At 38.0% G+C, this 72,089-nt stretch overlaps 1 protein-coding gene across 1 annotated transcript; it reads left to right on the top strand.

The window, feature by feature from the left end:
* Positions 1 to 20,457: 20,457 nt before the first annotated feature.
* On the top strand, positions 20,458 to 71,842 carry fat2 (FAT atypical cadherin 2). The gene is made up of 23 exons (XM_067367980.1): positions 20,458 to 23,728; positions 24,962 to 25,273; positions 26,998 to 27,056; positions 29,416 to 29,727; positions 29,822 to 30,032; positions 33,082 to 33,221; positions 33,394 to 33,669; positions 34,854 to 35,064; positions 35,269 to 39,306; positions 39,546 to 39,742; positions 40,595 to 40,748; positions 41,304 to 41,537; positions 42,357 to 42,743; positions 48,187 to 48,398; positions 52,872 to 53,009; positions 53,199 to 53,342; positions 54,479 to 54,676; positions 56,682 to 57,483; positions 59,879 to 60,033; positions 65,889 to 66,330; positions 67,860 to 68,019; positions 69,041 to 69,552; positions 71,325 to 71,842. The coding sequence occupies exons 1-23, from the start codon at positions 20,479 to 20,481 to the stop codon at positions 71,795 to 71,797; spliced, it is 13,017 nt and encodes a 4,338-aa protein (XP_067224081.1). The 5' UTR covers positions 20,458 to 20,478; the 3' UTR covers positions 71,798 to 71,842.
* Positions 71,843 to 72,089: the final 247 nt, after the last annotated feature.

Raw genomic sequence — 72,089 nt, 5'->3', positions numbered from 1 at the left:
GAGCTGAAACTTCAGACACATTCAGGGGACACCTTAGACTTATATTACATCTTTTAAAAATACGTTTTACGGCACCTTTAAAATGTGTCATCACAGTCTGTGAAAAGGGTCAATTAAGGTATTACCGTCTTTAAAAAATGTCACTGACACCAAACTTTTGAGTGATAGTGCATGTGCTTTTCATGCATTTAAGTAGTTGTTATATTATAGTTTTCATGGTACTTTGCATTTGTTAATCAAGACAGCAGAAATATTCCTTTTTTATATTCCATAATTTTCATATCTTATTAACGTAAAGTAGTAGCAGCAGTAGTAATCTGTAACATGTTATTTTGGTGACTTTTCACATTCAAAAAGTTAATTACTTTAAACTGATATTAGAGTTCAAGGGAATCCTCATGTGCATTGGGGCAGTTGACTTCTGTCTGTCAGTTACTTCTGTTGATGTTTTGGGTTAGATTCAAATGCTCCAAGCCAAGGGTGGTAAGATCAAGACAGCTCCGAAACCCTGTGAAAGCGCAGACTTTGCCAGTTTTAAGCTGTGCCTGAAGCGTTGTTGAGCAACTGCATTTGCCTGCACAAGCAGACTTGCTGAGGCAAAGCCTGAGAGAGAAACTGATACTGTAATAGAGGAACACGCTGAACAGTTGAATAAAAGACTGGGTGGAAGGTTGCGTAAAATACATTCTGAGGACATCTTGGCTGTAGTCTGTTTTAACATTCCTCATAACCAGGCCACATATGTACAGGTACTCATTTGTCAGTTCCTTTAGTACAGTTTTGTCATTTGCTGCTTAACAATGCATATCCACAGCAGCTGTTATTCCGTATGGAAACACAATGGGATAGTAAAGCCTAGTTATCTTGTCCTTCATTTGTTCCTCTGTATCCTGCACTCTTAAAGTGCCTCTATTTTATTATAGCCTGTGTAATATAGCTGTTTGTGAATGTAAAAAAATCTGCAAAGTTTCAAAGATCAAAGTGCAGATAAATGGAGTTTTTGTCTCTCCCAAATTCTTAACTGCCAAAACGAGTCGTCAGTAATTCCAGTCTTACTTCCTGCTCAAATGTAGATTTGTAGCAAATTTGCATAATGCCAGTATATGATCTTCAATGGCTGCACGCGAACAGTATCTACTTTGACCCGTCCTCAAACACTGTAGTTGTAGCTGAGGGCTGGAAGAGTTTGATTTGTGTTATTGACATATCTATAAACGCTGTTTTCTGCACTGTGAAAGCAAATTCACTTTCCATACACTTCCAAAGGATGAGGACTTGATATAGTATAACCAACGGCATCGTTACTGTCTGTATCACTGTGTATCAATTGCTAAAGAAGCTGAAACTCAGATGGACCTTTGGTTTCTGCATTGTAAGCGGTTGACCAATCACAACAGACTGGGCCATATGACCAATCAGAGCACAGTAGGCTCTCTGAAAGGAGAGACTGAGTCTTTATTGAACCGTTTCAGACACTGTGAGAAAAGAGCATATAAATCTATTGTAGGAGACCAAAACAATAGTAGGAACCTTTAAATAGCATAATAGGGGTACTTTTAAAAGCACACTATGTAGTTTTTGCCTCTAGAGGTCGCTCATTCAGAACAAAGGCGTAGTTTGAAGACACCTTGATTTTGCAGAATCATAGGAGGTGTTGTCTTCACGTCTACAGCCGGTGGAAAATAATCCGATGGGACTCGGGCAGAAAACATATTCATGGATGAGATAATGTATTAAAGATTTTGTATTTTTACTGTAGTATGAAGCAGGGTGTGGCTGAAAGCCGCTGGAGCGTTTGCTAATGAGAGACGAGCACGACACGCGGTTAGAGAGCAGCTGAGCTTTTATTATGCCATAGACGACCGCTTCCGTTCCTTTCGGTCATGAGTATGTGGGGTAACGCAGCGCTGTTTATCATATTAGATACATTTGTGTGTTGAAAGTTGTTATAATGCTACTCAGCGTTCGCTCGGTGGCTGCTATGAAACACTTGATGCACACTGCAGTGAGCTAGATCGATATTAGGCATGGTAAAACATGGTAATTGTGGAAAAATCAAGAAAACGAGATTTAAACAATAAGACTTACTGTGTTGAGCTATATAACATGATTAGTTTTCGGTCGATGAATGTATCCAAACAGTTGCTCACCGGTCTAATAAAACATGTAATATATTAAAGTGTCTTTGGTGTTTCCATGGTTTATACAAAATAAAACCAAGGATAACGCAGGTATGATGTAATTGAAATGGTCCGTTTTCTGGTTAAAACGGCATATTTCTCTGGATTTAAACATTCTTGGAAACATTTGGGATAATGTAAGTACAAAAGTCAACATTGTTTAAGTGGTTTTTGGATATTTTAATCTAAAAATCTTACAAATTGTGCTTTTAAAATAAAGGTTCCAAAAGGGGATTTTCACAGCAATTAACCATTTTGGGTTCCTCAAAAAAGCTTTCAGTGAACCGTTCTTAAAGCATTTTCCACTTGTTTTTACCACTATAAAGACCATTTTGTGAAATGAAAAGCATTCATGGATGTTACAGAACATCTCGCTGGGCATCTAGGTTTCTCCTCCCTAGATAACGCTGAATATTTAGTGTCAGATCTTTGGCCTGTGTGTTTGTATGTGTGTGTGAGGGATGAGTAGGAGTGTAGTTCATGGCCAAAGACTCTCAACCCAAGATATCTGTAGCACTCTGCATGCTTCATTATCTGTTTGGTACACAAAGTAGTCTTTCATTTTGCTTCTGCTGGTGTGAACATCCAGACAACATCTTCTTCAAAAAGGTCTTTGTTCCAAATCAGAACAGCACCCATTTAATCTTATCTCATCGCTCTTTCTCGCTCTGACTATCTGCAGCTGAACTATGTTGTCACAACAAGCAGAGCTCAAATCCTCAACAAAGCCTTTGTCTTAGCACTTATTCCCTTAGCAGAGAAATATGGCTTATTCATCAGGCTTAAAAGGAGCAGGAATGCTGCCATATTTTATGCATTAAGGATGGCCGAGAGGACAGTAAACTTTAAATGTCATAAAAATGAAAAAGAAGTTATGGAGATCATCAGTCAATCAGTATTCTGATGGCCGCTGAGAGAGATATAGAGGCTTATGGGCAGACGAGTGACCTAATAAATTATAAAATGACAATAAACCTCCACAACAGGATGCCATCATAGATTTACCATGCAAATCCATGAAATAAAGCAAATCCGTGTGCCGGTGAAACCGGTTTTCTGCTCGGTCAACAAATAAAAGTACTTTCAGTGCATGCTTAACTGTATATATTACACATATTACTATTAAATACACAAATCTCTGAAATACTTAATTCTGATTGGTCATTTGCAGCATTATGTGGTCAAATGTAATGATAATATGTATATTTGATTGTTTCCTACATAGCTGTGCTGGTTTTATAATTTTTGTGGCACTTGTCTGGAGTCTCTTTCTTCTCAGTTATTAAATTTCAGCTTGTACTATATTTGATATCTATTTTATTAATTAGGGGAATTGAGCCATCCAATAAGCACAAAAATGTACAGTCAGACATTATTGAAAAATAAACCTTTTATAGAAGATTAAAGACTCTTCTGCTTCACACCGGGGTCATGATTATCCTATCTAGTTTTGCGATGATGTACTATATACTTGGATCAAATTCAAGACAAATTATTTCCATTTTCAGGCAACATACACGTTCAAAAAGTGCAGGTTTAAGAGGCTATTTGATTCCTTGTTGAATCAGTAATATTAAATATTAAAGTCATATTAATATATTATTAAATATAAGACTTGAATAAAAGCTCTTGAACTGATTTTGTGCTATCCTCCACACTTCCTGCATTTAATATGTGACTTTCTGTAACACAGCAAACATGACATATGTGCATCCCAACACATATGTCTACATTTTTGCAATCTCTGCAGTTTTCTGTTCAGAAATGTGTCCAGAAAATGTCATAATATTGGTGACCTTTTGGAAACATATTCAGGTTTTAGCAAATGGCCATAGCAGGTATATGGTGATGTTCTGAGAGGGACTGAGATTGAGAAAGAGAGAGAGAGATGTGTTGTATGTCAGACTCAGCAGGTCTGCTGAGAGTTTGATTGTATTTCCTGGGCGTGCTGCGCTGTGCCTAGTCCTGTCCCCTCTCTCCCCAACCATGCGCCATCTGCCTCTCCTCCAGTATCCAAACAGCATTTCACCCCGCCCACAAATCCCCCCACCCTCGTGGCCTGGTTCGAGCAGGGCCAGGCAATGATGATGTGACACGAGGAAAGGTTTTCTCTCCTCTCTAGCACTCTTTGTTCCCTGTTGACATGCTGCTCTCTTACGGCAGAACAGGGTGGATAAAAACATGCCGCTCTAATGCCTCAAGTGAGAAAAGTTGCTGGGTTTCCAACTTTATGTGGTGGAGTGAGTAATACCCAGACTTGTTTTTGTAAGACTATGAAAACAGTCGTGCAGTGTTGCGTTGCTGCTTAGATCTCAATGAACCAGTGACGTGTAGGATGATGCTTGTATTTGAACAGCTCAAATAAATGACTGATAAAGTGAAAGAGGATTAAATGCACTTTTTCTCCAAGTATTTCACAAATGGGAGATTTGCACGGTAGAATTCACACTCAAAACTAGTAATTATAGCCCACTCATTGCTCAGCAAGCAGAGCCCTTTTCTGAGACAGCTTTTGTTTTTGCCTCATTTAGTTTTCTACATCATTGGACCAGTCTTTGTCAATGCATTCGTTCTTAAAGTGACAGCAGCCTAATATTCCTGCTGCCGTCTGTGTCATTATTGTTAATAAAACAACAAAAGACAGAGAAAATCACTCACTGCTCTTTAGTAAATTTATTAGAATTAGTGTATATTTAAAGGTGCCCTAGAACCAGTTTTCACAAGATGTAATATAAGTCTAAGGTGTCCCCTGAATGTGTCTGTGAAGTTTCAGCTCAAAATACCTCATAGATTTTTTTTAATTCATTTTTTTAACTGCCTATTTTGGGGCATCATTAACTATGCACCGATTCAGGCTGCGGCACCTTTAAATCACGCGCTCCCTGCCCCCCGAGCTCTCAACTATAATACAGTGTATAAACACAGTTCACACAGCTAATATAACCCTCAAATGGATCTTTACAAGACGTTCGTCATGTATACTGCATGCATGCTTCGGATCATGTGAGAATAGTATTTATTTGGATGTTTACATTTGATTCTGAATGAGTTTGATAGTGCTCCGTGGCTAAAGCTAATATTACACACTGTTGGAGAGATTTATAAAGAATGAAGTTGTGTTTATGAATTATACAGACTGCAAGTGTTTAAAAATGAAAATAACAGTCTTGTCTCCGTGAATACAGTAAGAAACAATGGTAACTTTAACCGCATTTAACAGTACATTAGCAACATGCTAACGAAACATTTAGAAAGACAATTTACAAATATCACTAAAAATATCATGTTATCATGGATCATGTCAGTTATTATTGCTCCATCTGCCATTTTTCGCTATTGTCCTTGCTTGCTTACCTAGTCTGATGATTCAGCTGTGCACAGATCCAGACGTTAATACTGGCTGCCCTTGTCTAATGCATTGAATATTCAAATATTGGGGGCGTACATATTAATGATGGTGTTATGTTGAGATTCGCCTGTCCTTATGTAAATCTCATTGTTTAAAAGACCTCTGAAGAAGGAAGAAACAATGGAGTTTGAGACTCACTGTATGTCATTTCAAACAGTATTTATTTGAAATCTTTTGCAACATTATAAATGTCTTTACTGTCACTTTTAAACAATTTAATGCATAACTGGCGACAGGGTCATGGGTGGCCAAGACTCAGCGAAGGCTGACCCGTGTGGTCTGATCCAACAGAAGAGCTACTGTAGCTCAAACTGCTCAAGACGTTAATGCTGGTTCTGATAGAAAGGTGTCAGAATTCACAGGTATGAGGCTGCATAGCTGCAGACCAGTCAGGGGGCCCATGCTGACCCCTGTCCACCGCCGTAAGCACCAACAGTGACACGTGAGCATCAGAACTGGACCATGGAGCAATGGAAGAAGGTGGCCTGGTCTGATGAATCATGTTTTCTTTTACATCACGTGGATGGTTGGGTGCGTGTGCGTCTCTTACCTGGGGAACACATGGCACCAGGATGCACTATGGGAAGAAGCCAAGCCGATGGAGGCAGAGTGATGCTTTGGGAAATGTTCTGCTGGGAAACCTTGGGTCCTGCCATCCATGTGGATGTTACTTTGACACGTACCACCTACCTAAGCATTGTTGCAGATCATGTACACCCTTTCATGGAAACAGTATTCCCTGGTGGCTGTGGCCTCTTTCAGCAGGATAATGCTCCTGACACAAAGCAAAAACGGTTCAGGAATGGTTTGAGGAGCACGAGTTTGAGGTGTTGACTTGGCCTCCAAATTCTCCAGATCTCAATCCAATCGAGCATCTGTGGGATGTGCTGAACAAACAAGTCCAATCCATGGAGGCTCCACCTCACAACTTACAGGACTTAAAGGATCTGCTGCTAACATCTTAATGTTAGATACCACATTTAACCCAGCCGCTGGGTTTAAACAGTTGTCCATTTTCAACACAACTTGGGTTGTTTTTAAACCAGCATTTTTTTAGAGTGTAGTATATGATGACAGATAACTATGTTATTGTTTATATAAATATATTGCACAAATGGGACGTCAAAAGTCACAACTGGACGATATATATTCTGAAGGTGAGTAAATAAATGATCTCTCTTTAAAATTGTTCATTCAAATTGAATGGTTCCACGAAGAATAGAAGGTCCATGAAACCTTTCCATTGCACAAAAGGTTCTTTCTAGTAGATTAGCAAGAACTCTGACAAACAACTATGGCATCACTGCAAAAAAAACTTTATTTTCAAGAGTGTAAGTGGGAGATTTTTATCCTCCAGTCTGACCCATTGAACCTTACATCTAAAATGTTTGGTCTTTAAATTTCGACAGGTCCACTTGATCTTCTACAATCAAAACAACAATGCATACACATAGACTAGCCCCAAAAAGCCTTATTTTTCGAAGTGACTTCGATCCACTTTTTCATGTACCTTCAAGCAAAAGTCACACATATTTAACAATAAATAGTTCCATCTATTTCCTCCACTATCTGACAAAAAGGCCTGTTGAAAGAAAATTGCTCTCATCTCAGTAAAGAAGATGGAATGCAGCATACTTTTGAATAGAAGGGTCTACAAGTGATTTGCTTGCCTTGGCAAACTCTAATGCCTGTAACAAAACATCTGTGTCACAGTCGGGCAGGGTTGACACTAGAAGAAAACTGCAAACAACTGAGCGATCGAAACATAAACCTTTTTTAGAAGGATACTCTTAAAGCATTTATGATTACATGTGTAGTTGCAGTTTATCATGCACAACATGTTTTGCAGTCAGATAGATGAACTGAACTGACAGGACTTCTTTGTGCGCTTGGACAATGCAGTCTAAAGCTGAGCATGAAATAACATTCAACCTTGCTTGGACTTGATTTCAGATTAATATCGCTCTATTCAAATACCTGATTTGTTAAATAATACAGGAGGATCATAGTCTTCCCTGTCATGTGAACACAATAACCCAGTGATTTGCACCTTCATTATCTTATAGAAACAGGCAGCAAGGGAATCTTCAGATTAGCGCTGCAGAGTCAGACTGACATATGAGTGAGCTCAAACTCGTAGCTGTCCTGATCCCTCTCCTGCTGCTGCTGTGATCTCAGTGTGAATTGTTATGCAGGCCGTGAGCAGCTGTTCTCATTCTAATGATGTATTTAATGCATCCGTGACAGGTCCAAACACAATAAACATTAGTAGCAACTGCGCATTGGCCAGCATCTCAGTGAGATCATTGAAAGCTCAATGAAACCAATATTGTATTAAGTTCTTAAAGGAATACAGGAAAATTCACATTCACCTTCAAAGTAATTGATTCACAATTTAAAATCATTTTTATCTCATTCCAAACATGTGTGATTTCTTCAAACGAACAGAAAAGGAGAAGTTTAGCACAATGGTCATGCTGCTCATTTCCATACAGTTAAAGGGTTGGTTCAGCCAAAAATGAAAATTATGTCATTATTTACTCACCCTCATGTCATTCCACACCCGTAAGACCTTCATTCATCTTTGGAACACAAATTAAGATATTTTTGATAAAATCCGATGGGTCAGTGAGGCTTGCATTGACAGCAAGTGAATTTATACTTTCAGATGCCCAGAAATCTACTAAAGACGTATTTAAAGCAGTTCATGTGACTACAGTGGGTCAATCTTAATGTCATGGAGCGACGAGAATACTTTTTGTGCACCAAAAAGCAAAATAAGGACTTTATTCAACAATATCTAGTGATGGGCGATTTTAAAACACTGCTTCATGAAGCTTCGAAGCTTTTGTTTCGAATCAGTTGTTCGGAGCATGTATCAAACTGCCAAAGTCACGCCCCCCAGTGGTGAACCATTGTAATTTTGAAACACTTATGAAGTAACAAAGCCTTAATTTTTACTGAAATCATGTGATTTTCATGCTCTGAACCACTGATTTGAAACAAAAGATTCGTAAAGCTTCGAAGCTTCATGAAACAGTGTTTTGAAATTGCCCATCACTAGATATTGTTGAATAAAGTCGTTATTTTGATTTTTTGGCGCACAAAAAGTATTCTCGTCACTTCATAACATTAAGGTTGAACCCCTGTAGTCACATGAACTGTTTTTAAATATGTCTTTAGTAGCTTTCTGGGCATTGAAAGTGTTAATTATCTTACTGTCAATGGAAAGTACCATCCGATTTTATCCAAGGCAAGGCAAGGCAATTTTGAAGGCAATGAACACAAATGAAGATATTTTTGAAATATTATTTTTCCTCCTGAATAAAGGAATAGCTCACTCAAAAATTAAAATCTGTCTTTGTTTACCCTAACATCATTCCAGACCTAGATGACCACAAAAAATATCTTCATTTGTGTTCCGAAGGTGAACGAAGGTCTTACGAGTGTAGAACAACATGAGGGTGAGCAGTAAATGACAGAATTTTCATTTTTGGGTGAACTAGCCCTTTAATGGTGACCAGGGTCAAGCTGAAAAACATCACCATAAACATCTTTTTTTGTGGTCATCTGGGTCTGGAACGACAGGGTAAACAAAGACAGATTTTAATTTTTTAATGAGCTGTTCCTTTAATCGATTTGATTTGAAAAGCGATTTGATATTTCAAAGACAAATGTGTAAAATTTGCATTGGCTCTTGCCATCAAAGAACATTCTGCCCTCAGCCTAACATGAAATATAGTTAAAGACAAATTCTCAGTTGTGATGATTTGATGACAAGTTTTATTCTGTGTATGTTTACTATAAATTAAACAGTACTTGCCAAATTCTTTATAAAAACCGTGTTATTGTTTTGACACTCTTGGAATATAATTAATAGCCCTGGAGGAAAGAGATCACTGTTGTGCCGCCTGTGCTCAAATGATCAAAGTCAGATGTATTAGATTCAAGCAGGAGATAAAAATACACGTTTTGGCTATTTGCCTTTTTCAGTGACAGGCTGCAAAAATCAGAAAAAAGGGACTGGAGGGACTGATTTATTCTAAAATAATAACGAAAGGCAGTACTAATAATTTAAGCAATATATTTTATTTGTGAACTGTTCTTTTTATATTCACCTCATTTTTGGATCATCATCAGTCATCATGCTCGATAAACACCTGATTATTTTCTCATCCATTTTTTTGAGCAGGCACTGCCTCTCAACGGCCCTGATGTTTGTCTTAATATTAGATACTTTAAGATGTTGGAAATGAGACAAACAAACAGATCCAGATTGCTCCACAAATGCTCATCGGAACAAACAGTCTGAAAAGAAAGATACTCATCATATGCAGTTCTTTTTGTTATAGCTAAAGCTGTGAAAATCCTAATATTAATTCAAATAATGTTACATTTATGATTTGTATTGTAGCACAGAGGTTGCATTTATTCATAAACTACAATTGCACACATTAATTATTAATCAAGAGAAGCAGAAATGGTTAGCATGATTAAAATATGATTAATTACACAGCCCTATACAGTTTACTTGAAGGGATACTTCACCACTGGCAAAATGGGCTTTCAATTAAATTTGACTGTCTATACACTAGAAAGGTGAAAAAATTGAAATCCGTGCTACCTGACTAGAGAAAACAGAGGGAAAAAAAGGGCTATTGTCTTCCCTTTTGCCAAACAGTTAGGAAAACTTTAACACCCAATGCATCCAAGTCTACTCCCACCAGTCTGCTATGGATGCTTATGTTTCACCAGAGGAGAACTGCCCCCACGACTAAGCCTGCTTTCTCCCAAGATTTTTTTCTCCATTTTAACACCTATTTGCCACTTGTTTGCCACCTGATGTCACCTGTTGGAGTTTGGGTTCCTTGCCGCTGTCGCCTTTGGCTTGCTTAGTTGGGGACACTTGACATTTGACTTGACATTCGATATTCAACAGTATTCTTGACATTTATTCAACAGTGCTTTGATCTGCCTGCATTGACACTATTCTTGAAGAGCTGCTGTGCAGCCAAAATTATATACCAGTTATCAATGTAAAGCTGCTTTGATACAATCTGCATAGTAAAAAGCGCTATATAAATAAAGGTGACTTGACTATGAGGCAAATAATGCCTTGCTTTAGTAGGAAATACTTCTTAGCAAACTTTTAGTTATAATGGTGTTGACTTGTATTATTCACGGGTGCAAGAATTCAAAGAGTAAATGTTTAATTGGGAGTGACGCGAGTGATAATGAGCGTCACCTGCGAGTCTCTCACGGAGGAGCTCTGGAGGCATAAAAGGAGGAGCGACATCAGTGAAGGACGAGAGAGGACCAGGCCTGGACTTTATTTTATGTTTTATTATGTTTGTGTGGCCGGCAGACGTCCGCGAGGGTCTGCCGGCATTACTTTCGTTTTGTTCTTTGTTTATTTTGGTAATAAAGTTTTGTTGAACGTTCGCCGGTTCCCGCCTCCTTCTTCCCTTTTACGAACTACGTTACAATGTTGTTTAAAGAATAGACATACGACACAATTTTCAGTGATAAACCTACTCTTACAATAACTATTGTGTTAAAGGTGCCCTAGATTCAAAAATTGAATTTACCTCGGCATAGTTAAATAACAAGAGTTCAGTGCATGGAAATGACATACAGTGAGTCTCAAACTCCATTGTTTCCTCCTTCTTATATAAATCTCATTTGTTTAAAAGACCTCTGAAGAACAGGCAAATCTCAACATAACACCGACTGTTACGTAACAATCGGGGTGTACGCCCCCAATATTTTCATATGCCAGCCCATGTTCCCAATATTATGAAAGGCATTAGACAAGGGCAGCCAGTTAACGTCTGGATCTGTGCACAGGTGAATCAACAGACTATGAACATGATATTTTTAGTGATATTTGTAAATTGTCTTTCTAAATGTTTCGTTAGCATGTTGCTAATGTACTGTTAAATGTGGTTAAAGTTACCATCGTTTCTTACTGTATTCATGGAGACAAGACTGTTGTTATTTTCATTTTTTAAACACTTGTAGTCTGTATAATTCATAAACACATCTTCATTCTTTATAAATCTCTCCAACAGTGTAGCATTAGCCATTAGCCACGGAGCACAGCCTCAAACTCATTCAGAATCAAATGTAAACATCCAAATAAATACCATACTTATGCGATTAGACATGCTGCATGACGAACACTTTGTGAAGAACAATTTTGAGGGTTATATTAGCTGTTTGAACTTTTTTTATGTTGTATAAGGCTAGCGAGCTCTTGGGGCGTGGAGCACCAGATTTAAAGGGCCACACACCCTGAATCGGCTCATTTCTAATTATGCCCCAAAACAGGCAGTTAAAAAATGAATTAAAAATAATCTATGGGGTATTTTGAGCTGAAACTTCACAGACACATTCAGGGGACACCTTAGACTTATATTACATCTTTTAAAAAAAAAGTTCTAGGGCACCTTTAATAACCCTCTGCCGATCCAACTGTCCATTGGTGGGGATACAAAAATGCAGAGGTACAATCTGTTCATGATGTCAAAAAGTTTTGTGTTGCTTTGTGTCATACGGCGGTCATACTTTTGCTGACAAATAAAGATCAATTTCTTAGTCCAGGTAACATGGAGAACTAGTTAACATTATTCATTTACATACCAACATTGTAGCAATACCAAGCGGGTTGAAAATCGATAAAGTTACACATTAAAAGAACAGATTAGATTTTGAGTGAATAATATCACACACAGTTATCATATGAGTTTGAATATTGCATAAAATATTTGCGAATAAAACACTTTGCATCTAATGTGTTCAAAAGAACAAAATCACCATTTCCTGGAGGGAAATATCTAATAAAAATGGAAGTTGCTGAAATCGGGGAAGCTACTGTGGCTCTTTTTTTATACATCATAAATGACTTTTGTCTGAGCATGCAGATAAAATTCAATAATCACTGTCATATTATCTTGCGTTTGGTGGTGGACACCTGGTTTTTAGGAAAGCAATTATGTGAAACACTTCTGGAAGGTAATTATATCCAAACATTTTGATGACAATCTTTGGCTCAGGCATTTCAGAACGACCAAACCAACATTTGAGATGCAGTTAAATTGTTCCGCTGGTTAGTCCGATTATCCAATCACATCCTCTGTCGTGCATTGAGGGATTTATTTTATTATATGTGTTTCTATCGTAGTTTTTTCACGTCTTCTTATAAAATAAAGAAATGATCTGCCTAAAATACGTTTTTATGCCTGTTTTTAGAATTTGATTTTTTTTATTAAGATACCCCAAAATTCACATAAAAATATGTGGATTGAAACAGCTATACAGACATTACTTTGTCCATATTAGAGCCTATTTGATCACTATTAATTGTTGCTGTATGGGAAAGAGCTGCATAAAGATTCTTCAAAGAAAACTAACTGATATCAACCAATTTGATATCAGCACTTTCCCATCAGTCATCAGCACTGTGTCGATGTAAACATCCCTGAGGAGTCTCCTGACATATCTGACAGCCATGTGTTCAGTGACTGCAGGATACTGTTTACAAGGAGCACGCAGTTGTGTATTTCAGTCATTCATCTGCTCCTTACTTTGGCAGATAAACGACGAGGTCAGTGTGACAGCCAGTGAAAAGTGGTTTATAGTATTTCCTCTCCACATTAGCCATGTCTGCTATTACACAGAACACTGCAGGTGAGTGTCTGTAACTTATTCCTGGACTTTTTTTTGCTAGGTCGTGTATATACACAAATATGAAGTAATAATTTGCATGACTGTTGAATTTTGTTGAACAACTTAAAAAGACAAGTAGCCTTGAAGTTATATTGTTCTCTTTGGTCTGGAATTGTTTTATTTTCTTCTTCATCTATTAGAAATGTTTGTCTTTAAAATAATTATCTCTTGATAACATTTGATGGACCCTCATCACATGGACACTCGAGACAAAAATATTTTTTGAAGTACTATGAACAGATCTCTAGACTTGAGAAAGGGTAAAATGGACTAGCCGATCATTTTGAGTACAGGAACACATTCGTGACAACACAAGACAACAAGTTAAATGATAAAACAATGCAACCATATGTGACCCTGCACCACAAAACCAATCATAAGGGTCTTTTTTTTTCCAAAATTGAGATTTATACATCATCTGAATAGCTGAATAAATAAGCTTTCCGTTGCTGTATGGTTTTTAGGATATGACAGTATTTGGCTGAGATCCAACTATTTGAAAATCTGGAATCTGAGGGTGATAAATAATCAAAATATTGAGAAAATCGTCTTTGTCCAAATGAAGTCCTTAGCAATGCATATCCACTCAAAAAAATAAATTTTTGATTTATTTATGGTAGGAAATTTACAAAATATCTTCATGGAACATGATCTTAATATCCTTTGTCTATGTGTCAGTAAATCAAACCAGTGGCTAAATGGTCAACTTCACGTTGTTTGTCTTAGTAGGATGAAAATAATCTGTTAAATGGTGATTATATATAGAAAGCGATCAAACAACGCTCCCTTTACCATCACTGGAGCTGTCAATCAAACAGCATGAGTTCTGGACACTCGCCAAAACTCCCGTTTTATTCAACGAATCTCTTAGTTCCATAACGTTTGCACTGCATGTCACTGCATGTCTGTGATCGGCTACAATGTTCATCACTGCAACCTTTCATGCCACAATCTAAATACAATGCCATCTAAATGCAATGCAACACTTTTCATGATTAGTTAACCTTGAGAGCTGTAATAGTAAAAATGTGCTAAAAGTTTTTGAGAGAGTAATACTTAGTTATTTCATATGCAAAGATGTTAGCCAATCACAGCAGTGGGCGTTTACACTGAAGTCTCTCAGCAGACATGCCCCTTAAAACAGAGCGTTCAAATAAGATGGCTAAAATCAGGGTAGAAAAAGTCTTTTATTTCTAAATTATGACAAATTTGATGTAAAAAGCATACTGACATTTTAAGTGCACCCCAGGAAACATTATAAAACATCACAGTTCATGACCCCTTTAAAGTTTACAGAGATTAACAAGGGAAGCTACTGTGAACTCAAGAGCATGCACTGTTTCACGTGGCCCTCTGACGGTTAATGCAAATCCAAGGCAAATGAAGACATATAGAATCAAAGAAGCTCACAATGAGGAAGGTCAACGCATTATCTGAGAGGAAAGAAACAGAGCTGTCACTCAAGCCATGTGTGTATGTCAAACACAGACCAGACCGCTTATTTTGCTGACTGATAGTGAACACTTCACTCTGAGGCTGTGCCAAGAAATGCTTCATATCTGTTAGTGTCTGAATCCTGGGATTAAGGGCTTTGGTTTCCTTCCTTGCATTTTTGTAAGTGATGATTGATCCATTATCAAGATATGGTTTGAAATCATGACAATGCGCAAGATCTTGAAGGACAGGATGGGTTGTAATCCACTCATAAAACTGTCCATATAAGCAGCATTGTGAAATAGAGATGCATGTGGTTTTTGTTAATGCCCTTAGGGTTGCACATTTTTCACTTCATCCTCAAAGTGCACTTCGGCAAAGTCCACCTGCTGCCAGTGGCCCGGTGCCCACCGTCTGTTGAGTCTTATTTGTGGGCCATGCCTGCTCCATGTGCTCATCCTCTCTCGCTCCATGGCAGGTCTTGGCACCAAGTGTGGGGTCTGTTTACATCATCACTGGTGGGTATCTGGACGTACCTCAATGTACAGTTCTGAAGCCATTTTGGGTCTTTATCATAAGGTGACTGTGGAGAACTTTTAATTGGGAAACTGCTAAAGAAATACCGATCACCTTGCGTCTCAACATGATACGCATTACACTAGTCTGAGTGTGAATGGAGATCTCTGTTTACATAACAGTCAAACAAAGACTACATGCTTCAGGCTGTTAGCAGTAGCGCTAGCAGTAATAATAGATAATTGCCTTTGGTATCTGTTTAAAACAGTTTTGTGTTTTGCTTTCGTGAGTTAATCAGGCTCTAATTTTCTTAAGTCTGTTTCGATATATTGTCCACAGTCTTCAAAAGCATTGAGGTCTACCACAAAGCAGAGAGTCGGAATATGAAACCTATGAGGTGTGTATTTACTTTGAACAGGACTGTTTTAACTTTTGTGTAAAACTTGAGCTCTACCTCACTCAAAGCTTAAAACAAACAGAAAGAGACACACACAGAGAGAACGAAAGGGTAAAAACGCCTGCAATCTGTGTGCCCGGCTGATGGTTGATGGGTGTTGGGCTGAGTTTAGGGAGAGGGGGAGGGTTTTAGAGGGAGGGACAGTGTCATCAGGATTGGGGAGGAGAAGATCAACCTGATTCCTCAGGGAATAAGGTGTCTCAACAGCCTTGCAACTCTCTACTCTTGTGAACATGGTAAATTTGCTGGAACCGTCAACCCTAGCTTTTCTGGCAGAGTCTTAGTGTTCATTATGGATGAAAGGCGATTAGTTTTATTTCCGCACTGGAATACCGTCATACGAAAGGTGTGAGGACTTTGGGAAAAGTTTTATGTGTAGCGGCAGTCAAGGACCTCAGGTGAGTTTCGGAGATGTCAAGCATGCGGTGTCAGTTTGCCTCATTTCTGTTAGTGGATTTTAGCACAAAATCTACATATGTAAGTGTGTTAATGGTGCTTTAATTGTGGGATTTTATACATGTTGTTATTTTTCTGTTGTAAGCATATTTTTGGGCTATAGTCAAGCTGTTAGAAGTGTTGCAATGTTTTTTTTCTTTCTAAATGCAGGTAAAAGTACATTTGAAGTGGATCAAAACCTTTCACCAAAGTTGTTCTAAATCCTTCTTCTTAGGACAACTTTGATGAACTTTTTTGATCCACTCCAAACCTGACTACTATATTTTTAAATAAATCATTAAATAATTCCTGGTATCAAATGTGATGGTGCTACTAATTACTAATGGTCAAGTGCACTTCCCAGGTTGCTGTATGTTGATGAAGTTAATAAGATAATTGTCCATTTTTTAGTTATTAAGACAAATCAATATTCTAATAATTATAATATTAATATTATAAGTTATTATTATTAATTCAAATCTTTGACTTGTCATTTACAACAGCGGCTAACCTCTCTTCTGAACACTTTTTGGCTGGGGCCTAATGTAATGTCAGTCAGAATTAAATACTATTTCTTCTTAAATAAACCTAGCAGTTTCCCATCTCATCCATCAAGGGTTTTTAACATGCTGTGGTCATTAGAGATTATATATTGAACATTGAGTTGATTACACATGATCAGAAGATGGTGATACATGAAGGTGGTCACCTTAAAGGCTTAGTTCACCCAAAAATTAATTACTCACTCTCATGTCAAACCTGTAAGACTTTTGTTCATCTTCGAAACACAAATGAAGAGCTTTTTGATTAAATCTAAGAGTTTTCTGTCCCTCCATAGACAGCTACACAACTACCACTTTGACACTTAAAAAAGTTCATAAAGAGATTGTAAAACTAATCCATATGTATTGAGTGGTTTAGTCCAAATTTTATGCTTGATCACTTTATATGATGAACAAACTGAATTTAGGCATTTATTCACATAAACATTCATCATCTCAAACATCAATTGTGGTAAATGGAAGCTCAAGCATATTTGCTTGATGTGTGCAAGAACCAATGAGGTTCGTTCTCGTGTTACGCAGAAAGTTTGAGCTTCCTCAAGAAGTTTGTTCTTGCACGTCAAGCAAGTTCAGCTAAACTTCTGTTTATGTTCACTGATCAATGTTTATATGTTAATAAAATCCTAAATTCAATCTGTTCATCATGTAAAGTTTCTTCAGAAAATTTGGACTAAACGGCTTAATTCATATGGATTAGTTTTACGCTCTCTTTATGAACTTTTTAAAGCGTCAAAGTGGTAGTTGCAGAGGCTGTCAGTAGAGGGACAGAAATCTGTCTGATTTCATTAAAACGATCTTCATTCATGTTCTGAAGCTGAATGAAGGTCTTATGGGTGTGGAAGGACATGAGGGTGAACATTTTTTTGGGTGAACTAACCCTTTAAGTGTCCAAGTAAACTGGGATTAAGCCAGTTGTCTAAACTGTCTATTCACTGAAGCCCCCCTATAGTAATTTAGATAATTGCCTCCCTGTAGCACTAGGTGTGGACACGAGGGAATTGTGTGGACCTCATGTTCATTTCCATAGACAGATAAGGGGATGTACTGAGACACAAAAATGTTGTTAAAATTTTCAGAAATTGTACATTAATCTTTAATCTCCTATACAGTGGGAAATATACAGTATGCACTAAATGCTTCACGTGAAACAAAAATAACGGCATTTGTATTAATCTTATTAGCAGTTTTGCAGGATGTTATATTCAACGTCATTCGTAATGCTTCAGCACAGTTGAAATAGCTGCTTAGTTGAAAATGACGCATCCATGGACATGTTGATGCATGGCTCTGGCCACAACTTTTGCAAACAATAAACTAACAGCAAGAGCTTGTGTAATCCTATAGTAACCCATGCACCACAAAGCATTTAACACTTGCAGGGGAAAGTAATAATAAGTCCTGTAGAGTTTGTTAAAAAGGGAATGATTAATTACAGTACGCACAATAGATGAAGTGTGCAGTTTTTTGGCTTACTACGTAGAGGTACATGTTTTGCTACAGTTTGCTTCCTTGAGTAGTCTTATTAGTGTCTACACTTAAATTTGATTTATTATCACACAGAAATTTTACAAGGGTGCTAGCATGCCACTGTTCAGAGTATCCTTAAAGGTCATTACATCTAACTAAACTGGCAAAGTGAGAACGGATAGTGAAATATGATCCGAGTGTGTGCTGCCTGGCTGAGCGTGTGGCGGCAGGTAACTGTGAGTGTGTGCTGGAGGGCAGAGCACATCCTACTGCTAACAGAATCACCCTGGGGGATTTCACAACTTTTACCTGTTTGATTTCGGGAGGATTCAAAAGAGTTAAAAAATATTGTTTCATAAACTTACCCACGCAGAAGCACAAGGTTTCCTTATCAGTTTTAGGTTTAACCAGTATAGCACAGATTAGTGTTGCCTCTAACGAAAATGCATTCCACGAAATATTGCTCCATATCCCCCACCCTCATGTAGAGAGATTTATGGCAGTTAGAACTGTTATCATACATTTACGTAAATATACAGTAGACTGACAGAGAATAATACTTTTAAATAATTGTTAATTAGCTAGCTCTGCTTGCCTTTAACCTCTTGCATCCCTCTGACCTTGTACAAGGACATTATATTTTAGTGAATTTCTCTGACACCATGTCACAGATGTAAAGAGCACATTCAGGGCTTTTCAGAGGACAACAATTTCTCATTGGTCTTTAAAAATGACTGAATGATCAAATTTAACACTCTTATGGAAATTGTTTGTTATAAATCAACATCTCAGGAAAATGTTATGGGGTTTCTAATCCAAAAATTACATTCTGTTAAGGGTATTGATTTCATATATGTCCTCAGTAGAGCACACCAGGACTTAAATCAGGCATTTTAGGAGACACAACAAGTGAATAGGGAAAAAAAATATATATTAATGTTCCTATGAAATATTGCATATTATTATGAAAATGTTGCACACTATTACTTCCATTATTACACTTCTTTTTTCATTATATGTTGCTCCAAGAACACATTAATATGCAAATTACAGTGTGTAAATACATTGCATTGAATGGGAAAAACAATGTTTGGCCATTTTACCCACATATTGCAAAATGGTGATAAAATGGTATATCAATTCATTCCATTATATCTTTCATAATATATTTGAGAATCACCTTCAAACAAAGTTTGTTTAAAAAAAACTAAAAATTGTTTGGTAAATGAAAAAAATCCCATTGTTTTTCCCTTTACGTGTAATTTCATGTCATTTTATTTTTTTAAACAACTGTTGTCTACTTATGAGGACATAGCATAACATATGAATAATATATATATTAACATTATGCTATTTGTTTCTTATTGTCTAAGCAATGTAATGACATGAAAAAATACTAAACTCAAAAAAAACATTTTTTTCCCAGGTCTTAGGAGGTAAAAAAAACAAAAAACAAAAGAACTTATTTACCGTTTCCTTTTTTTATTTGTCGGCACACACTAGTGTAGTTGTAGTCAAACCAGAGACATAACAACATTTTTGAGGGTTAATGTAACACAATATTTGGCCCCTCTGAAAGTGTTCTTTCAGTCAGTGTGATTATTTTTAACTAAATTAAAACAAAATCTAATTTAACTGTTAAAAAAAGAAAGAAAAGGAAAATACACTAAAATACTAAAAACTAAACTGAAGTTGTAATGACTCCAAAACTAAACTAAACTAAAATAAACATTGATTTTAGTTTTTAATAAAGAATATATTGTTATTTGAAACTGGGCTGGATGGGATGATAATACAGTATCTTGTTGAACGAGAGGATAAGGAGGGAGAGATCAGTGTCAGATGCCCCCAAATATATGAGATTTTGGTGCACTTCATAGGTTAAAGGTCCCATTTTTATATGATAATTTTTATAGTTTACTTGTAGTTAAAAAAGACTGGCTAACCAAGTGAAAATGCATCACCTCGTTTAAATAATTCTAGTGCTCTTCTCACAGTTAAACAATGTAACGTAGCTTGACCAGACATGTCAAAACAGGAAAAAAAAAAAAAACCTGACTATGGTTTTTTTACAAGGTGAAACAGACAATGAGATGTGAGCATGTGTATGCGTGCATGATTTGTCCTTTCAGGGTTCAGTATGTGTTTATATAATGATCATTGCAATAATACGTTGCCATATCAGCTCATTGTAAGGCCATGTATTGGCACAGCATGGTCTACTTGTCAGAAAAATAATGATTTTTTTCCTTCTCTTCAGGTCTGCGGGTCCATGTTGAGACGGTGAGAATGGCTTTCACAGACACAGCCATAATTCTCACTGTCATAGCAGTCCTAGGAATGTTAACCAGATGTCAGGGGAGCCTGGTTAAAGACAACTCTCTACTGAGGTTCACCCATCATTTGTATAATGCGAGCATTTATGAGAACTCTGCCCCCAGGACCTATGTGGAGAGCCCAGTCCGAATGGGCATCTTACTATCTGATCACTTCTGGGACATCAAGTACAAGGTTGTCTCTGGTGATGATGACGGCCTTTTCAAAGCCGAGGAGGAAAGCGTAGGAGATTTCTGCTTTCTGAGAATCAAAACCAGAAGCAGCAACTCAGCTGTGCTGAACAGAGAAGTACGAGACATTTACACTCTCACCGTTGAGGCTATAGAAAGTACCTATGAGAATCGAGCTAGAACAAAGGTATCGATCCAGGTGCTTGACACAAATGACCTGAAACCGCTCTTTTACCCTGCCTCTTATCATGTGCTAATCAAAGAGGACACACCGATCAAGTCGAGCCTGGTGAGAGTGAGCGCAACGGATGCCGATATCGGCAGCAATGCAGACTTTTATTACTCATTCACCACAAGATCACACCCATTTGCCGTTGATCCTTTCACAGGGACCGTTACACTTGTCAAGAGACTAGACGCCAGTCAGAGAGACAGGTATGACCTAACAGTGCTGGCAGAGGACAGGACAAAGAAAATTTCTGGTGTGCAGAAGTTTGGAAATGTAGCAACGGTTGTTGTGACCGTACAAAAGGTGGCAGAAAACTTTACCCTCATTGCACCCACTAGTGCAGCGAGCCCACAAACGGATGACGACCAAATAATCGTGAATGTCAAGATGGAACCCAAGGAGAAAGAGAAAGTGGCGTCTTTAAGTATAGTTGAAGCTGATCCACAAAAGAGCTTTCAGATTATTCCATCTACATTGCATGAGGGTGGCTTTCAGCTTGTCTCAACAAAATGGATTGACTGGTCACAAAACCCACTCGGACTAAACATTTCCCTTCAGGCCAAAGACAGAAGTATCCCTCCTCTGCAAACACCAATACAAACAGTGCATATCCCTCCTCCTCCGCAGCAAGTTAAACCCTTGACATTTGAACAAGAACTCTATTATGTCAGCCTCAGTGAATTTTCTCCACCGAAAAGTCACGTGGTTAGAGTATCTGTAGGTTTGAGTTTCAAAAACACAACCTTCAGGATCAAAGAAAACCCTGATAGCAATAAATTCAAAATCAGTGCCAAAACTGGTGTAATTGTGACTTCTCAGTCCCTTGATTTTGAAAAGCACTCTCATTATGAGTTTGATGTTACTGTGAACGATGGAGAAGCGGTTACCCGTGTCGTTGTGGATATAATTGATGAAAATGATAATGCCCCTAGGTTCACATTGCCTTCATACCAAGCTTCTCTGCCTGAAAATGCCCCAATCGGAACAAGCATCTTAGCTGTCTCTGCTATTGATGAGGACAAAGATATCAATGGTTTTGTAACCTACGCTATAGCAAACACCGGTCCCGTTCCTTTCAGTATCGACCCACTGACTGGTGTGATTTCGACCTCTCAGGAGTTCGATTACGAGCTCATGAAGAGATGGTACCACCTGAGAATATGGGCCTCTGATAGCGGCAGCCCTTTTAACAGAGTGAGCGAATGCTCTGCAACAATCACCATGACCAACATCAACGACAACGCTCCAGTGTTTGAGCGGGTGGCATGCAATGCCTCCATACCCCAAGACTTTGCTGTGGGGAGGAGTATTACAGAGATGTCAGCACTCGATCTGGATGAGCTGCAGCAGATCAAATACAAGATAGAATCTGGGAATGATGACGGCCTGTTTACAATTGACCCTGTTTCTGGCACCATTAAACTTTTTAGAGCCATTCCCTCCAATTATGAAGACACATACTTACTTAAAATAACAGCAACAGATGGCAAACATAATGCCGATCCCAATACCGTGACCGTACGTATCACAGGCAAGGGCGAAGATGCCACCACATATTGCGAGGAGACCGGAATTACTAGGCAGATGACAGAGAAGCTTATTGAGTCGTTTAAGCCGTCTCTCACGGTCAAAGAAGAAGAGTCTATCTCAGATGTTCATATAATTAACCAGCACTCTCCAAAGTTTATCACGGGCACACCGAGCTCGATCGAGATCAGGGAAGACTTTGCTCTCAATAGATCTGTGCTGCAGTTTAATGCCACTGATAATGACTCTGGCTTTAACGGAAAGCTTGTCTATGCAATTTCCAGTGGAAATGAGGATGGATGTTTTACTATTGACATGAACACAGGGGACCTGAAGGTTATCTGTGCTTTGGACAGAGAGCAAAAAGAGTTCTACATTCTCAATATAACTGTGTACGACCTGGGATCTCCACAAATCTCTACATGGAAGTTTCTTGCTGTTAGTATTCTTGATGCAAATGATAATCCTCCATTATTTTCTCAGCCAAGATATGTGGTGAACATCCCAGAAAACACAGAGGTTGACAAAAGCATCTTCAAAGTCAATGCAGTCGATTTTGACTTGGATGACAACGGAGAGTTTAAATATTCACTGTTAACCTTCACCGATTTGTTCAAAATTGATGAAGTTACAGGAGTGGTGAAGGTAACTGGGCCTTTAGACAGAGAGACCTTTAGTAGATATGATCTGACAATTGAGGCCAGAGATCAAGCCAAACTGGACCCGCAACTTTTCTCGTTTGTAGATCTGGTGGTTGTACTGGAGGACATCAATGACAATCCTCCAAAGTTCGTACCCACAGTCTACAGGATCAAAGTTCCTGAGGACATTCCTCCAGGCACAGTGCTGTTATGGGTTGAAAGCTTTGATTTGGATCTGGAGAGCGGAGGGCGCATAAGCTACAACCTAAAAAACAGTGAATCAGGGACGTTTTTTCTGGATACATCCACAGGCTGCTTGACTCTGGAGCGTGAACTGGACTTTGAAAGGCAGCAGTCTTATAATCTAACGGTCCGAGCTGTAGACCACGGAAAGCCCCGGTCTTTATCGTCTTCATGTTTCATTGAGGTTGAAGTGTTAGATGTCAACGAAAACCTGAACCGGCCTCTCTTCACTCTTTTTGTGCATAACGCAGCCGTTATGGAGGATGCTGCAATAGGAACTTCTGTCTTAACACTAACAGCTGTTGATAACGATCTAGGACGAGATGGAGTAGTCAGATACTACATCCATGATGGTTCAGGGCTTGGCGTCTTCACAATCGATGAAGAAACAGGTATGTTTGTGATTACAATATTTCAGGTTTGTCTCGCATACTTTACCTAGATAGGAAAATGCCTCATGGATATTACTGACATTTTTTACAGTACCTGCCTTCAGCATTTTGGGTCAACACTGCATGTTCAAACATTTACAGATCAGTCATTATAGGCATACCAAACATGTGTAAAGACAAAGTGATACATGGCTTTTCCTCGCAAATGTTGAAAGATTTTAGGAATTTGAAAAGCTATTGCCTTAACATTCTTTTTGTATGTTTTGAAGTGTTTTTGGAATTTCAAATTAGAAAACAAATTTAAACAATGTTGTTTTGTATGTTTAAAAGAATAGTTCACTCTGAATGAAAATTTACTCATAATTTACTCACCCCCATGTCATCCAAGATGTTTGTCTTTCTTTCTTCAGTCAAAAAGACATGAAGATTTTTGAGGAAAATATTCCAGGATTATTCTCCTTATAGTCGACATCAGTGGGCTTTACAGGGTAGAAGGTCCAAATGTCAGTTTCAGTGCAGCTTCAAAGGGCTCTACACGATCCCAGACGAGGAATAAGAGTCTTATCTAGTGAAAAGATCAGTCATTTTCTAAAAAAAATAAAAATTGATATACTTTAACTACAAATGCTCATCTTGCACCAGCCGTAGGTGAAGCTGCAAAGGGTCAGATGTGACATAGGTCAAAGTACAGATCCAGTGTCTGCAAAGTGAGTGTGCAAAGATTAAACCAAACACCCTTTACAAAAAAAAAAGGGTAAACCAATTGGACGGTTTTGAAGTTTTCCGCCCTACCACAGTACTCCTGTACTAACGTAACCTAACACAAACCATAGCAGATCACTGAGGAGTGGAAGATGAGCATTTGTGGTTAAAAAGTATATAAATGCTCATTTATTCATAAAAAATGAACGATCGTTTTGCTAGATAAGACTCTTATTCCTTGTCTGGGATCATGTAGAGCTCTTTGAAGCTGCACTGAAACTGGCATTTAGACCTTCAACCCGTTGAACCCCACTATATGGAGAAAAATCCTGGAATGTTTTCCTCAAAAACCTTCATTTCTTTTTGACTGAAGAAAGAAAGACAAACATCTTGGATGACATGAGGGTGAATCAATTATGAAGAAATTTTAATTCTGAAGTGAACTAATTCTTTAAGACAAGCACACATGTAATGGTAATGTTTCATTGCAGTATATTGCTGTTGCTGATTCTGAATAATTACATTTTGCAGGTGTTATTCGGACCGCAGGCCTTATGGATCGTGAAGCTGTGCCACACTATTGGCTGACAGTTTATGCAAAAGATCTGGGCACTGTACCACTGCTATCCTGGACTGAGGTCTACATCGAAGTTTGGGATATTAATGACAATCCCCCTGAGCTGTCCCAGCCTGTCTACTTTGGCTCAGTGCAAGAGAATTTGCCAAAGGACAAATCTGTTCTAAAAGTCTCTGCCACAGACATGGACAAGTCCTCTGAGGGGAAGCTTGTTTTCCAGATCCTTGATTCTCAACGCATATATTTCACCATAGACTCAAAAACAGGTATGCTTCAAATGGTGGATCAGAAAGTACTTGTTCATCAGTTTTAACGTTGGTGACTCATGTCATGCGATAATGCAACCTTTGAAGGACTGATTAAACATGTCTAGGCACACGTTTTACATAAGTGTGGTCTGCCTTGTGAAGGGCACAATGAATAGGACCTCTAATTACCGTGAATACTGTGTCATTTTGTGTCAAGGGTGAGGATAGTTGTTTAGCAGGCCCACAGAGTCACACAAACACAAAACGCAACACATCTGACCCTTTGCAGCTTAACCTAGCCTTTGAACAGTAACTATGAAAATTAGAACCGCATTAACCAGCGTTGCAAGCTTGCACTTGTCTTGACTAAATCTAGTCTTTTTTGTTGTTTCATCTGCCTCACCCTGAGCTAATAGTCGAGGATTACAAAGAAGACAGGGGGTTGGGTTGTATTATATGAACGATTTATCACACTGAAATGCTTATTTGTAGATGTTTTATACAGGTCAAAAAAATGTTAGATGAGCTCTTTTCCATTATTAAAGGGCTAACAGGTTTGGCTGAAAGCTTGAGGCGAAGACTTATTTAGTATGAGCTGTTACTCTTAAAAGAGACAGAGCTCCTTGAATATTGTATGTGTGTGCTGTATAGTGCAGAGAGAATGCTAAATGAATATAAAAGTGTAATATAATCAATGCTACATCTCAAGAGTCAAATCAGTTGCATGCAGAGAGAGCAACAAATAACAGTGCGGTTTTGCCTTCTTCCCTCAGGGCTAAAGGGACTTTTAGAGTTTTTTGGCACTCCATGTCAGGACAGGACAGCTTGAGATGACTAATCACTAGAATGAACACTGACTAAGCTAACCGCCTTAACAACTTAGCACTACAAAATCGTAGAATTTATTGCACAAGAACAATTTCTAGAGTGAGTAAGTAAGTAAGACAAATAATTCCTGGGTGGGTTGGGAACAGAGTTTACATTATCAAAAGCCAAAATGCTCTAGGGGAAATTAAGACATGAGAATAGAGACAAAAAGGGCTATTTTGTAATATTTTGAATGCTACAAGCATTTTTAAATCCATGCATTTGCCCATTGTCCCATGCATGCACGATAGGGCAATCTTTCCACAGGTGGGCATTAATGCCAAAACCACACTTTCAGGATCACCTGCCTAAATACAGACTGCCATAAAACCCCAGCAGGGTTTGTTTTGAGTGCTGCACAGGTTGATATATGCTGTGGGTCCTCTTCCACTGAAATGACACTCTTAAGTGTTTATTGCAGTGGTGGTAAACCACTGTCACTAGGGCATTTTGTCCGCCCTTAGCCTGAAATCAGCTGTTGAGTCTTGAAGCACACTTAACCAAGCCCCTACAACACTCAGTTGTAGAATGGTGTCTGAAAACCTCTTATACTAATTCACAACACTGCTTTTTGCACTTCTCACTGCTTTGGCTCTTAAGCCTTGGCTCATTTTCTGTCAGTTTCTTGGCAACTGGGATGTTTGGTCTTTCAGCGATGGCTAAATCCTCATTGACGCGGATGTGAAAAATAACTGTTGTTCCCACGGCTTGTATACCTCAGGTTGACCTAGTATAAACAGCGGAACAAAACAAATAAAGCTTGAAAAACAAACCTGTGAGAAGGGAAAGTAAAATGGACAGCCTGGGGTGAACGAACAGGTGTGCCATCCATCCATTGATCAGCCTGTCTGTTCTTCCTCTGTATGTTTGTTTAGGTGTGATCAGCACCCTTGCTGCTCTGGACCGGGAACAAAAAGCAGAGCATATCATTGAGGTTGGTTCACTTGCTCCTTTCTGTTTACTAGGTCGTGAACCTCAGGCCTGAGCCTTTTTCTCTGGCAACATATTGCTGTTTGTATTTCGAGTGTATGCATCAATCTCGAAGGAATAGTTATCCCATTTTTTATGTATTTTTTGTGTATTTTTTATGTATCGATGCCGATAGTTTGGTTTTTCTTATGGAGAAAAAGATCTCTCCTAAATAATGCTGCAAACTATATAGAGAACCCTCTAATTTGGTACACTATAATATACTGGTGGTAATTAACAGCAGATGTATTATATTAAACTGCTATTTATTTTCAGATATTACAATTAAATAATGAATAATAAAGAAATGTTTGCAGTTGCACAAATAAGGTAGTTTTCATAAGCGCTTGTCTTAATGGGAAATTTATTCAAACATACATATATAATTAACAGTAAATAAGTTCCTCCCTAGTGTTTATTTATAGCTAACTAACGAACTGTGAATGTGGGATAACTTTCCTGAGGTAAATGCAACTTTTAGTGAAGCTGTGGTTGAAACACTGATTGAATGATTACAAGAGACAAGATACAGGTTTCGGTAAGTTGGTAGGTTCGGTATCTTTCAACATTACTTCTGATGTAACTTACCCTGTGTCTCAATCAGCTCCCTAGTTCAGTAGTCAGGGCACTGACCAGGGAGTCGGCCATTTTAAGGGCTGTCTCAATCGCAGAATCCTTCCAGGGCACTGAAACGTTCGCTCCCTGAAAAGTCCCACAATGCACCGTGAAAACCAGGGCGCATCGATGCTCACTATGCTCCCTTAATGGAAGTTCTGAAGCGCGAAACTTGAATCACGTGAGCCAACTCACGACACATAACGATACGCGATAGATGTTTTTAAAAATACAAACCGTTATTTTATTATATTTCAGCATAAACATACATCGCTAGACAGGTAATGAACATAATCTAGCTAACATTTATAATTTATTCATGGCTGAAATGTGCACGTATATGTAACAAGCAAATAAATAACATTACAAGTAATGTCAGAAAATATCAGCTCTGTTGTTGTTCATAAATACCAGTAGTGATGTTGTACAATGAGGACGTTGTCACGTCGCCGGAAATAGAGTCATAAGTGTCCTAATGTGTAACTTAGTGAACCAGCATCTTACCAGTGCCCGAATTCGTGTACACGATATACTGATTCACGAGCTCGGGAGCTAGGGAACTGATTGAGACACACCCTTATTAAAGTAGAAAAGATGACTCGTGCTCAGAATTGCCAGACATTTGTTTTCACATAAAAAACCCACCCAATAGCTATTCAAAACTAGCTCAATCGTGTTCCGTGGGTAAAATCCAGATTTTTGGCAGGGTTCCCCTGGTAAAATTCACATTCCAGGTTCTAAATATCATGTTATTTGGGATTGCTTTAACCAGCGAACATGAAAAACAAACCGCGGCAACAATGTTAAAGTAACCAAATTCTTGGCAACGCTACTCGCGCTGTCGCTTTAAGTGAGGTGCTACAAGAATATGTTGTGTCACACTTAAGTGCGGCAAAAAGGTATTTATTGATTGAATTTCGTGATAAAATTGATAGATTTAAAGGCTCTTTTTTTTTATATAAGAAACAAAGCACATATGTATTTGCGATTACTGGATGATATGCACTACAAATAATGTTTAGTGTAAAACTGCAGACCTGGCAACCGCACTTTTTTAATTGACAGGATATAATCGTCCCTGATCATCAGCTGTTTTTAAACAATCTGCCGATGGCCGATAGTGAAAATAATAGCCGATACCGATTATTGGCCGATACACAAGTGTGTCTCTAATGTATACGACTTATTTCAAGTCTTCTGAAGCCATGCAAAAGCTTTGAGTGGTGAACAGACAGAATTGTAAAATGAATCATTTCCTCTAGAGTGCGGTTAACTTGAGATCTACTGTGACCAAATCACTGAGTCATTGTTGAATCAGTGAACATCCGATTTGAGAACAAATCACTCTTTTAAAGCCAGTTCTTTTCAACAAACCGGTTGATCTGGTTCACAACTCAAAAAACATATTTGCATATAAGAGGACAGTTCAGTGTTTAATAATGTAAGGGGTCATTCTAAGTCTTTTTCTGCCATGGTACATCACATTTTTTGAAAAAATTCATAAAACTGAGGGAAATAAAATGGATATGAATTCTGGTGAATGAATGCTGCCACTATATTCTCTATATTCCAAAATAAAGAATATTGCAATTATAATATTTTATATTTAGACTTTTGTATTGTCCACTATTAAATATCTCTGATTTTAGTATTTATAATATGTGGTTTTGATGATGTTCAAGATGTTTCCCTCACCTGCTGTTGTTTAGGTCATGGTATCAGATGAAGGGGCTCCTCCATTAAGCTCCACTGCCACCGTAATCATTGAAGTCCTGGATGAGAATGATAACAGCCCTCAGTTTAGTCACAAGCTTTTCCAGATAAAACTACCTGAACAGCAGAGCATGGCTGAGCCTCAGGACATCTACAGGATGGTGGCCCGTGATGATGATGTGGGGCCCAATGGCATGATCACGTACAGCCTGGAAGACAGCAATGACGATCGGTTTGATATCCATCCTGAGACCGGGGTGGTGACTGCCAGAGGAAAGTTTGATCGGGGCAACTACAGTATTCTGACAGTACGGACGCAATCAGTAAATCTAGTTATAAATTACAATAAAAGGGGAAAAAATTGCACATTTTCACTTTTTGTTTTCTGCTTCACTATCATAGATACAAGCAACAGACCAAGGCAACCCTCCAAGAATGTCTAAGACCCGTCTGCATGTTCAGTGGGTGCCCCAACCTGAGTCCAACTCTGAGGTACTGGCTTTTGATGAGCCGCCCTTCAACTATGTGGTGATGGAGACAGATCCTGTCTCTGACATGGTGGGAATCATTCGAACAGAGATCTCAAAGAACCTGCTCTTCTTTGACATTATCGGTAAGCAAGGCTCTATCATTTACCCTACCATTGCTCTTTACGATGAATGAACATAAACAAGATTTTTTTTTTTATCCACGGACATTTTTTTTAAAAGGGACCTGTTATGCCGCTTTAAATAATTCTCTGATGTCCTCAGAGTGTGTATGCGAAGTTTTATCTCAAAATACCCCACAGATCATTTTTATAGCATGTTAAAACTGCCACTTTTTGAGGGTTAGCAAAAACGCATGGTTTTTGTGTGTGTCCCTTTAAATGCAAATGAGCTGCTGCTCCCGCACCCCTTTCAAGAAGGGGTGGAGCTCCAAAAGAGCTCATGCTGCATGCCGACAACAACAAAACAGGACAATCTGATGCACTGAAAATGCTAATACGGCAGTGTCTGTCAAAAGTCGTGGGCGGGGCCTGTACAAAGTGATGTCACTTTGTACAGAATCTGTAAATGGCTTGTTCTGAGACACTGCTTGTGATTTATGGGATTAAAAAAGGGTTGATTTTTATCATTATAGGGTGGTTGTGTGCACTCGCTACCAATACACATTTATGTTCAAACATCATGTAAAAGTGAATTTTGCATAATAGGTCCCCTTTAAGCATAAATCTAACAACATTTAGTAATGTTTTTGTTTAAAACAAAATGCAGAAAAATAATTATTTTACAAAAGAGTAGGCCTATCAATTCATGTTTTATAAAATAGCTATGCAAAAAGAAAGAAAAACAATTTTATTAGGGTCAAATGGTAAACGGCTGTCATGGGCACATGGTACACTATGGCATGTAGGGGGTCGGGTGTCACTGTGATGCTATAGCTTCCCTCTCTGTGATAAGATTTGTGCCAGGAGGCAGATCTTAGCAGTGACACATTTCTTCAGATGACAAGCCAGAGCACCAGAGGAGCTTCCATCAGTCTCTCTGTGCCCGTGCAAGCAGCACGTATTCGCCTGCAGTTAAGGGCTGAACCTGACCTTCATTTTCCTCCCCACATTCTTACCTTCAGCCCTGCAGACTCACTCCTAGAGAAATGCGCTTCAGTGGAAATAAATCAGAAGCATTTGTAGTAGGGAGGGAAAATTAACCACAAGGAAGAAAGTTCAACTGGTTTTATCACAGCATGGTTCTACCGAACATGATATAATGACAGCGGGGCCTGCATTAATTTAAATTCATTATCTTAGATACGTACACATTATATTTTAACCAGGAAACTTTGGTCAATTTGATGAAAAGGAATTTTTGATTTGGGACTCAGTCTCATACTTTACCTTATATGTTGCATCATTTTGTGATTATTAATGTTAGGTCACATGTATGTCATTCACCTTAAATGCTTTGAATGATGATTTTTAATTTAATTCTATACCATTGGGGATGTCTAAATGAATCCAGACAGTTAGAAGTGATGTGATTAAATAAATTCATAATTAAAATTAGTCTAGTCTATAACTAGTCTGTAAACCCTACACCTATTTAATTTGCTTGAAAATCAATGAAAAATGCAAGTTATGGATTATTACTTTGCATTTCTGAATTGTCAGTGTATAGTTGATTTGTTTATTGAAACAATAAATATTCTATAATTGTTTTATATTGAAGTTTAATTGATTATTTCTAATAAAAAAAACAACGATTTACATAAACAGTAAAGCAAAAATGAAGAAAAAATTCATATTTGATTAGAAAATAAGATTGAAAAGTTGGTTAGAAGTTAAATAGTTGCATAAAACAATCTCTAGTCTGCTTAACTTTATCCTCAACCCTAACTTTTTTATTATTTAGTTTGAAGGCATTGTTTGATTAGACAAAATAATAATAAAAAAGCAACAAAAGATCTTCAGACAGATTTTCTTCAGAACGTATCTCAAAGCCTCCATCAAGGCCAGTATTAGATATGGTTGGTCTTCAGCTAAGAGGATGATAAATCCATTTGAAGACTGCTTTGTAAAGTTTGGAAATGAAAATAGTGAAGAGACACTTGTAATTACAGTTGTATTAAAATGGGACCAGAAAGCCTTCAATAGGTGGAATTCTTAATAAACACCATCTGTTAAAGCAAGCATGAATTTGCCCCCACTGAGTAAGACGTCTGGTCTTTTTATACTTGTGCCAAATGTTTTCCCTTAAACAATAGTGCTGATCTCATGAACAGTGTCCCAGAAGTGCCCTCCTAATGTGGCCTTGTTTTCTGTCATTATTGTAGCTGGATGGGCATAACAACAAAGACTTATGTGGGTATTATAGAGCAGTTGTGTGATTTTTACCCATACTCTCAAATCTACAGCATGCTGGGACTTTTCATCAAGGCTTTTTTTGTTGCTAGTCATGTAATTGCAAATTGTAGAGGATTGTATGTGGATTACACTTTACCTGAATCTAACTGTCATAACACTTGGTGTTTCTCACTCAGCCCTGAAATAGTGCATACGGGTTCACCCACAAAAGTTCACTCAGAGGTGTCGATGGTAAACCATCAGATGTGTGAAACAACATGTTATTCTGGCCCAATGTTTTTTCTAACACAGCAGATTTTATGGTGACCCAAGACACAAACAAAATAGTAAAGTAGTGTTGTAAAGTAAACAATAATTCTCTTGAAATCAAACATTAAAATTAAAAACTAATATTGATTTTAGCAATCAATAATGCACACTATGGCTCAAAACATATTTGTAAACCAAAATAAAGGCAACTGGAATCAACACGATTACATCAATTCATAATTAAAAGCACTGTGTATGCCCAACACTTATTTAATTTGGTGGCAAAGCAATGAAAAGTCCCATAAGCAAAGAGTGTAATAAGGTATAATGGTCATGGGTTATTGTAATTATTATGGAATATTGAAATGCATAAGTGTAAATAACATTAGATGAATATGCACCAAAATACCATAAAGAATGACTGGATACAAGCCCTTTGATGAATAAAATACACTGGAAGTTTTTTTCAACCTTCATAAGGCTTTTATTTTGCTATCCTAAATATATGCAGTGATGTGATTGGTTCTGACCCATGTTGAGAACCACTGATCTAACCACTGTTGTATCTTAGGTGGTGATGAAGAGCAAGACTTCTACATTGAGAAGAACACAGGGAGTATCGTGAAAGCTAGACGTCTGGATGCAGGCAGAAGATCTCATTACAACTTAACAGTCAGAGTCACAGATGGATTTCAGGCTATAACCACTCAGGTATGAGCACACATGCCAAATCCATCACACGTCGATAAATTCATAGCATGCACCTCTGCAAATAGAATGCGAGATGAAAGATTTACCATTGTTATCAGGTCTGCATTTTAATATGTCTCACTTTAAGCCAATGGACAGCTGAGAGTGTAACAGTTTGCCTTTCTTCTCTTAGGCCTACATTCAAGTAGTGGATATAAATGAGCATCGACCCATGTTCTTGAAGAGCCTCTATGAAGTAAGGGTGCCAGAGGACACATCTCCGTGGAAGGAGATCCTTCACATTAGTGCCCATGATGCAGATGCCAACAGTGGACTCTTTTACACCATCCAGAGCAGCCTCAACCCAGACAGCCTCAAGTACTTTCACCTGGACCAAAGGAGTGGTGTGCTTGTCATTAAAGAGGAGCTAGACTATGAGACCATTTCCACTCATACTCTGATTATAATGGTAAAGTGACACTTGACTTGATTCAACTAGACTCTCATCTCAAGGTCTTATGTAAATAGTAATAGAGCCAGAGCAATCAAGGCAATAACAAAATCAATCCAGAAAAAAATTATAATGTGATTAAAGTGTTAGTTCTGTCATTAATTACTCACCCTCATGCCGTAACAACCCATAAGACCTTCGTTCATCTTCGGAATACAAATTACAATATTTAATATTTTGGATAAAATCTGATGGCTCAGTGAGGCCTCCATTGACAGATAATTAATACTTTCAGATGCCCAAAAAGCTACTTAAGACATATTTAAAACAGTTCATGTGACTACAGTGGTTCAACCTTAATGTTATGAATTGACGAGAATACTTTTTGTGCACCAAAGACTTTATTCAACAATATCTAGTGATGGGCGATCTCGAAACACTGCTTCATGAAGCTTTGATGCTTTATGATTCTTTTGTTTCGATTAAGTGGTTTGGAGTGCGTATCAAACTGCCAAAGTCACGCCCCTCAGTAGTGAACCATTGAGATCTCGAAACAATTATGATGTAACGAAGCCTTGTTTACTGAAATCACGTGATTTTGGCTGTTTGGTACATGCTCCGAACCACTGATTTGAAACAAAAGATTAGTAAAGCTTCAAAGCTTCATGAAGCAGTGTTTTAAAATCGCCCATCACTAGATATTGTCAAATAAAGTCACTTTTTTTTTTTTTTTGGTGCACAAAAAATATTCTCATCGCTTCATAACATTAAGGTTGAACCACTATAGTCACATGAACTGTATCAAATACATCTTTAGTAGCTTTCTGGGCATTTGAAAGTGTTTATTATCTAACTGAGCCATCAGATTTAGATTTAGTTTGTGTTCCGAAGATGAATGAAGGTCTTACGGGTGTGAAACGACATGAAGGTGAGTAATAAATGACAGAATTTTCATTTTTGGGTGAACTAACCCTTTAATTTTGCATGAAATCATTTTGTTTTAGGATTCCAGTTAAATCATCTTGATCAATTATCTTGAGTCCCTGCCATAATGAGGTCAGAGGACAGGAAAGACCATAAATCCACATTCCCAAAATATTCCTGACCTCAATAAAGTGCCTAAAAGGGTCATCGTTGGTCAAAAGTTATATCCCTAACAATTGCACCCCACACACATTGACCCATGTACTTTATCTTTCCAGGTACGAGATGACAAGATTCCAATAAAAAAGAACTTTGCGAAGGTTGTTGTTCATGTAGAAGACTGTAATGACCACATCCCATCTTTTCTGAATTCTCATTATGAGGGCACCATAAGTAATCTGGCACTCACTGGAATTGAAGTGCTAAGAGTCAAAGCCTTGGATAAGGATACAGGGAGCAATGCGGAGATTGTTTATTCTTTTCACTCTGGTAAGAAATTTGCCTGGAGCACTATATTGCCTTTGCTTCATGTGAAGCACAGATACAAATTAATGAAGTCTTGCCTTAATACTCAGTTTTAATGTGGCATTTATAAATTCTCTTTGGTGTCAATTAAAAAGTGATATCACATTTAATCTGTATTTGACATTTAACAAAATTTTCTTAAAGTAAACAATCTCCTTTTTTGTCCAGGTGGGAATGTGGATGGTGCCTTTGAAATCGACAAGGAGACGGGAAGCATTCGTGTATTTGATGCATTGGACAAACTTCCGCAGGAGCGGTATCACCTCACAGTAAAAGCCACAGATCAGGGCTATCCCCAGCGCAGTGCCCTCTGCCCTGTTACCATCACTGTAAAGCTGTCTGAATTCACACCACCCAGGTTCTCCTCCGAAGAATACATCACTGAGATAAGTGAGGCCATACCTCCTGGCTCTCCTGTGCTATCTGTCTCCGCCAGCTGCCCGTCCTCAGTGTTGTACAGGATCAATCAAGGCGACCCCAATGGGACATTCCACATTAACATCAACTCTGGACTACTATCTGTCCAAAATGCACTTGATTTTGAGCAAAACCCCTCCTACCATCTGCAAATAAGAGCTACAAATACAGCGGGAGTCTCATCTGATGCTGTTATTTACATTTATGTGATAGATGAAAATGACAACGCCCCTGTTTTCCGTCAGGACACTTATTACGGGCAGATTAGTGAGTCTGCACCCATAAACAGCATGGTGACTGGTGAGAACAACACACCTTTGGTGATCAAGGCATCAGATGCGGACAAAGACAAAAATGCTCTTCTGGTCTTCCAAATCCTTGAGCCTGCAGCTCAGAAAGTGTTTAAAATAGATCCGAGTATGGGTACCATCTTCTTAAAGAATACAGTTGACTTTGAGGCAACACCTGAATTTTTCTTCAGCGTTCAGGTGTGGGATTCTGGTGAACCATCGCTAAGTTCATCCAAGCCTTGCAGAGTAAACATTCGTGTAATGGACTTTAATGATTGTCCTCCCAAATTTGTTTTACCTGTATATGAAACTGCCTTGACCTTACCAGTTTTTGAAGACCTGAAAGTGATCCAAGTGACAGCTCATGATGCAGATTCAGCAGTCACCTACGTGATTTTGGAGAGTCGTAATAAAAATGCATTTAAAATAGACCAGTCCACTGGAATCATCTCAGTGAATGATTCATCTGAACTACAGTCCCATAATGAGTTGAAGATAACTGCCTCCGATGGGTTATATAAAGACACTACCCTAGTGAAACTCAATATCACCAATGCAACAAAGACTAGTCTGAAATTCGAGGACAGGATGCATGTAGCCACTGTACTGGAGAACACTACGTCTGTGAAAACTTTAGCTGTCCTGAGAGCAACAGGTAGCTATCTGAACGAGCCCTTGCAGTACACTGTTTTGAACCCACATGGGAAATTTACGGTGGTTCCATCATCTGGAGTCCTGCAGACCTCCGGAGTTCCGTTTGATCGGGAGGAACGGGATGAGTATGATGTTTCCGTGGAGGTCCGAGACATGAGGCATCCACCACGTGTTGATGTCACTCATGTTAAAGTCTACATAGATGATATCAATGATAATGCACCGAAAATATCAAATTTGCCTCATTCTTTGATGATATCGGAGGAAACTGAACCAGGGGATGTTCTCTTCCAAGTGCTAGCAACCGACGATGACTTTGGTGAGAATGGATCTTTAATATTTTCACTGGAGGATGATTTCAATCTCTTCCGGATTGACTCTTATCTCGGGGATGTGTCCTTACAAAGACCTCTAGACTTTGAGTCTATGAATAAATATGTGCTCACTGTACTGGTATCCGATGAGGGTGAGCCGAGTCTGTCAACCGCCGGGACACTCTACGTCCAAGTGCAAAATCGTTCTCATCCAATATTTCAAAGCCAGTACTACCCACTGAAATTACCTGAGAATATTACTCCTTTTACAACAATCCTGCATGTGCAAGCAAGAAACCCAGAAGGATACCGCCTTATCTACAATCTAGAGGAAGACAATGCCTCCAGGTTTTTCAACATAGATTTCAAAACAGGGGTCTTAAGTGTCACTGATTTCCTAGACTTTGAGACTCAAACAAAGCATATTTTGACTGTTCGTGCCACAGATTCAGTGACTGGTACCTTTAGCGAGGCAGAAGTAGAGATTGATGTGGAAGATATAAACGACAATGCCCCTGTCTTTCAGAATCTGTCTTATGTAACAGATGTCTCTGAGGGCCTTTCAGTAGGCACATCTGTTTTACAGGTCTCCGCTGTTGACATAGATTCAGACAGGAATTCAGATGTAACTTACCAATTGATTGACAAAAGTGATTTTTTTGAAATTGACCCACTAAGTGGGATTTTGGTGACATTGCAAGTATTGGACTATGAAACCATGCCACAGTTCACTCTGAAAGTTAAAGCCACAGATAAAGGTGCACCACCGCTCAGTGGTGAGGCTCACATCATTGTGAATGTCATAGATGTCAATGACAACCCTCCAGATTTTAGTGAGCCATCTTATCGGGCCTCTCTTGATGAAATGGCCACATGTGGCCACATTGTTATCAAAGTTCAGGCTTCAGATCCCGATAGTAAGGATGACCTCCAATATAAGATCCTATCTGGCAATGAGGGGAGATATTTCTCTATTAATGAATCATCTGGACTTATCTCATTCTCTAATGTGTGCAAGAGAAAACTGGATCCATTTTATAATCTCACCGTGGCAGTTTCCGATGGTGTGTTTCAGAAGACTGCCCCTGTTAACATTGACATGACAAACGGCAACAAGCACAGCCCCTATTTTAGCCAGAACATTTACGAGGCAGATCTGGCAGAGAACGCAGAAGTGGGAACTCGTGTGATCCGACTGGCTGCTATTGACCCGGATGATGGGCCATACGGCAGTGTAGACTACACCATAATTAACAAGCTTGCCGACGAGAAGTTCTCCATCGATGAAGATGGACAAATTGTGACTTCTCAGTCATTGGACAGAGAAAATCCAACGCAAAGAGTGATTGCGATTAAGGTCATGGCCAAGGATGGTGGAGGAAGAGTGGGGTTTTGCACTGTAAAGATCATTCTTACAGATGAGAATGATAATATCCCTCAATTTAAAGCCTCAGAGTATCAGATTTCCATTCAATCCACAGTAAACAAAGGCTCGCCAGTGATACAGATAATGGCTTATGATGCAGATGAAGGTAAAAATGCTGATGTCACTTACACAGTAGAAGAAGCGGAGGAGGTTACTGAAGATGTTATTGAGGTCAACCCTTTTACCGGAGTAGTCAGCGTCAAAGAGAGTCTGGTTGGTTTGGAGAACAAGATTTTCACCTTCAAAGTCAAGGCTCGAGATGGAGGCATTCCTTTTTACAACTCCTCTGTGCCAGTACAAGTCACGGTGGTCCCACCGGAGATCACTCTGCCCCGGTTTACTGAGCCATTGTACTCTTTCTCAGCATCTGAGGACCTCCCTATCGGCTATGAGATAGGCACAGTGAAGGCAGATGCTGACATGCCGCTTATATACAGCTTGGTGAATGGCAACACTATAGACAGCAACAAAGAACATGCTTTTGCTGTTGACAAAGATAGCGGTACAGTTGTAGTGCAGAAGAACATTGACCATGAAAAAACCAAAATATACAAGATTGATGTGATCGCTCAAGGAAATCACAATGGCACCGATGTTGCATCTCTTGTGTCTGTTCACATAGAGGTTCAAGATGTTAATGACAATCGGCCTATGTTTGAGGCCGACCCCTATAAGGCCTTTCTGGCTGAGAATTTGCCCCCTGGCACCACAGTTATTCAAGTAACAGCTAATGATGCAGACACAAACGTCAACGGAGAAGTCTCTTATACAATTGAGCCGGAGTCCGATGATGTTGGCGACATGTTTACAATTGATTCACAAACTGGCTGGATTATTGCTTTAAAAGAGGCTGATTCTGAGACCAAACAGCTTCATAGATTTTATGTGGTGGCCACTGATCATGGTGACACTGTCAAACTGACCTCTTCAGTTCTAGTTGAGGTGACTATCACAGATGAAAATGATAACCCACCCGAGTTTACAGAGGAACTGTACCAAGGGTCCATCCTAGAGAACAGCAGGCCTGGAGAAACCATTGTCACTCTGACAATTGCTGATAAAGATGTGACTGCAGAAAATAGACAGATTGTATGTTATATAACAGGTACGCAAAGTCACTTGTTTAGTTAAATTATGGCTGATTGTCTATTTAATAGAATGTTAATATAATACTATTAGTATAACGTATAACATGAAACTGATAGTTCTTCTGTGCAGTCTGGCTTTACAGCTCAGCTTTGACATTTTACTTCAACTTTGGTTGTTGTATAAACATGTTTTTCCATGGGCGAAATTATGTATTTTGGTTTTAAACACATACTGTTGCTGTTTTCATCTCTGAAGATGGAGACCCATTGGGCCAGTTCTCAGTCACAGCAGCAGGGGACGAGTGGACAGTGATTTCCAAAAGTCCGCTTGACAGAGAAGACAAAGAGAAATATACCCTTAATATAATAGCGACAGATGGAAGATTTCAAACCTCTGCCAATGTTGAAGTCCATGTTCTTGACCTCAATGACAACAGTCCTTTGTGCGAGCAAGTAAGTCAGGCATTCTCCAGAAGATATCAGTATGTATTTTGCACTTTTTAATGTGTGTTTCTTCAACTATGGGCAGTTTTGTCCCTGTGGATATATAAAAAATACATACTTAATATAAATAAATAAACAAATAAAATTAATGATGAAGACAGTAAGACAAGGTGGCTTTAATGTGCTATTCATTAAAAACAAACAAAAAAAGGATGTTGGCATTTATTCAGTTAAACGGGCAAAATTCACTTTTATAAGGTGTTTGAACACTGATGTTTGTCCACAGTGTGTGTAAAAAAACAGCCTATAATGATAAAAATCCACCTACTGCTTTTTTATAATCCCCATAAATCAGAACCAGTGTCTGAAAATACGCTTTTCCATTTTTTTTTTTTTTTGCGTGAGATTGTCCAGTTTTGTTGTTGCCGGAGTATCTGAAGCCTGAGCTGTAAAGGCTTCACCCTCTTCTAGAAAAGGGGTGGAGAGCAGCAGATGAATTGCATTTAAAGATACACAAACAAAATGGCGTGTTTTTGCTCACACCCAAATAGACGCAAATTTTACATGCTATAATAAATGATCTGAGTATTTTGAGCTAGAACTTCAGACACATTCTGTGGACACCAGAGACTTATATTACATCATGTGAAAATGGGCATTTTAGGTTCCCCTTTAAAAATCACCCATGGGACATAAAATTGCCTTTAGAAAAGCCTACATACTAGAACCTAAATTGAAGAAATTCTAAAAGTTCTTGGATTATTGTTCACAAAGTACAAAACAAGAAATTTGATGTTGGTAGATGGCAACCTTTTTTATTGGAAAATGTCCCACTTAGTCCAACTTTTTCCCTTTTCCCAGTTACTTTATACCGAGACAGTCATGGAGAATTCCTCATCAGGCTTGTTCATCCTGAAGATCTCTGCTACTGATCCCGACATTGGAACAAATGGCCTTGTGTCATTTACTCTGCACGGACCTAATGCAGACAAGTTCCATCTTGACTCCAAAACTGGTAATTTTGATCTCTCGATTCTCCTGCAGGTTTCTCTGTTTAGAGCAGTTTGAGATTGAAGAAAAGTTTGAGATTGCTTTAGTTTGCTGTTCAAGGAAATCAAATCAACAAAGAAGATAAGAGGCAACTTTCTCAGGACATTTGGAATTTTCAGAATTCCTTGAAAACAATGAAAGTATTTGATTTATGATACGTTTATGTGACCTAATCTCTTCCGTGGGATCCTATCTAAATGTAACATCTTTTTTTGGGTTAACAAGAAACAAGATGCATGAAATGCTTTGGGCAAATTTAGAAACAAAAGACCATGTCCAACTCTGTAGTGTTAAGTTGAAACAACAACTTTCTTTGTTTTTGCAGCCATGGTAAAAAAATGAAACCACTAACTCCAAGTAAATAATCTGTTGCACACATTTATCAAATAAATAACTAGTCAAGGCTCGTCTTAGATTCCAAACATGTTACAACACAGTGTTTAACCCTCCCCTGTTATTGTCATTTTAAGCCCTGTTTCACCTTGTTCCAATGGCTTTTTTTTTATTTATCTGTTTATAGGTGAGCTATACACTCTTGCAGTCTTGGACCGCGAGCAGGAATCAGCGTATGATCTTGTTGTCAAAGCGACTGATGGTGGTGGCCGTTCTTGTCAGACAGACGTCACACTCATGGTGCAAGACATGAACGACAACCCGCCACAATTCTCCACGAGCCATTATGAAATCACTGTGTTTGACAACACCACGATTAGGACGCCTATTGCTGTCATCTATGCCAAAGACCCAGACACAGGTATGGCACTGTTTCTCTTGTCATGAATGGCTGGTTTAAAGCAAAACACACAGACTATTTTCAGCTTATCCACTTAGAAAGTATTAAAAGCCCCTCAGCTTTTTTTTTTTTTGACCCATCACATGCAGGTTAAAAACCTAAAGGTATGCAACGTTTGATGTAGGATTGAAAGCTGTGACAGACAAACATGATTAGAGAGGGACAGACCACACCTGGAGATGTGTGCGAACATGTAGAGGACCGTCACAGGGATTCATGTGAATTTGAACTACTTTGCTCTTATATAATATGTCTTCAACAAGTGACTTAAAGGGATAGTTCACCCAAAAATGTAAATTTGTCATTTACTCACCCTCAAGTTGTTCCAAATCTATTTTTTTTTTCCTTCTGTTGAACACAAAAGAAAATATTTTGAAAAATGTTGGTAACCAGACAGTTGACTGTAGCCATTGACTTCCACAGTATTTTTCCCCAACTATGGAAGGTTTGTAACAACATGAGGGTGAGTAAATAATGACAGAATTTTCATTTTTGGGTGAACTAACCCTTTAATGCCCTTACCTTTCTAAGCACAAGTAATGCACAAATGTGCAAAGTCAAAGAACATAATGTTTTTATCTTGCAATGTGAACATAAAGTCAAAGAACATAATGTTTTTATCTTGCAATTTGACATAAATCAAGAGTAGCCAATGGGGGTTATGCGCAACAAACCTCCGTATTCTGTAAAACAGATCGCAAATCCTCATATCTAGTCATCTGTTGCTCTGCTATTCCAGCACTGAAATACTGAGAATATTATGTTGTATAACTCTTCCAGGTATGAACTCAGAGGTGAGGTATTCTCTTCAAGGTGCCGACAGTGGCTTCTTCTCCCTAGATGAAATCTCAGGCATTTTGAGACTGGAGAGATCTCTAGCTGAGGAGACCAAGTCCGTTTATGAGATGAAAGTAAAAGCCACGGACCGAGGCCTCCCTCGACTTTTCTCCTTTGCCACCATTTCTGTTCATGTGGTCATCCTGAGTGATTACCAGCCATTGTTCCTTAGCTCGGAGTACTATGTACAGATCCCAGAATCATTCCAGGTCGGGTCGGAGGTGATCAGTGTGTCCGCCCGCACCAAAGATGACACCGATAATGAGCCTGTGCGATATACTATCCTCTCTGGCAATGAAGACGGCCGATTCCAGATAAACCCCATGACAGGTAAGGGCTTTTTAAATTCGATGTTTAATTTGTTTTGTAGTTATAAAACCTGGAATATGTGGCAAGATATCAAACCTGTCAACATTTTTACACTTTAATTAGGGGTTCAAGCACCTATTTTAATTGATTTTTATTCTTGTGATCGTGCAGACCAAACCGTAAGTGCTAGAGATTTGAAACTTGGCCAGATGATAGGGCTCAGTTTGGGGAGAGGTTGACAGAGTATGACCAAGATTGGCCAATAGGTGGCGCTACAGCGATTAAAAATGCGAAACTGCTCATAACTCCTAGACCGTTTGTTGTGTCAGGTGTCTTATATCATTGTAATCCTTGGCTCGAGACGAACAAACCGATTTCATTTCCGGTATGAAAACTTTTCCACCATTTTTGATATTGTCAAAACCTACTTTTGCGAACTAGACCTAGGTTTTTCGCCCGATCAGATCCAGAGTTTAAAATGATCATTAAGGGTGGAGCCACTTTTGGTACACGTGGGCCCAATCATTGGTTATAGTGGCTCTATAACATGAAAAATAAAATAAAAAAAGGTATAACCACCCAACCATTGCTTCGATTCACTTGAAAATTGGCATGCAGTGTTTTGGTGCAAGGGGGCATGATTGTGTTTGAGGACATTGTCGTATCTCAAAAAACATGGCTGCCATCATGAATTTTTAACAACCTATTAGACAAGGTTAATGGAGGCCGATTGGAACAAAACTCAGTGGGCAAGTTCAACTCATGGTCCTAGAGGTCTGTAAGAATTTTGAAAGAAATCGGCCACTAGTTGGCACTAACGAGACAATACATAATATGCATCATTTGATAGGACAACTGAACAACTTTGCCTCAAGAACCAATACTGTCAATCAAATCTTCATTAAATATTTGTGATTATGTGAAAAACCTACTTTTGCGAACTAGTCCTAGGTTTTTTCGCCTGATTAGAACCAAACTTGTGCAGTACAATTCTCTGGACTCTTTTGATCAGTTTTCAAAAAAAAAGTTTAACTTTACCCTTTGGGTCACTATAACAGGGTCATTTAGAAAATGGGCATAGTAAAATATACTCAAAAGCCTATAAATCCTAAATCAAAACTTTCATGAAAATAGATGAGCACATGCAGCATATGAATCTAAAGAAGCATGCATAGTTTTATAGAGATTGGACCATAGGTGGAGCTACAACTGTTGCCTGAAAATGGTCTGTTCCTTCTATGGTTTAAGTGGTTACATGCTTGCTTAATAAAACTTAATGTGCTTAAAGGCCTTAAATACTTGAACCCTGATAAATGCTGCTTGTAGCTTTAATTACAGAGGTAGTTTTGGGTTTATTTTTTTGGTATTTTGACATAATCTTTTATCATGATGTAAACAAACTTGAACGAACACGTAATGATTTTTACGATTAATATTTGTAAAAAAAAAAAAAAAAAAATCTTGAATATTTATCTAAATATATTTAACAAATATTGTTAAAATAAATACACTCACAAGGAAATTGTGTAAGGAAACTACTTTTTACTTATTGGTTACATTACATTTTTAAAGTGATTCATTTTAATCTTTTCTTAAAAATGGTATAAAAATTTGAATGCAGTTTTCATGAAAGTTCTTATATCTCTGACACTTAATTTTCATTAACCCTTTTTTTATTAAAAATTCTGATCTGAAAAGACTTAGCTCTAGCCCAATAAATCAAGTCAGGGTCACAAAAAATGACGAGTTTGAGACTGAATATGTTTGTGATCTATATACATATTAACACGCCACCAGTTATCCCCTGTGGCTTTATTGCTGTTGTGTGAAGCTGGAATCTTCGTCAGCATGAGTAAATGTTGAATTGAAGAACCTGTGCTGACATGTCTTGAATCCACACAGGCAACTTTTAGCTTGTTTATTCCCGTCTGTTCAGTTCTCTCAGTCTCCCTGTACTTTCTTGCTCTTGTCCTCTTATCGTGAATCCTCAGAGCCTTCATGAGCCAAACTCTTTATTAGTTGTCAAACAATACACAGCTGTGAGTTCTGCCTGCTAGCAAGCATTCTGCAGAAATCATTTGGCTATTTAGAGGTCATTTCCTTCTAAAAGCTGTAAGTCCACTGTGTAGTTTCTCATATGTTCATAGCAAATAATAGTCTAGTTCAGATCTGCTGAGTATGCATTATATTTTGGATTGCCTTGAGTTTAGTAATTCATTTTAAGATGTGTCATCAAGAAAAACCTTTATATGTTATAAGAAAGTGAATAAAATAGATTCTCAAAAGCAGTTCTTCAGTGGTCAGCAATATTTCCTTTCAGGTACAGTGAGCTCTTTTGGTGAAGTTTGCATTATTTGAACATACTTTATATTTTCTATCCTGATACCACTAGAATTCAGTAGAAATCTCCCCTTCTTTGAAGAAGACCTGAGGGTTTTATTACAATAGTTGTCAAACTTTTTATCTTTGATTATTCTCAAGCGCCCCCCTGTCTTACCAAAACATGGTAGCTAATCACATTTTAACTAAATCAAATAAAATTTGTGCATGTGAATGTTTTGTGTGTGTGTGTAGCTTGAAGTAATTGAGCCGTTTTACAATTGTACTGGCATTCCCATTTGTTATTAATATATTTTTTTGTGAAAATGAAACTCATCAATCATACATCAAACCTATATTACTTTGTCTTTTTCTCATTTCATGCAAGGTCAAACTGAATAATTGCAGGATTAAAAAAATAAATAAATAAAATTTACTGTTGGCAGTTACACCTAATTAAACGTATTGAGAACCAGTAACACAGATGATGATTTTCATGATGCAGCCATGTATTACACACAAACACATATACAAATAGTAGCATTGATCACCTTATTAGACAATTACCAATTAAAAATATTTAACACCTACTTTGGTGAAAAATCATAATTTAATTAACAACATAATGCAGTTTTGCCACTGCAATTTTAAAATGACTTTAAAATGCTAAAAATAAGAACATCACTGCTTACCTTCACCTAATGGATGAACTTGCATGTTTGCACATGTTAATTAAACTAGGAGGTCCACAAGGGTTAATTTTTTTGCAAGTGACTCATTTTACAGGTTACAGTAGGCTAATTACTGCTATTTTTCCCCCCACCCATATGGACCTTAGTCAAGGCAGACAGATCGAGGTAGCGTATTTAAATTTCTTTGTGAATAACAATGAGGTACAATGAGGTTGTACTTTTGTGTATCTGGGTGTTGATCATCAGTCAAGTAAGACATCCATTCTTTCTCACAACAATTATGAAAATAAGCAAAGCTACTTGACACGGTATTTGTTATTGAGAGCTGAAGGAAAGTAATCTTTTATTGTCAATAAAACATAAATATGTGTGACATCAATATCAGAGGATAAGAAGAGCTATAGTTTCGTTTCAACACTGTTTTTAGGCATTATGACATGATTAAGCGCATGGTTTTGTCATTCGACGAACCCTCATCATGAAATATTTTTTTTTCAGTTTTTGCATCTTCCAGTAGATGTCACAGTTTTACATCTTATTACCCATGATTCAGTGTCACTTTGCCCTTTCTCATGACAAGATCAGTGGGCTGTGATCTCTGCGCTGAAAGAATGTTGAAAAGCTGTTACGGTCACTTAAACTGAAAAATAAATAAATAAATAAGACCGGACATAAACTGATGTCTGACATTGATGGTTATTGCATTTCAAATGAACTGTTATTTTTTGTAAATGCTGAGCCATTTGTTTCCAAAACAGCCTCTCTATTCTACAATTAAATGATCTACAAATACACATTTGGCTCCCTAGTGAGCCATTCATGGCCAAATGCAGAGAACACTGATGCATCTTCATCACACTTGACACTGACAAGTGCTCCTTTTGCTTAGACGAGGATTACTATGGCTGTTCACTCTTGCATGGAACACAAGCTCTATGTTCAAGCACAAACACACCTATATTGACAGAACATGTGCCAAGGACAAACACAGCGTTGTTAATAATATGGTGGTGGATCTGTAAGAAAGCCATTAAGTGACACAACATAGCCCTTGATCTTTTAAATCAATGAAAAGAAACATTACAGAGAGCAATTTTGCACTTGTTGAAAACTCGATTCTTGAGCTAAGCAAAAATGCCAATGCTCTTTTGTTGTTCTGTTCCATCTTGTTTTATTACCTCTAATGTGAGAAGACAGATCAGCAAGAGGTCCAGTAGTAAACTTTCTCTGCTGCTCAATGAGACATACAATAGCAGCGTCTTTAATGCACAGAGCAAATCCCACTAGCTTTTCATACGCTTTAGATGAATCAGCCTCTTGTAGGAATCAACCGCTTTGCAAAAAGAGAAATGCAACATTTCATAAAAGAGATCATGCATTCAGTCCAACTCCTCTTGGACGTACATATAATATGTGATGTTTAAGTCAAGACTGAATGCAAGTTTTCTATAAAGTCAGCTTATGCAGCAAATAAAAGAAAATCAGCTGGTATTATATTTTGAAATGGTTTAACTGTCATTCCCTTTACTATTATATACTGAACATACACACTCTAAAAAATGCTGGGTTAAAAACAACCCAAGTTGGGTTGAAAATGGACAAACCCAGCAATTGGGTTGTTTTAACCCAGTGGTTGGGTTAAATGTTTGCCCAACGTGCTGGGTAGTTTTATTTAACTCAACTGTTGTATAAAAATTACTGTATTGCTTGCTTAAAATGAACCCAAAATATGCTGGAAATTAACATTTATTAATATATTTAATAAATTAGCATTTATTAATGAATAATGAATAATAAACAATAAACATTTATTAAATTGCTTATTAATAAATGTACACCTTTGGATTATTATTGTTGCCTCTAGAAATTATGTGTCTGATTTTTAATTTCTCACCTATTTTGGATTCATTTTAAGCCAGACATATAGTCATTTTTAATCAGTAGTTGGGTTAAACAAAACTACCCAGCATGTTGTGCAAACATTTAACCCAACCACTGGCTAAAACAACCCAATTGCTGGGTTTGTCCATTTTCAACCCAACTTGGGTTGTTTTTAACCAAACATTTTTTAGAGTGCAGAATGCTAGGCACACAGTACAGCAGAATTAGTTTGGATAGAAATCTATAGACACTGAAGAATAAATCTTTGATATTTAATCTTTCACATTAGAAACAAGTTTATGTGAGAATTGTAAATGAGCTCCTCATCAAACCCCCAGACCATATTTTGTATTTTACCCATATTGTGCACACGTTTATGAAACGATATCGAGCCTACAGTATTTGTGCATTTTTAAGCCAAACCTATCAAAGTAAATGGTTCGAGATCTTTTTACAGAACAAACTTAAACCAACTGGTCATCCGGGGAAACTGATATACAGACAGATGATTTCTGAGAAGAACTAAGAATGCCAGTCAGGACTGGATGTGATTTTGTTGCTCTGTGCCACAGGTTTGCTGTCGCTGAACACTGCGCTGGATTTTGAGCTCTGCCGCGAGTATTACCTGTCAGTGGAGGGTGCAAGGGGCAAACCACTGCTCAGTGACATCGCCACGGTTATCATCAATATTACAGATGTCAACGACAACCCACCTGTCTTTAACCGCAGTAGCTACAGAACCGTGATTGCAGAGGACAGTTCACCTGGAGACATGGTTCTGCAGGTATCACACTTTTCCTTAACTGTCACTGAACATCCATAAAGATTTTCTAAAGCTTATTTCTGCAGATTCAATATCTAAATATTAGTAATAAAATATCTAAATTGCATATATGTATAGATAGATAGATAGTTATCTATCATGCTGTCTTTGACATTAATGTGAATCAGACTTTCTCCACAATTCTTTATATGAAGCAAAAGACAGCTGTTGTCAATCTGGTGACGGGATTGAGACAAGCTATTGTGGCAGCTGTTGAGCAAATGATTTACTGCATCTGTCAGTTAAGCAATCAGAAAAACATTTTGAATGCAGCAATCAGCTAATGGTGATTGTTTATGAGCCCTCACAGCCTTTTCAGATATTCATTGGGACATTAGGCGTGTCTGATGCAGACCACTGGATTAGAAGAATTGGCCATAAGCCAGAGCTTTAAAGCTTTGCTTTGAGGGTTAGTTCACCCAAAAATGAAAATTATGTCATTAATTATTCACGCTCATGTCGCTCCAAACCCGTAAGACTTTCGTTCATCTTCGGAAAACAAATTAAGATATTTTTGATGAAATCTGAGAGCTTTTGTCCCTCCATAGACAGCTTTGCAACTACTACTTTGACGCTTCACAAAGCTCATAAAGAGATTGTAAAAATAATTTAGGCTTTTATTCACATAAAAATATTGATCAGCAAACATTAACAGAAGCTCAACCAAACTTGCTTGACATGCAAGAACAAACCTTATTGGTTCTTGCGGAAGCTCAAACGTGCTGCGTAACACGAGAATGAACCTCATTGGTTCTTGCTGAAGCTCAAACGTGCTGCATAACACGAGAAGGAACCTCATTGGTTCTTGCTGAAGCTCAAACGTGCTGCGTAACATGAGAATGAACCTCATTGGTTCTTGAGGAAGCTCAAACGTGTTGTGTAACACGAGAAGGAACCTCATTGGTTCTTGCGGAAGCTCAAACGTGTTATGTAACACGAGAATGAACCTCATTGGTTCTTGCTGAAGCTCAAACGTGCTGCGTAACACGAGAAGGAACCTCATTGGTTCTTGCTGAAGCTCAAACGTGCTGCGTAACATGAGAATGAACCTCATTGGTTCTTGCGGAAGCTCAAACGTGTTGTGTAACACGAGAATGAACCTCATTGGTTCTTGCGGAAGCTCAAACGTGTTGTGTAACACGAGAATGAACCTCATTGGTTCTTGCTGAAGCTCAAACGTGCTGTGTAACACGAGAATGAACCTCATTGGTTCTTGCTGAAGCTCAAACGTGATGTGTAACACGAGAATGAACCTCATTGGTTCTTGCGGAAGCTCAAACGTGTTGTGTAACACGAGAATGAACCTCATTGGTTCTTGCTGAAGCTCAAACGTGCTGCGTAACACGAGAAGGAACCTCATTGGTTCTTGCTGAAGCTCAAACGTGCTGCGTAACATGAGAATGAACCTCATTGGTTCTTGCGGAAGCTCAAACGTGTTGTGTAACACGAGAATGAACCTCATTGGTTCTTGCGGAAGCTCAAACGTGTTGTGTAACACGAGAATGAACCTCATTGGTTCTTGCTGAAGCTCAAACGTGCTGTGTAACACGAGAATGAACCTCATTGGTTCTTGCTGAAGCTCAAACGTGACGTGTAACACGAGAATGAACCTCATTGGTTCTTGCGGAAGCTCAAACGTGTTGTGTAACACGAGAATGAACCTCATTGGTTCTTGCTGAAGCTCAAACGTCCTGCGTAACATGAGAATGAACCTCATTGGTTCTTGCTGAAGCTCAAACGTGTTGTGTAACACGAGAATGAACCTCATTGGTTCTTGCTGAAGCTCAAACGTGTTGTGTAACACGAGAATGAACCTCATTGGTTCTTGCTGAAGCTCAAACGTGCTGTGTAACACGAGAATGAACCTCATTGGTTCTTGCTGAAGCTCAAACGTGCTGCGTAACACGAGAATGAACCTCATTGGTTCTTGCTGAAGCTCAAATGTGCTGTGTAACACGAGAATGAACCTCATTGGTTCTTGCTGAAGCTCAAACGTGTTGTGTAACACGAGAAGGAACCTCATTGGTTCTTGCGGAAGCTCAAACGTGTTGTGTAACACGAGAATGAACCTCATTGGTTCTTGAGGAAGCTCAAACGTGATGTGTAACATGAGAATGAACCTCATTGGTTCTTGAGGAAGCTCAAATGTGATGTGTAACACGAGAATGAACCTCATTGGTTCTTGCTGAAGCTCAAATGTGCTGTGTAACACGAGAATGAACCTCATTGGTTCTTGCTGAAGCTCAAATGTGCTGTGTAACACGAGAAGGAACCTCATTGGTTCTTGAGGAAGCTCAAACGTGATGTGTAACATGAGAATGAACCTCATTGGTTCTTGAGGAAGCTCAAACGTGATGTGTAACACGAGAAGGAACCTCATTGGTTCTTGCTGAAGCTCAAACGTGCTGCATAACACGAGAATGAACCTCATTGGTTCTTGCTGAAGCTCAAACGTGCTGCATAACACGAGAATGAACCTCATTGGTTCTTGCTGAAGCTCAAACGTGCTGCATAACACGAGAATGAACCTCATTGGTTCTTGCTGAAGCTCAAACGTGCTGCGTAACACGAGAAGGAACCTCATTGGTTCTTGCTGAAGCTCAAACGTGATGTGTAACACGAGAATGAACCTCATTGGTTCTTGCTGAAGCTCAAACGTGCTGCGTAACACGAGAAGGAACCTCATTGGTTCTTGCTGAAGCTCAAACGTGCTGCGTAACACGAGAATGAACCTCATTGGTTCTTGAGGAAGCTCAAACGTGCTGCATAACACGAGAATGAACCTCATTGGTTCTTGAGGAAGCTCAAACGTGCTGCATAACACGAGAATGAACCTCATTGGTTCTTGCTGAAGCTCAAACGTGCTGCATAACACGAGAATGAACCTCATTGGTTCTTGCTGAAGCTCAAACGTGCTGCGTAACACGAGAAGGAACCTCATTGGTTCTTGCTGAAGCTCAAACGTGATGTGTAACACGAGAATGAACCTCATTGGTTCTTGCGGAAGCTCAAACGTGTTGTGTAACGCGAGAATGAACCTCATTGGTTCTTGCTGAAGCTCAAATGTGCTGCGTAACATGAGAATGAACCTCATTGGTTCTTGCTGAAGATCAAACGTGCTGCGTAACATGAGAATGAACCTCATTGGTTCTTGCGGAAGCTCAAACGTGCTGCGTAACATGAGAATGAACCTCATTGGTTCTTGAGGAAGCTCAAACATGTTGTGTAACACGAGAAGGAACCTCATTGGTTCTTGAGGAAGCTCAAACGTGTTGTGTAACATGAGAATGAACCTCATTGGTTCTTGAGGAAGCTCAAACGTGATGTGTAACACGAGAATGAACCTCATTGGTTCTTGCTGAAGCTCAAATGTGCTGTGTAACACGAGAAGGAACCTCATTGGTTCTTGCTGAAGCTCAAACGTGCTGTGTAACACGAGAAGGAACCTCATTGGTTCTTGCTGAAGCTCAAACGTGCTGCATAACACGAGAATGAACCTCATTGGTTCTTGAGGAAGCTCAAACGTGCTGTGTAACATGAGAATGAACCACATTGGTTCTGGCTGAAGCTCAAACATGCTGCATAACACGAGAAGGAACCTCATTGGTTCTTGAGGAAGCTCAAACGTGTTGTGTAACATGAGAATGAACCTCATTGGTTCTTTCTGAAGCTCAAACGTGCTGCGTAACACGAGGAGGAACCTCATTGGTTCTTGCTGAAGCTCAAATGTGCTGTGTAACACGAGAATGAACCTCATTGGTTCTTGCTGAAGCTCAAACGTGCTGCGTAACACGAGAATGAACCTCATTGGTTCTTGCTGAAGCTCAAATGTGCTGCATAACACGAGAATGAACCTCATTGGTTCTTGCTGAAACTCAAATGTGCTGCATAACACGAGAATGAACCTCATTGGTTCTTGCTGAAGCTCAAATGTGCTGCATAACACGAGAATGAACCTCATTGGTTCTTTCTGAAGCTCAAACGTGCTGCGTAACACGAGAAGGAACCTCATTGGTTCTTGCTGAAGCTCAAATGTGCTGTGTAACACGAGAATGAACCTCATTGGTTCTTGCTGAAGCTCAAACGTGCTGCGTTACACGAGAATGAACCTCATTGGTTCTTGCTGAAGCTCAAATGTGCTGCGTAACATGAGAAGGAACCTCACTGGTTCTCGCAGGTCAAGAAAACACGCTTATCTTTTAACACAACTAATGTGTGAGTTGAATGTTTATATGAATATAAGCCTACATGCAATCTGTTCATCATATAAAGTGATTGTGTCTCTTCAGAAAATTTGGACTAAAACGCTAAATTCATATGGATTAGTTTTACAATCCCTTTATGAACTTTTTGAAACGTTAAAGTGGTAGCTGTCAGATTTATATATCACTTAGGTGTGCAATCTTCCTTTAATTCACTCTGCATCTGTCTCAGGTAACTGCCATCGACCTTGACGGGCCTCCGAATAACTTCATCATGTATTCCATTGTGAATGGTGATCCAAAGCAGCAGTTCAGCATCGACCCTCGCACCGGCCACATAACGGTGCTCTCCCTGCTGGATAGGGAAGAGGTGAGTTTCAGTTTCACTCCTGAATCACCAGCCAGAACACGTACTTACTTGTTTTATCAGGGATTTAGTTATATCCTCTTATATCACAGATGAACATTTTAATCACTACTGTGCATATTTGACTGCTGTTATTGATGCCATGATGTTCATATCTTCATAATCCCTCTGACATGGTTCCTTGCCTTTCAGATAACGCACTACTCATTAACTGTGCAAGCTGCTGATGAAGGCAGTCCCCCTTTATCCTCTGCTGTCCAGGTGACAGTGACCGTATCTGACGTCAACGACAACCCACCGATGTTCTCCCAGATCAATCACAGCCTCGTTCTTCAGGTAAAAACACACACATCGTGCAAAACCTCCTTGCCCAACTAGTCAATGACTTCTCTTTCTTCAGACAGACACTTCCAAGGCACAGTTGGTTGGTATCCAAAAAATAAAATAAAATAAAAAATCAAACCGTAATATCATGTCATATGATCTAGGACAAATTCAAATGAGCTTCAGTGATAACCGAGCAAATATTTCATGATTACAATGCTTATTTTGCAAAAGAAATTAAGAAAGGTTAAAAATGAATATTTACTTCTTACCTCCTCAATAAGACACCAACCTTCAACTGGCCACTGAATCACACATATTGTTGTGAGACATCAAAGGCCAAAACCAACCAGATGCCTCCATATACTGCTTTTTTTTTCAAGTTTCGGACACAGTTGTCATCTCATTTCTGCTCTAAGCAACACATGGGCACAGGGGAAGGCAAGAGTTCAGGCTAAAGAGCCAATCAGCCATGCATAATATAGCATTTTTTTCTGCGCCAGCATGTTTACCCCTTCAGAGTCAGCAGGATCCATTGCTTCTAATTATAGGGCCAACTCTGCTGACTTGGAAATATTTCTCACACCCCATTTACCTCACCCAAGGTGTCTGTGTCTTTAGAGTGCAGTGGCTATTTGGCACCATGTCGGTGGTCAGTAACAATTAGGCTCATATCTGCCAGCCAAGCACTCTGTTTCAATTACATGTTCCAGTTGTGCCAGCTTGAAGGGAGACGAGAAATTCATCAATCCAATCGGTAGTACTTTGCTGAAAAATGCAGGCTGAGTGATAAAAATCACCATCTGTTCTTGCTACATTTTCATTTCGACAGAATTGGGTTGTCTTCAAACTTAGATTTGTTTTTTTGTTTGCATAAAAAATGAGTCCCATGACAGAAAAACATACAAACTTCAGGGCAGATTGGTTCTTTTCCAACAATTCTGAAGATTTGTCTCTGGACACCAAAACACATTCTGTTGCCACAGCGGTAGAATACAGTAAAACTTGTGAGAATCGTCCTGATCAAAATAAAGAATGGATTTATGTGTTCATCTAATTTCAAGAAAGGACAGCCACAACTTTCCTTAAAGTCACATGGTATTTTCCAAGCATGTGCGGCTTGATTAATGGTGTTTTTCTGTTTACAGGAAGGGGAGGCTGTGGGCAGTGGAATTCTGCACCTGCTGGTAACAGACAAAGATACACCTCAGAACGGCCCTCCCTTCTCCTTCCATATTGTCTCGGGAAATGAGGAGAGGAGTTTTTACATTGACCAAGGAGGACTGCTGTCCGTATCCTCCCCGCTGAGGAGAAGAACAAAGCCTCAGCATCTGCTAAAAATCCAGGTGAAAGATTTCATTCATTAACTTCAGTTATGAGTACAACACATGTTTACAACACATGCTTGTTTTAAGTTTGAAATGAAAGACTGGCATAATTTACTCATCCTTATGTTGTTCTAAAGGTGTGGTAACATCAGCAATATTTCAGAAGAATTTTGTGGGAAAAAACAGGTCCATTGTCTTTTGTCAGTAGCATAGCGATATATGAAGCACAGTTCACACAGAAGTCACTTTCGAATAAAGCAGCTTTCTGTTGATCAGCATGGTGAATTCAACTTGAAAATGAGCATGGGGAACTTTTCTGCCCACATGCAAAACTCACAGTCGTGTGGATTCCTATACTGAAATGAGTAAATTTCACAAAATTTTGCAAAGCAACCATATGTTACCGCACCTTAAAGCCAGAGTACTTATATTTTTTCTGAGAAACACAAAAAGGAGATGTTAGACAGATTTTTATACTGTTTTTTTCTCTTATAATGAAAGTGAACAAAGATTGGTGCTGTTAAAAACTACAGAAAACAGGACTATTCCAAACATTCAGAAGCCATATAATAGTTTTGTTACATTGATTAACACATATCTAGCAGCATATCGCCATATGGCTTTGAAGACTTTTGGTGTTACAGAACAACCTTTAAGATGTTTTCTTTTGGTCAAAATTCAACATTTAAGAATTGTGTGTGTGTATGTGTGTGTCATATATTATATAAACACAAACTTTTATGTTAGATGCAATTAATCGTGATTAATCGATCTGACAGCCCTTTATTATTATATTATATTATATTATATTATATTATATTATATTATATTATATTATATTATATTATATTATATTATATTATATTATATTATATTATATTATATTATATTTATTATATTATATTATATTATATTATATTATATTATATTATATTATATTATATTATATTATATTATATTATATTATATTATATTATATTATATTATACAAACCCGACTGTCCCAACTTTTTTGGAATGTGTACCTCTCATGAAATCCAAAATGAGCCAATATTTGGCATGACATTTCAGAATGTCTCACTTTCTACATTTGATATGTTATCTATATTCTATTGTGAATAAATATAAGTTTATGAGATTTGTAAATTATTGCATTCCTTTTTTATTCACAATTTGTACAGTGTCTCAACTTTTTTGGAATCGAGTTTGTATTATATTAATTATATTATATTATATTATATTATATTATATTATATTATATTATATTATATTATATTATATTATATTATATTATATTATATTATATTATATTATATTATATTATATTATATTATATTATATTATATTATATTATATTATTTAAGGTGTCTGTGTTACAGTGTAATTATGCATTTAAGTAGTGAGTTATAATAATAAACTACATGTACTTATATGGTTAGGATTAGGGTGTGGTTTAGGGTTAGTTGCATGTAATTATGCACATTTATAGTAATTACTATAGTAACTACATCTAACATGTGTAATAAGGACACTGTAATAAAGTGTTGCCTATATTTTTAATTCAAATTTGAATTGCATCCTAAATCCTATTTTGCTACCTCAATTCAAATTGTGTGGAATTCTTAAAGTGAAAAACATTCTTAATAATCAAATTCTGAATGGTGCTCAACCCTGGTCCCCTTCACTGTTATTATAAAGAAAAGAGTTGCATGAACTTTTCAAAATTTCTCCTTCCTGTTTTCCAGAGAAGAAAAAAAAAAAAAGTCGTACAGGCGTTGTAACAACATAAGAGTGAATAAATGATGACAGAATCTTTCATTTTTCATTGAACCATTCCTTCAAATGGAATAAGACTTGTATGGTGCAGTACAAGCTGACATATGTTTGTAAACTTCATTGTTATCCGTGGGCCACTGATTTTAACACACCATCTTAAATTATTTAAAGCGACTCCTCAAAGGTCAGTGTATTGTTCACACGTCGCAATGTTTTTTTCACACTTCACATAAATATCATCTCTGCAGGTCACTGACAGCGGCCACCCTCCACTGTCCTCTATATGCGTGGTGAAGATCAACATCACAGAGCAGAGTCGATATCCACCCACTGTGACTCCACTTGAGGTTTTCATCACCACCGCTGGGGGGACGTTCTCCAAACGTGTCATCGGCAAGCTGCACGCTACGGACCAAGATCCCCAAGACATCCTAACTTACAAACTGGTCTCTGATGCCCCAGACCGAGGCCTGTTCTCTGTGGATGAAGTGGATGGAAAGATTGTGGTGGAAAAGGACCTGCAGCCAGGCCTGTACCACTTGAATGTGAGCGTGTCCGATGGGAAATTTAGCATCTGGACTGGAGTGAAGGTCCACGTTTGGGCTGGAGCTCATCATGATCTGGATCAGGGTTTCACGTTGCAGTTGGCTGGACTTTCGGCTGAAGAGTTTGTGTCCGATCACTGGAGAGGCCTCCAGCGAAGCCTGGGCTTGGAGCTAAACATACCCAGACAAGAGCTGCACATCGCCAGCTTGCAACAGCAGCCAAACTCCGTCAACATGGAGGTACTGCTGGTTCGTCGAGCTCAGGATGGCTCTGTCCAGCCGGTGCCTGTTCAGCGCCTGACTGGGGTCCTTTCGAATGTAGAAGATACATTAGGTTTGAATGTCTTGGGACTGAAGCATGATGGTTGTGTGGGTGCTGGTTGCCCACCCCGGGGTTGCAGGAATGCAGTAGTGATGAGGCAGGGGAGAATGAGTAACTACGCCACAGCACGGGCCAACTTCATCACCCCGCAGCACAGCTGGGAGAGCGTGTGCTCCTGCAACGGTAGGCAGACCACCGGCGTCTTCTTCTGCATTCCACTGAGGATAAGCCCAGAGGCCTTGAATATTATCTAGCTTCTCACCCTTATTTTGACTGCTATGGGTTTTGCCTTAAAAGGACATTTCTCGCAAAATGAAATTCCCCTTCATGTCATTCTAAAATCAAAACACAAAAGGAAGCAGATATTTCAAGCTCCACCTTTTCATGAAACAAAACATATTGTGACCCGGGGCTTTCAAGCTCCAGTAAGGACAAAAAGCAATAGTCTATATCTGTGGTTCTCAATCAGGATGCCACAAGGAAACCTCAAGATGACTTAAAATTAGAGATGCACTGATGTATTGGCCAAGAATCGGTATCGGCCGATAAAAGCAAATTTTATATATAGTTTAAAAACAGCCGATAGTCAGGTCCGATATATCCTATTAATCAAAAGAGGGCAGGAAAATGCACTGAATTTGTTCTCTGTGTAAAAAAAATGCTAAGAAACCTGTTGGATGTTCAATATTAATAGTAATTATACGAATTAATAACATTCAGAAAGATAAGAAATATTAATTTAATCTTCAGAATTGAGTTAATGTGTGTTAATATTAATTTGAGAAATGTGTTTGTTTATAACTAATACCAGTTACTTTGAAACAAGTTGATGAAATGGAGAGAATAAAGTTTTTATTTGCATTTCTTTCAAAATATAATAATTAAAAATATAATGATTGATTATTAATTATAATGAAATTATCATTCATTTAAAAGAAGGTATAAAAGGCAGAACCCCCAAACTATCGGTATTGTTATCGGCAGATGTCACTCTGAATAATCGGATATCTCTATTTAAAATTATTTAAAATAAGACAAAACAAGCTCTAAAACAAGTTAAACAAATAGATATTTCTTATAATTCACCACCTCAACAACTGTTTTTGTCTTTGAAAAAATAGGATTCTTGGAAGTCTTGGAAAACAAAAATATGATAAAATATTTCTAGTCCTAGAAAAGTCATGTAAATTAATGAAATCTTTAAACATCATGGGTAAATTCTTTAATGAATATACATTCTTCTAGTTATGTCAAACTCTAAAATATTTTATCTGGTAAAAATATATTTTTTAAATCTTTATCTTTAATCCTTATCTAGTAAATCATGAACGACTGGAAAAGTCATGGGCATTTGAATATTTTTTGTGGACACTGGGGGGCTTTGGAGTCAAAAAGGTGGAGAACCAATATGACTTTATTATTTATTATTTATTATTATTATTATTATTAATTATTTATTATTATCATTATACTCCAAGGTGTCTGAAGCTATATGATAAATTTCTTGGAGGGGAATAAAAAAGATTTAAAAAAAGTTGCTGTTCACAAAACATCGTTCCCTCTTCAATCTCATTTGTGCATGCTCATTGTGCGACATGAGACATGACATGAGGCATGTAAGAACCAACTGATCTCATCATTGACATCAAGTGTAATGCGTTGTGACGCATTATATTTACAATAATGATTGCAAGTCATTATTGATTACAAAAACACTAGGAGATAACAAAATGGCATATACAGTAATTTTGTATTTACATTGATACTTTTATTGTTCTTTTGACCTAATTGTTCTCTTGACAGCTCCTGGTCACTATGTGCTTTCATTGTTTTGTGTTTCACATACACTACCGTTCAATGGTTTGGCATCAGTGTGATTTAATTTTGAAGAAAAGAAGTCTCTTATGCTGACCAAGGCTGCATTTATGTGATCAAAAATACTGTAAAAACAGTAATATTGTGAAATACTATTACAATATCAAATAACTGTTTTCTATTTTAATATATTTTAAAATGTAATTTATTCCTGTGATTCAAAGCTGAATTTTCAGCATCATTACTCCAGTCTTCAGTGTTACAATGTCCTTCAGAAATCATTTTAATATGATGATTTGGTGCTCAAGAAACATTTCTTTTTATTATCAATATTGAAAACAGTTTTGCTGCTTAATACTTTTGTGGAAACCATGACACACTTTTTTTTTTTTTTTTCAGGATTCTTTTATGAATCAAAAGTTCAAAAGAACAGCATTTATTTGAAATGGAAATCTTTTGTAACATTTTACATTTCAGTTAAATGCATCCTTGCTGACAACATGTGTTAATATCTTAAAAAAAAAAAAAAAAAAAACCTTTTGAATGGTAGTGTTTGTAAAGAATACAGTATTTTCAGTTTTTGGTGAAATATTCCTTTAAAATAGGAGTAAAAACGATTAAGATTTAAAGCATTAAATCAATTTTTTAGTGAGATAATGGTAGGTCTGTTTAACTTGATGCCAATAATTATTTTCAACAGGAAGTGGACAGCTGCAGCACATTTTGCCAAATATACTTACTATTTATGCTTCCTGCATTGCAGAATCGGCTGTGAGATTTGACGGCAAGGGTTATCTAAAATACCTCTATCAGATAGAAGATGGCAGAGAGAACTTCCATCTGTCTTTCCGACTCAAGACATCTGCTGTAGAGGGCACAGTGATGTCCACCAATGCCTCTGACTGGGGGACGTTAGAGGTACGACATTTTTCAAACACATTGACAAAAGAATATTTAAATCATTCTGTCTCGTTCTTGCACAAAAAGCTTACTTTGAGTGTATGATATGCAAGCACAAATCTGAAATACAAAGAAAATTCAGCCATCCAGATAATAATAGAATGATCACAGGAAACGTCACTCCACCCCTTGACAAATAAAACGTCCAAATGTTTGCAATAGAAGCTTGTTTGTTCTCATTAAACATGTTAATATTCAAAAGCGCATTCCATAAGGGAAGTAAAGAACTTTCATCCCACTCTTTGAGCACATCAGTGATAAATCAGCTTGCCTTTCTGAAATGAGTGTTATGATGAATTCATGGTTGACTGCTCTCCTCCTTTGACTCAGAGGCACAGTGAGGAAGCTATGCGTATTTGTTTATTTAAAACGCCTAAAGCAGCTTTGAAGGTAGGTACTACACAAAAGAAATGTTCTATGTATTGTGAGTAATATAAAGAAAGTGGAAAGCATGACTTAAAACAGCAAACTCTGCTTCAAAATCATTTATCTCTCCCGGAGGACGCCTCATTTATGTGCCATAATTGAATATTCAATTTAAGAGGCTTGCAACATCAAAAGTGCACTCTCCATTTTTCAAAGCTTTACCTCTGGGTTTTGAAACTTGGCAAGCTGGACCATTTCATTGTTGCATAGGGGCTTCAAAAGGAATTGTTAAACATGGTCATTCAAGAAATCTTTAGGGCATTCACATAATTTATGTGTCTCTCTGGAGAATTAACATTCTGGTGCATCACAGCAAATACCACATCTTATCAATCATTTAATTTGAAAGGAGCGACAGCTTATGTTTGGGAACTTCTCAACAAATCAACTCTGCCCTACTCCTAAGTTTTTACATTTTCTTACCTTTTAAGTAATTACTTTCTAATGGAAATTGAGCCTATTTAAGCCATGCCATCTCTGACAAGAGAAAGAGAAGAAAAGGTGACTTGTCAGTTAAGCAGCTGTAGCATTTATGAATACTGACAGCTCTGATCTAACATTATTAAGAGAAACAAGATCTGTTGCGGGGTAGATACGGTGGAACTGATAACCTTTAATGCAGTGAGGAGTCCGAGCATGGGGGCATTGATCGCAATAATTAGGTTTTTCTTCTAACTGGACTCACATCAGGAGGTCTGTTACGAAACCTTCCTAGACAGCCTTGAAAGGCATCACAGGCACGATCCCAATTGCCAAGACTCTTCCAAACAGTAGGGAGCAAAAAGTGCTAATTCTAAGGCAGCATTTTATCCAAGATGGCAGATAGAGATTTAGATTTATTTATAAATGTATACAGTGATGAGCCAAAACATTTTGATCAGACGCAGGTGAAGAGAATATCATTGATCATCTCCTAACAAGGCCACATATTAAAGTCTGGAAAGATTAGATGGTAAGCAAACAATCAGTTTTCGTAATCAACAGGTTGGATGCAGGAGAAATGGGCAGGAATAAAGACCTTAGCTACTTTGACGAGGGCCAAATTGTTATGGCAAGGCAACTGGGTTATTGTATCTCTGAAATGGCAAGGATTGTGGGTTGCTCCCAGTCAGCGGTGGTGAGAATTTACCAACAGTGGTCTGAGGAGGGGCAAACCACAAACCGGCGACGATGCACAAAGGCAACGAAGGCTATCCCGTCTAGTCCGAGCCAACAGAAGGTCACAAAATTTTAATAATGGTTATGGGAGGAATTTGTCACCACACACGGTGTATCAAGACACCAATCAGAGTGTCTAGATGACCCCTGTTGAAAGCACCTACAGTGGGCATGCGAGCATCTGAACTGAACCTTAGAGCAATGGAAGAAGGTCGCCTGGTCCAATGAGTACTGTTTTCTTTTACATCACATTGACGGCTGTGTACATGTGTGTCGTTTACCTGGGGAGTGATGGCACCAGGATCACCGTGAAATGACTGGTGGAGCTAGTTTCTGCTTGGAAACCCTGGGTCTGGCCATTCATTTAGATGTAAATTTGACATGTGCCACCTACCCAAAACATTGTCGCAGACCACGTTTGCCCTCTTCATGACAATGGAGTTCCCTGGTGGAAGTTGCCTCTTTCAGCAGGATAATGCACACTTGCACACATTGCTCAGGAATGGTTTGAGTTGACTTGGCCTCAAAATTGCCCAAATCTCAAACCAATTGAGCATCTGTGGGATGTGCTGGACCCACAAGTTTGATCCATGATGGCTCCACCTCATAACCTACAGGACTGGAAAGATCTGCTGCCAGTGGCTTTGGTGCCTGATACCACAGGACACCTTCAGGGGTCTTGTGGAGTCCATGCCTTGGGGGGTCGGGCAGGTGGCGGACCAACAGCATAGTAGGCAGGTGGTGATAATGTTTTGGCTGATCTGTGTACATCCCAGACACCAACATAGTGTGGCCCAGATCTGGTACATGTGGATTACACGCGGACCAGATGTGGGTCAGATCTGGGCCGACCCTATGTTGCTGTCAGGGACACTATGCCATTCAAAAGTTTGGGGTTAGTAAGGTTTTATAGAAAGAAATTAATACATTATTTCAGCAAGGATGCATGAAATTGATCATAAGTGACAGTAAATACGTGTATTAAATATGAAGCAGCACAACTGTTTTCAACATAGAAATGTTTCTTGAGCAGCAAATCAGCATAATAGAATGATTTCTGAAGGATCATGTGACACTGAAGCCTGGAGTAATGATGCTGAAAATTCAGCTTTGCCATCACGGGGCTAAATTATTTTTCTAAATATATTAAAATAGAAAACTTCTTTCAAAAACATTCAAAAATCTTACTGACCCCAAACTAGTATATATACTTTCATACAAAAGCAAATCAGTCATTCACTACTAAAAAGTATCAAAACTTGTTAACCCTGTAAATTATTCTATTTGTATATATTGAGTTGCCGCCATCTTGAACAGGATTCTGCCTTTAAAGGCAGTGGACTATAAAGCAGATACATTTTAAAACAGAACTTTCATCCATCCATACATTAAGTGAGGGATAATATACATTCAGGCAGTATGACTGTGTACAGGATGATCAGAATGCTTATATTATCCATAAGGTTTATTTACCTCACTTATTACTCGGCTGCTGGCCAAATACATAAATGAATGGAAATCTAATATTGATTTGAAATGAAATTCTTTTTATTTGAACACAGAATGTCACGATAGACCAATCAGGATCAAATAATCCAGAGAAATGTATAATATAATATTGTGTAAAATAATAGTTAGTTTAACTATCAGCAGAATTTCATTATCTTCTCTCAAGATGAATAGGTTGGGAGGGAATATTACTTCCTTTTAATGATACTTTCCTTTGCTTGCTTGACCATAAATGTTTAGTTAGCTGATGTTTTGTGGCCATTTTACAAACAGAGCGAGATCATGTGCTATATATATATATATTTATTTATTTATTTTTTTTTTTTGATGTGGCCTCTGGTGGATAAACAACCTTCTTACCTGTCAAACTCAGCATTGCCCTCAAGGAACCGAAACTGGTATCGAACATTCACCCTCGATGAGTCCTCCTGGGAAAAGTTTTTCTTCCTTTTTAGTGCTCATCTCACCACCACCACCACCACTGCACACTCAGCTCGGCCCAGCACAGCAAAATCAAACAGCAGCTCTGTCCAATGAAAGCAAATGAGCAAAACCCATGGGCGGACTGGTATCAGATCAGAGCAAAAGGCTCTGTGCTCACTTCTCACTTCGCAAAACTCTCTGAAGATTCTGCCGCAGCAATTAAGAGGCTGGCGTGAAGGAGATGATGCTTAATAATGCATACTCTCAGCATCAATGTAATACTTTCAAATGTGAAGTGCACATACAAGCTATGTTTTTTTAATGCACAGAACATGCATATGTGAGCGATCCATTATTTGTGGGTGCAGCGTTGAGGAGGCATGGTGTCAGCGTGTTGATTGCACTGTGGCTTTGCATCACAAGGTTGTCGGTGCGTTTGAACAAGAACTAACTGTGTTCTCCCGCGAGAGCTGTCTTTCGCAACTACCTTCAACGCTCAAAGGGCTTCTTATCTCCCACAGAGTGAGTGCAGAGAGCACACGCTTCCAACTGTGCAAAAACACAAGCTGTGTAACTTATCTCAGCAAGAGCATTGCTGGCTTTTCAGCAACCTGAGCACAGTCCATAAATATGTAACTTTATTCAAGCCGGAGACATCAGGCTAAAGCTAATAAGTGTGAATTGTGTACTTCTTTGGTGTTCAAATATTTTCTTCCATGCCAGACTGAAGGTTTTATGGGGGTCAATGAGGTGACACTATTTTTTTCTTTAAATAATCTGTTCAAAAATACATTCAAAATGCAATTCATACATACAGTGCATGTGAAAAGCTTCAGACTTTAAGCTTTAGAAGAAAATGGGTTATACTTTATTCTGATAGACCACTTTAGATATTCTACTAACTTTGGCCCTGTTTCTACCTGGTATTAAGATGCCTTATGATCACAAATGGACAACGCTAAATACAGGTGTAAAGGTGGTGTGAAACGTTTTGAAAATGTCCACTTTTGAACACTTCAAGCGGTAGTCAAAAACGCATTAGACCAGATTGCTTTCTTAGTGTAGATGCTCATGTGTTCAAACAGACACAAAAGACCATCTACTCTCCACCTACTGACCTAATGCATAAACATTATAGAAAGCTCTCCAGCCAGCTTTTTCAGCTGAAGGCCCAAGTTTGGTTTGAAGATGAAAAATGTACCAAGTACAATGTTCTCTCACCATTCCTGATTTCTAACGCACAATAGTGATTAGCGACAGAAAATTGTTATTGAAAAGTGTAACACTCTCTCTACAAACAAAGTCTATTTTTGTAGATTTTTTTTTTGTTGAACCTCCATTTCATTTGGTTAAACATTTGCCTTTAATTAATTTTAAAATAAATTAAAATAATATTAAATCAAAATTGAATTGACTATTAACTAACTATTAACAATGACTTTTGCATATATGAACTCCTAATTACTGTTTATTAATAGTTAGTAAGGTAGTTAAGTTTATTGGGTAAGATTATGGATGTAGAAAATTATCTTGCAGAATAAGGCATTAATAACTGCTTTATAAGTACTGCCAATATCCTAATAATATGTATGCTCATAAGCAAGTTAAAGGATTAGTTCACTTTTAAAATAAAATTTTCTTGATAATTTACTCACCCCCATGTCATGATGTTCATGTCTTTCTTTCTTCAGTCGAAAAGAAATTGAGGTTTTTGATGAAAACATTCCAGGATTATTCTACAGCGTAAACTTTTTGAAGAATACAGAAAGCGGAAGCACGTGCAAGGCGATCATTTGTGTTTATAAAGCATATACAGTTGTATTTTTTTCGAAAATGACCGATCATTTCACTAGATAAGACACTTATTCCTCGTCTGGTATCGTTTAAAGCTCTTTGAAGCAGCACTGAAACTTATTTTGACCTTCAACCGTTTGGAGGCCATTGAAGTCCACTATAAGGAGAATAATACTGGAATGTTTTCATCAAAAACCTTCATTTCTTTTTGACTGAAGAAAGAAAGACATGAACATCTTGGATGACATGGGGGTGAATAAATTAACAGGAAAATTTTATTTGAAAGTGGACTAATCCTTTTAATAGTGGGAATTGGACCCTAAACTAAAGTTTTACCCATTTTTATTTTTTGTTATAAAATGATGATCATAACGATAATACCATAATGAAGAATTTTCATTCAACCTGGCAAAACTTGTCTTGTGTTTTAAACTAGATTTTGTCCTGTTCATCATCATGAATACTGTTATATGTCGTTGACCCTTTTGTGTTTGTGTTTCTAGCTGGTGGACAAGGAGCTGTGGCTCAGATATAGCTGTGGCAACATGCGTCCTGCCAGTATGCAGGTGGCAAACCACCCTGTGGCTGATGGCCGCTGGCATGACGTCTCTCTGGAGGTCAATGGCACAACCCTTAGACTGACCATTGATTCCAGCCACTCCAACTCTGTCGTTCTGCCACAACCCTGCATGCTCACTCAGTCCGGTGGGGCTCTAGTGCTGGCCAGCTCTGATCCCAGCACAGATGCAGAGCGACTGGGCTTCACGGGCTGTTTGGAGAGCTTACATTTCAATGGAGAAGCAGTGAGAGGAAAGGAGGGGGTGACAGAAACTGGCCTGCAGTCTGGCAGACACTTTGGGATCTACCAGTGCTGCTCTGATGTGACGATCTGTGCCAGTAATCCTTGTGAGAACGGAGGCACTTGTGAGGAAGACTCCATTGGAGGTGGGAAAGCAGTTACTCTTAGGGGGGAATATTTGCACTCATTATCTACATTGTTTTACCTACTGAGTTATAAAATAAGAAATGCAAATTCGGTCACCAAATCTGTATGCCATTTGCACAACATTGCTTCCCATCTTGCTTGTCTACACCACAAGTTTTGATATGGATGATTATAATGCTGCATCATTTAATCAGCATATGATGAATTACTACTGCCATGATCACTAGAAAATATACATACATAGATTTTATAGACATTTTATAGATGTTAAATAGTACTATAGAAATAATAAAAACGGAAAAGGTTAATAAAAATAAATTCATTGGTAACACTTGGTTAACATTATTTAATGCATTTAGTATCTTAAACTAATGATAAACATCACTTTTTAATATTGTTATTAATCTAGCTTAATGTTTATTTCTAAAAAAAAATGAATTTTTAACATTTCAAGTTTAACATTAATCTATTATGAATAATCATTAATTAACAGTGAACAATAGTCTATTTATAAATTAACATTAACCTAGATTAATAAATGCTGTAAGAAATTATTGCTCATTGGTAGCTTCTGATACAGTAGAAAATCTCTGTAAAATGAAATGCATTTTATTGCCAAAATAGTAACGCATATAAAACTATATATATATAAAATATATATATATATAATACACATAAAATACAAATTGCACTGAAAATGATACAAAATAATTAATTGGTAACACTTTACAGTACATTTTAAAGTCCTGCTGAGGTGAAAATCAAGATTTTAATGTTGTTTATTTGTCTCTGTGATGTTTTTAATATGCTTTAAGACAAACCATGTGCAAATTCATATGTCAACACCATTTAATGAGTATTTTCTCATTAAAACTGCAGTGAAAAAAGATACTCAAACCTCAAACCTCTCAAATTATTGACTACGGGGGACTTTAATCATCGTTTACATCAGATTAACAGGAAATGATGTATATTCATAAATTAACATTAATGTGTAAATTAACATTAATAAACACTAGAGTAATAAATGCTTTAAAAAAATCATTGTAAGTTACTTTAACTAATGTTAATGAATTAAACATTATTGTAAATTTTAATACACATGACACAGTGCTAAACTTGCACATACTGTACAAGAACCTGGCCGGGTTGGATGGGTAGTGAAATTGTGCTAAAGTGGTGCAAATTTATTCACTCCTTAACATATTTCACATCTTTGTTTGCATCTCTGTTTCATGTTATAAAATTGTGAAGTGTGGAATTCATTCTTGAATATTAAGAGGTCCCTTAACACATTGGTAAGAGACAACAAACCAAAATGCTGGAATGTCTTTGGAGTATCTAAGCAACACTACACGGATATAGAAATAAAGCCACTGTATCTGCATCCAAAAGATCTCTCAATACCCCAGTGTCTGTCAACATTTTGATCTCAGCACAGAGAAGTTCCTATGGAAATGTCTTTGTTATCTTGGCTAATACTCTTTCTGAAGCATAAGATGCATTTTTTTTCACATGTGTCCTCCAGGGTTTCGCTGTAGCTGTCCATTGCTATACTATGGCTCTCGCTGTGAGAACGGCAAGCTGCCGGACGATCCTTGTGCATCCCAGCCATGTGCCGGTGGATTGTGTATGCCAAATCATCAAGGGTACATCTGCAACTGCTCCACACAAATTGCTGGAAACAGGTGAGACTCACACAGCAGAGCTCTTGAAACCACACAGGCATATCATGTCCTTGGTGAAGGCATTGAGAAGTACTACTAATCTACATGAAAATAAATACTTGTGCATTCTGTCTCTTCATCTCGTTCATGAACCCTTGCCCACACAGGTTATGTGTGATATGTGCGTTTGGCATCAAGCCGTAACTCGCCTTTGAGTTAACAAATTAAAGCATTATTGATTGTCCTCGTTCATATATAACTACAAAGCTTGAGCAAATTAGTCATGGAGTGAGAATTTCAATCAATAGATGTCCTTCTGTGTGTCTGTCTCTGTGTGCATCACAGCATAACACCATGTTGGTCACACGTTTATGTACAGCCCAAAACGGGAAACTTTACAAACACTGTTTAGTTATGAAATAATGTTAGGTGCTATATATATATATATATATATATATATATATATATATTTTTACTTTTAAAAAACTGGTCTTAACAGTAGCATTGTATAATAACAAAAGTACAAAAATATCTCCGATAAATATATGGAACCATTTAAAAAAGAAAAAGATAAAACTCTTCTTGTCTGCAGATAAAATGAGTTGTGCAAAAACACCCAGATGCTAGATGGATAACATAACTGTTTGCAAACATCAAGGAAATTTAAAAGAAATTTATCTGGTAAACTGGACGTATACACTATAAAAATATCAAAAGTTGAGAAAAATTAAAAGTTTAAGGCAACAAACTTCAGCAGATTTTTGAGTTTTCTCAACTTGTTTTTGTTGGAGATTTTTGAGTTTTCTCAACTTTTTGTTGAATAAACTGAATACAAGTTGAGAAAACTCAAAAATTTAAGGCAACAAACTTCAGAAGATTTTTAAGTTTTCTCAACTTTAGATTTTTTACAATGTAGAATGAGGAAGATAATCATTTCTGCTAATCCATAAATGACATATGGGATGGCGTGTGAATGGTAATTCAGAGCTGTGGTATCTGAGTTTGAGAGTATCTAGATCATTCATACATCTTCTCTTTGCAGATGTCAGACTGCGTGCACTCCAAATCCATGTCTGGATGGTTTCTCCTGTTCGATAGCGCAGAACTCGATCCACTGTGAGCGCACCACCACATCCCCTCCTTATGTTGAAATCGCAGAGATCTGCGCAGGCATATTGGGGCTTGTCCTCCTCGTTGTGGCCTTCGTGTGTTTCCGAAAACGCTACGTCAGCAAAAAGAAGCACAAGTCCGGCTGCGTGCAAGACTCCAACGGTTACTTCCCGACTTTACCTAAAAGCATGATGAAAGAAACTGAGATCAGCTCTCCCATGGAGATCAACAACCTGATTGGCTCCGTAGGTGATCTGGAGAACAGTCCTTTCCGATCACTGAAGCCTCGTGAACAGCGGGAGCTCGGCCCTCAGGTGGGACCCCGGTCTCAGAGGCCTCAGGGTCCTGTGATTTGCAGCGTGGCCCCCAATCTACCTCCTCCACCCTCCACCAGCTCTGATAACGACTCTATTATGAAAAATAATTGGGAGCACGACTACGAAGGTGAGAACTTGAGTTTTATTTATTATTTTCCCAGCTTTTACAGGCACTTCACTTCATTTGGAATTTAGTCACATCATGAAAGATGAGAGAAGTGGAGGACAAATAGCTGTGCGTGCTTGTGCAGGTCAATGGAAAAAGCATGTGCGGGTCGTATTCAATTATATCTTCTGTTTGCTGCAGCACTGAGCACTTTCTCCATGAAAAGCTCTCCTTAAAAGCTATGGCTCAAAAACTGTAAATATCACATTTAAAGTTGGACATATTGAAATCTCAAGGACATTTTGCGCACTTAACATTCAAGCATTTAAAAAGCAGCTGAGAATTAAAGAACATGTTAAAAGTAATAATTTTTACACTTGACTCATATACTGTCCTCCACCGCTGTGGAAAGTGCATGAGTAGATCACCATAACTGTGATAATAAACAGTGCAAAAAACTGTCATATCCCACTCTTTATTAGTTTCATATATTTGGGTATATATATTAGGTATTTGGTTTCATATATAAACTGAATGCCACACAGCATTGAGAGGAATTTTGTTCTGCTCTTGCCATTATATTGCACAATATATTGGTACCGTACCACTAGCATTTACAATGACTGTTTTTTTTTCTCCATTTTTCAAAATTGTAATATGTAATATACAGTATGTGTCTGTATATATATATATATATAATGTGTGTGTGTGTGTGTGTGTATGATGTTTTTAAAATAAGTCTCTTCTGCTCACCAAGGCTTCATTTATTTGATCCAAAATACAACAAAAAATGGTAATATTGTTAAATATTTTTACAATTTAAAATAACTGTTTTCTATTTGAATACATCATAAAATGCAATTTATTTCTGTTGGTTAAGCATCATTACTCCAGTCTTCAGTGTCACATGATCCTTCAGAAATCATTCTAATATGCTGCTATAATTCTAATTCTAATAAGCTGATTTGCTGCTCAAGAAACATTTATTATTATTATCAAAGTTGAAAATAGTTGTGTACAATTTTTTTAGGATTATTTGATGAATAGAAAGTTCAAAAGAACAGAATTTATCTGAAATATAAAGCTTTTGCAATGTTATAAATGTCTTTACTGTCACTTTTGATCAATTTAATGCATCCTTGCTGAATAAAAGTATTAATTTCTTTACCAAAAAAAAAACCTCTTACTGACCCCAAACATTTAAATGGCAGCGATAATGTTACAAAAGCTTTATATTTCAGATAAATGCTGTTCTTTTGAACTTTCTATTCATCAAATAATCCTAAAAAAAAAAACATAAACATGATAATAAATGTTTCTTGAGCAGCAAATCAGCATATTAGAATGATTTCTGAAGGATCATGTGACACTGAAGACTGGAGTGATGATGCTGAAAATTCAGCTTTGATCACTGGAATAAATTACATTTTTAAAATATATTACAACAGAAAACAGTTCTTTTAAATATCAATAATATTTCACAGTGTTATTGTTTTTACTATAGAATTGATCAAATAAATGCAGTATTGGAGAGCATAAGAAACGTCTTTCAAAAATATTTAAAAATATCTTATTTGCCCAAACTTTTGAACAGAAGTGTATTGACCATAACATGAAAATAATAAGTTTCAGACCGAATTTTAGTATTGGTAGATCACTAGAACACCTGTAACAAACAAGTAAAACTTCAAATACTCATGTCGTCCTACTTGTTGACATAGACTCAACTGCTGAACCGAAGTGAAACCCATATCTAAAAGAAGAAATAAACAATGTATAATTCTCATTCACAGTGTATCCAGCCGACCCAGACTACTATGGCCGACCCTCCGTTCAAGAGTTCCCCCAGTTTGACATCGTAGAAAGCACCTACTCGACTACTGCCACAGAGTCGCGCAGGAACTCTCGTTTCGGAGGCTTCCCTTTCCCGCTGGACCGCGCCGACCGCCGCGCTCCATTACCCCCTTGTTACAGCAATCAGAACTTGGATGACTTCTTGGGGTCGGACGGTCTGCCGCTGCCTAGCTCTCAGTGCCCTAACGAGTACACGGCCATAAGCTACTACCCTACCCAGCACACTCGCAGCATGGACAACGTCTCCAGCAGCTATAAGAGGCTCAGTGTGCGTTTGAGCGTTGCACAGCCTTCATATGCGGACAGCGGCGGATCCACTCGGCCTGGATCTACTAGAAGGACATCTCGCAGTTATGCTGGCTCAGACATGGTGGAGAGTGACTACGGCAGCTGTGAGGAGGTCATGTTCTAGGCAACAAAACGGATCAAAGGTCCCGTGTGAGTGGGGAAGGTTATGTCGTGCATTTAGTATATGAAGCTCAAAGGCTAAAAGCCACAGAAGCACTATCAGTATTAATAGTCACTTTCAGGGAAAACAAATTCATCTGTGTGAAATGCAGCTTTTCTCATTGTTTTGCCCATTACAAATCTGTAGAAATATTGCATGACCTTAAAATGTCTACAGTGTAGTTATAAATGACGTCTTCTAGTGTCTGGAGATAATGCGCCCTTATTTGTTCTTGTAAGTTTAATCGCACACCGTC

This window comes from Chanodichthys erythropterus, chromosome 1, assembly GCF_024489055.1.
Source record: "Chanodichthys erythropterus isolate Z2021 chromosome 1, ASM2448905v1, whole genome shotgun sequence".
Lineage (NCBI taxonomy): Eukaryota > Metazoa > Chordata > Actinopteri > Cypriniformes > Xenocyprididae > Chanodichthys > Chanodichthys erythropterus.
The sequence above is the reverse complement of the archived record's forward strand: the minus strand, read 5'-3'. Positions and strand labels throughout refer to the sequence as shown.

Excerpts from the sequence above, each read along its gene's own strand:
- fat2 (XM_067367980.1), top strand. The coding sequence starts at position 20,479 with ATGGCTTTCACAGACACAGCCATAATTCTCACTGTCATAGCAGTCCTA. Across the intron at positions 25,274-26,997 it reads CACCATAGACTCAAAAACAG|GTGTGATCAGCACCCTTGCT; the intron begins GTATGCTTCAAA and ends ATGTTTGTTTAG. Across the intron at positions 69,553-71,324 it reads TTGGGAGCACGACTACGAAG|TGTATCCAGCCGACCCAGAC; the intron begins GTGAGAACTTGA and ends TCTCATTCACAG.